Consider the following 62,180-nt stretch of genomic DNA (forward strand, 5'->3'; position numbering starts at 1 on the left):
GTTATATCTTCAAGCTCTGCACACACAGAGCAATAGAAACGCTGTGTGTGTGTTATATCTTCAAGCGCTTCAGCACACAGAGCAACAGAAACGCTGTGTGTGTGTTATATCTTCAAGCTGTGCACACACAGAGCAATAGAAACGCTGTGTGTGTGTTATATCTTCAAGCGCTTCAGCACACAGAGCAATAGAAACGCTGTGTGTGTGTTGTATCTTCAAGCTCTGCACAGAGCAATAGAAACGCTGTGTGTGTGTTATATCTTCAAGCTCTGCACACACAGAGAGCAATAGAAACGCTGTGTGTGTGTTATATCTTCAAGCTCTGCACACACAGAGCAATAGAAACGCTGTGTGTGTGTTATATCTTCAAGCTCTGCACAGAGCAATAGAAACGCTGTGTGTGTGTTATATCTTCAAGCTCTGCACAGAGCAATAGAAACGCTGTGTGTGTGTTATATCTTCAAGCTCTGCACACACAGAGAGCAATAGAAACGCTGTGTGTGTGTTATATCTTCAAGCTCTGCACACACAGAGCAATAGAAACGCTGTGTGTGTGTTATATCTTCAAGCTCTGCACACACAGAGCAATAGAAACGCTGTGTGTGTGTGTTATATCTTCAAGCTCTGCACAGAGCAATAGAAACGCTGTGTGTGTGTTATATCTTCAAGCTCTGCACACAGAGCAATAGAAACGCTGTGTGTGTGTTATATCTTCAAGCTCTGCACAGAGCAATAGAAACGCTGTGTGTGTGTTATATCTTCAAGCTCTGCACAGAGCAATAGAAACGCTGTGTGTGTGTTATATCTTCAAGCTCTGCACAGAGCAATAGAAACGCTGTGTGTGTGTTATATCTTCAAGCTCTGCACAGAACAATAGAAACGCTGTGTGTGTGTTATATCTTCAAGCTGTGCACAGAGAGCAATAGAAACGTTGTTTGTTTTCACAAATGCTGCGTTCTGCCTCTGAAGAGCTGACATTTCCAACTTGTTTTTATTAAGTAACTGTCGTCTTATGTGTCACACACTCAGCACAAAGTATACACAGGGATAGATAGATTGCTTTAAATCTGGGGTATAGATATCCAGTCTTTAATTCACTCCTATTGTTTGAAAGGAGATCAACCCTGATAACAGCTTGAGAGTGCCTTAGAGATCCTTACTGCAGCTGGTAAAGAATACTACTAATAATAATCATCATAATACTACAATGAACTACTGTTCTAGTCCTTTCAATGAAACAGGAGATATCAAATATTTAAACAAGCAGTGAACACACATCTCCCCAGCACACAGCAGCACTGCTCATGCTGGTAAGAGGAAACAGCTTTTAATAGATGTGCAGCACTCCTTTGATGGCAAACTAGCTTGAATTGTATTACTCTTTTTAGTCAACAGTGTTATTTTTCTGGAAAAGCTGACCATTCATCGAGCAGTAAATGGCTTCAAATGAATGCACTTTTTCTTTACATTTCATTCAGCTTCTTTCCCTGCTGTTTGCAATCATTCAGACTCTGGGTTTGGCCGCTCCTGTGTTGAATTATATATCTCTCTATATATATATCTCTATCTATATATCTCTCTCTATATATATATATATCTATATCTCTCTCTCTCTCGCTCTCTCTCTCTCTATATATATATATATATATATATCTCTATATCTCTCTATCTATCTCTCTATCTATCTCTCTATATGTGCATTCATGTGGGTGGCATTCATCATAATAAAATCATGCAATAATATTAAGAATCAATTAAAACAACATTCGTGCTGCTGACGCTATTGGCCGCAGCTGCGAGGTGTGACCTCTGGTGGCCAGCAGCTGTAAGTGCGGAGGTCTCTACACAGGACTGTGCTGTGGATGGAAGGCATTGGACAGAGCAGTGTGGGAGGACGCAGTGTGATCATGCAGCTAAAACCCGTGAGGAATGAAAGCAAACAAGCTGGCTAGACAACAAGGCAGGCTTGTGGATGTGCCGAGAGCATCAGTGAGAGTGTAAATCCTGTACATGAGTTTAATAAGACGCACCTGAGCTTGTTACAAACTGTGGCTAATCAAGCGTGTATTAACACCTGGAACAGGTGAAAGTGCTCTGCAATAGGAGGTCCCGGATCCAGGGTCCTGATTCATGAAATGGTCCTGATGCAGTACTGTGTAATATGTGTTACCTGATCATAATGATCATTAATGACACTGAGGAACAGGGCACAGGATTCATACACCTGTAATTCCCATTCGCACAGCACTCTAGCAGTCCCATTTAGAGACTTAGTGTTTCTGATCAGCAATCCCAACAACCCAATCAGTATCCTGCACAGCTGATTAGAGAGACCCAAGGAGAGGAAGACCAGCATAATAAGCCATGGTAAAGTCAAGGTCAAACTTAATATATAATTATCATTAACTTGGACTGTTCCTTTGAGCAAATCGTGGAGCCTGACAAATGCTTTTTTACAGATTTTACATTAGAAACATTTCTGTCCAGTAGTAACAAAGTGATACAATTATAGCAACTTTCCTTAAAAGAAATCAGCTGAAGGAAGAGATTCTGCTCAACGCTGTGAACCCAGGACTGGGTGCAGGAGCTGCAGGTTTGGAGCCCTGATCACAGGTCCTGTGTATTGAGCCCTGGCTCTCTTTATTTGTACATGGCGTTGAAAGCCCTGCCGATGATCAGTCTGCGGACCTCGCTGGTCCCGGCTCCGATCTCGTACAGCTTGGCATCGCGCAGGAAGCGCCCCATCGGGTAGTCATTGATGTAGCCGTTCCCACCTGGGACAAGAGGGGAGGAGAACAATTAGGAAGTATATTACAACCAATCACAGGCCGAGTCACAGCTTCTCAAAAAAACAAACATGACATCACTACGACAAACCATGGAAACTACCGCAGAAGAGAGCAATGAAAGAAAAGCGAAACAAGTTCCTGAGAAGGCGGATGTATTTGAGGTATTTTGTCCCGGAGGTAGCGGTGTCTAACAGCGATGATTTGTTTAAGGGCAGCGATCTCGCAGGTAAAGATTCTGAAGGCCTTGTTGTTTACTAGTATGCTAACCTCCTCGTGCACGACACTTCAAAAGAAACGAGAGCACAATGAACCTGCCTGTGATGCTGACTCAACACAAGAGCACAAGAGCAGTCTGGGAACGAGAAGAAGCCTGTCAAGGCTGGTCCCTTCATATAAAGATGGACGGGACGCCCCTCAAGGCTGGTCCCTTCATATAGAGATGGACGGGACGCCCCTCAAGGCTGGTCCCTTCATATAAAGATGGACGGGACGCCCCTCAAGGCTGGTCCCTTCATATAAAGATGGACGGGACGCCCCTCAAGGCTGGTCCCTTCATATAAAGATGGACGGGACACCCCTCAAGGCTGGTCCCTTCATATAAAGATGGACGGGACGCCCCTCAAGGCTTGTCCCTTCATATAAAGATGGACGGGACGCCCCTCAAGGCTGGTCCCTTCATATAAAGATGGACGGGACGCCCCTCAAGGCTTGTCCCTTCATATAAAGATGGACGGGACGCCCCTCAAGGCTGGTCCCTTCATATAAAGATGGACGGGACGCCCCTCAAGGCTGGTCCCTTCATATAAAGATGGACGGGACGCTCCTCAAGGCTTGTCCCTTCATATAAAGATGGACGGGACGCTCCTCAAGGCTGGTCCCTTCATATAAAGATGGACGGGACGCCCCTCAAGGCTGCTCCTTCATATAAAGATGGACGGCTCTCAATATGTTCCCAGATTCTGATACTCTTCATATAATTTAGGGTTACGAATCGTATTAGGACTGTCAACGCGTTTGATGCTTTTAAATAAATAAATAGATATTAGCAGCCACTTACCGAGACACTGAATTCCATCAAGTGCTACTTGAGTTGCTGTTTCTGCAGCGTACAGAATCACTCCAGCACAGTCCTGTGGGGACAAACAGAGAAGTGATCCTGTTTCTCTATTGCACTGTCTACATTAAACCACACTGTAACAGAGCCCCCAACTCTCCCTCAATCTGTACCCCTCTATACTGTAACAGAGCCCCCAACTCTCCCTCAATCTGTACCCCTCTATACTGTAACAGAGCCCCCAACTCTCCCTCAATCTGTACCCCTCTATACTGTAACAGAGCCCCCAACTCTCCCTCAATCTGTACCCCTCTATACTGTAACAGAGCCCCCAACTCTCCCTCAATCTGTACCCCTCTATACTGTAACACAGCCCCCGACTCTCCCTCAATCTGTACCCCTCTATACTGTAACAGAGCCCCCAACTCTCCCTCAATCTGTACCCCTCTATACTGTAACAGAGCCCCTCCTCCCCTGTGTGTACCCCTCTTTGTTATCGGGGTCTCACCTTGGAGCTGAAGTGCCCCCTGTCGCAGGCTCGCGCCACGTTGTACACATACTGTCTGCAAGAGCTGAGGCGGGTGTACATGTCAGCCATCTTCCCTTGTAACAGCTGGGACAGCAAAACAGAAGAATGAACACATTGTAGAGAATCAATACAGCGTACAGCACGCCAGCACACAGCGGAGATCAGCATGAACACAGCACGCCAGCACACAGCGGAGATCAGCATGAACACAGCACGCCAGCACACAGCGGAGATCAGCATGAACACAGCGGAGATCAGCATGAACACAGCACGCCAGCACACAGCGGAGATCAGCATGAACACAGCGTACAGCACACAGCGGAGATCAGCATGAACACAGCGGAGATCAGCATGAACACAGCGGAGATCAGCATGAACACAGCGGAGATCAGCATGAACACAGCACGCCAGCACACAGCACGCCAGCACACAGCGGAGATCAGCATGAACACAGCACGCCAGCACACAGCACGCCAGCACACAGCGGAGATCAGCATGAACACAGCACGCCAGCACACAGCGGAGATCAGCATGAACACAGCACGCCAGCACACAGCGGAGATCTGCATGAACACAGCACGCCAGCACACAGCGGAGATCAGCATGAACACAGCGGAGATCAGCATGAACACAGCACGCCAGCACACAGCGGAGATCAGCATGAACACAGCGGAGATCAGCATGAACACAGCGTACAGCACGCCAGCACACAGCCTGTCCCAAACCCCCAGCGCTTCAGATCAGGTGAATGCACGTGCTGCCCTGTTCCCTTGCCCTGGATGCGTGGCTGCTCCTACCTGGAAGTGTCCGATCTTCTGCCCGAAAGCCTCTCTGACGTGCATGTAGGGGATGGAGTGATCCATGACCGCCTGCATGATCCTGAGAGGTAGAGGAAAATGACATTTTCAGCTATCTGCACCTCCCTCACCGAGCCCCGACCCCCACCCCCACCTCCCTCACCAACCCCCGAACCTCACCTCCCTCACCAACGCCCGAACCCCACCTCCCTCACCAACCCCCGAACCCCACATCCCTCACCAACCCCCGAACCCCACATCCATCACTGACCCCCACCTCTCTCAACAACCCCCGAACCCCACCTCCATCACCGAGCCCCGACCCCCACCTCTGTCACCGACCCCCACCTTCCTCACCGAGCCCCGACCCCCACCTCCCTCATCGACCCCCACCTCCCTCACCAAGCCCCGACCCCCACCTCCCTCACCAACCCCCGAACCCCACCTCCCTCATGAGACCCGACCCCCCTCACTGAACCTGGCCCGCCGAGCTGTTCTTTACCCTAGAGGTCCTGCTGACAGCACCAGCCTCTCCAGGTCCAGGCCACTCATCAGCACGTACACGCCTTTGTTCAGGTGACCCAACATGCTCTGCTCTGAAACAACAAGGCGTGCCGACACATTGTAGAGATGGGAATAAGACTCCCATTGCACAGCAATTTGATCCCTTCCTGGTTTTACTATGAGCTTAACAAGACACAACTGTGCTTGTTACCTAAACACTGGGGCTAATCAAGCTTGTAGTAAAACCTGGAGTGGGTGAAACTGCTATGCAATGGTAGTCTTATTTCCATCCCTGCATGGGAAAACATTCAGAAGCCACAACACTTCAGTGTGCAAAATGAAAGGCGAAGCAGTAAATTCCACTACATGCATTGTTTTGCTGCCCTGCTACCTTTTTGGAAAGTTTTGTGAAGTATTGCAATACTGTTTTTTTTAAGGTTTAGGTGCCTGAGTTCAGAAGCTGTTCTTCAGTTCCAGTTGCCAGGCACAGACATGTATTCTTATAGAGGCTTCCTCATGTTACTGAGCACAGGGAGTTAACCCCTTCCTCACCGGGCACTTTGCAGTCCTCAAAGATCAGCTCACAGGTGCTGGAGCCCCTCATTCCCAGCTTGTCCAGCTTCTGAGCTGTGCTGAACCCTGACATTCCCTGTGGGAAGGAAATACAGGACAACGCTGGAAAACTGTGTGTGTGGACAACCTGTCTCGGCCTGCATCTGTCCTGCACTTCATTTCAATGACCTTTGACCTCATTCCACACACAGAGACGTCCCTCATAATCTTATATAGGTTCAAACTGTAAAGAATTAGCAACGCAATCGGAAAGGAGGCAAGCAGCCTGTGATACAAGCTTTGAGAAGATGAGGTGAACGTTCAGGCAGTCCCCCGGTCCACTGTGAAGAGCGTGGCAGGCAGGCAGACACATGGACATCACCAGTGCCTAAGCAGTACCATTTTCTATGTGGACACCCAAAATTGTAGTGCTACAGGGCTGCAGTTCCCCCCAGTCCCTCCCAGTGCCCACCTTCTCCAGGATGAAGGCTGTGATCCCCTGTGCGTTGGCGGACGGCTCTGTCTTGGCGTAAACGATCAGAACATCTGCCTCCGGCCCGTTCGTGATCCAGAACTTATTACCATTCAGCACATAGTGATCCCCTGGAGAGCACAGACACATTCAATACACAGGGCCCAGTGGAGGGGGGGCTGAGAACACAGACACATTCAATACAGTCTAGTGTAGAGAACTCAGTGCTGTATCGGGGATCTGAGAGCCAGCTAATTCAATACAGTCTAGTATAGAGAACTCAGTGCTGTACCAGGGATCTGAGAGCCAGCTAATTCAATACAGTCTAGTGTAGAGAACTCAGTGCTGTACCAGGGATCTGAGAGCTTGCCAATTAACACAGTGAGCCCCACTCACCTTTCTTCACTGCTTTCAGTTTCATAGAGACAACGTCAGAGCCCGCATTGGGCTCGCTCATAGCCAGGGCACCCACATGCTCTCCACTCAGGAGCTGGGAAAAAAGAAAGAAGATAGTAAATCAGAACTGAATGAGGTCTCTGTGTGTGCAGTAACCCTGTCTGTGTGTGTGTGTGTGTGTGTGTGTGTGTCTCTCACCTTGGGCAGGTACTTCTCTTTCTGGGCCTGGCTGCCGTGTGTGTGTGTGTGTGTGTGTGTGTCTCACCTTGGGCAGGTACTTCTGTTTCTGGGCCTGGCTGCCGTGTGTGTGTGTGTGTGTGTGTGTGTCTCACCTTGGGCAGGTACTTCTCTTTCTGGGCCTGGCTGCCGTGTGTGTGTGTGTGTGTGTGTGTGTGTGTGTGTGTGTCTCTCACCTTGGGCAGGTACTTCTCTTTCTGGGCCTGGCTGCCGTGTGTGTGTGTGTGTGTGTGTGTGTGTGTGTGTGTGTGTGTGTGTGTCACCTTGGGCAGGTACTTCTCTTTCTGGGCCTGGCTGCCGTGTGTGTGTGTGTGTGTGTGTGTGTGTGCGTGCGTGCGTGCGTGCGTGCGTGTGTGTGTGTGTCTCACCTTGGGCAGGTACTTCTCTTTCTGGGCCTGGCTGCCGTTGCGCACCAGCTGGTTGACACACAGGTTGGAGTGCGCCCCGTAGCTGAGCCCCACCGCGGCAGAGACGCGGGAGATCTCCTCCATCACGATCACGTGATCCAGGTAGCCCATCGCAGAGCCGCCGAACTCCGCTGGGGACAGCAAGGTCACAACACAAGCGTAATACACCCCTAAACACAGCTTTAACTCTTACCTCACGTTAGCATTCAATACCTCATCACTCGCTGCACTCCCATTTCTGCTGATTTCATCACCTGACCTGTTCCCCCATAACACAGGGTGTTCCTAATAAAGTGGCCACAACATTGTCACTCACCGGGAGCGGTTATTCCAAGGACTCCAAGATCACCAAGCTTCTTCCAAAACTCCTGAGAGTGAGAAAGAGAGAAGAGAGGGAGGGAGAGGAGAAGAGAGAGAGGGAGAGAGGGGGAGAGAGGGAGAGGGGAAGAGGGAGAGGGAGAGGGAGGAGAGGGAGAGGGAGAGGGGAAGAGAGAGAGAGAGAGGGAGGGAGAGGGGAAGAGGGACAGACAGAGAGAGGAGAGGGAGAGGGGAAGAGAGAGAGAGAGGGAGAGGGAGAGGAGGAGAGAGAGGGAGAGGGGAAGAGGGAGAAAATTGCAATACTTCAATGATCCAAACTGCAGTTTTACTAAAGCCAACAAAACACCCAGATGAGTGTAGCAGACTGCACTGCATGGTGTTCGTTCTCTTTCCAGTGCTCCAGCTGGCACTGCACACGCAGCAGTGCCAGCAGACAGAGAGGCGAGTTTAACCAGCGCAGCTCACCCTCATCTCTCTGAACTCGTTGTTCTTGTCGATCTCCTGGGCTTTGGGCGCCAGCTGCTCCTGACAGAATCTGTGGATGGTTTGTCTGAGCTGCACGAAGATGACACAACAGGAAACAGATTTAATGAGCAACACATTTATACTGGAACACACTGGAGCATTTGTAAACGTTCACAATCAGATCTCTCCAATGAGATTGCTGTTACTTGTGTTTTTAGGAATCACATGTGTGTGTGCGTGTGTGCGTGCGTGTGTGTGTGTGTGTGTGTGTGTGTGTGTGTGCGTGCGTGTGCGCGTGTGTGTGTGTGTGTGTGTGTGCGTGCGTGTGCGTGTGTGCATGCGTGCGTGTGTGCGTCTCACACTAGACCTGCATACAATCCTGGGTTTCAGAAGATCTCTCTAATTATTATTGAAATAATCTGCTGCCAAGAATTTCAGCATCTCCTGCTAACGGCAAACCAGACTGAGGTGAGACTTCTTCCTGCTGTGATAACTGTGATCAGCTCAGAGCACAATTAGCAGGGGCTTGGCTGCTCAGACTCTTTACTTAAACACGGGTTCAAGGCTAGTGTGACTTTCTAACCCTGAATAAATGTGAACAAAAAAAAACAACATTTTCCATACACCTGCAGTATAAACAAACACCAAGGCTAATGTATTTAACAAGCACAGAATATCAAAAATATCAATGTGAGATATTGAAAACAATCATTCAAAAAGACCAGCAGTACAGTAATCTGCAATCCTTTACCATTCGGAATGCACATACAGGCTCATAAACATTCTACAGGTGTCATTCTTTCCACACCTGGGGTTAAGAATTGAGACTGAAACACGTGACAATGAAGATCCTTGAACAAATTAGTTTTCTTTCTCAAGAAAGCTTTTTAAAAACTGCTAACTGATGCCTTCCAGTTGTAGCAGCTGATTGGATCCTAACCTTCACCAATAGCGGTGCTCACTGAAGAGGTCACGGTCAAGGTCAGGAACCTTTTGCTGAACTCAAAAACCGAGGTTGTGACATCACAGAGGGAGCAGCCAATCAGAAGTGGAAGCAGAATCCCACCCCTTATTACAAAGGATACACAATTCAGCCAGCCTTTAAACTGCACAGGGGTTCAGTGCGAGGGTTACGGTGCTGGGGGAAGACCGCGGATTTACACTACAGCTCATCGTTAAGATGCAGATGATCATTTGGTTCAGGAGAGCTGTGAACGGAGTGCCTAGATTAGCACGGCTGGTAATGTTAGTTACCGTCCTCTATACGGAAACATTAACGAATTGTTATTATTATTATTGCACATAATCCATGTGACCGCGTTGTGCTCCCTACACTCTCACAAATCACTGCTTTGCCGAGCGCTGTGCCCCGGCCTCTGCAGTCCGCTTCCCCGCTCCCTCGCTGCCCTTCGCCCCGGTTCCTTACCTGTATCTGTTCCTCGGTCAGTCCGTTCACAACGTCGTCTACCGGGACCGTGGAGCCAGCGCATCCGCGGCGCGTCACCGCCGCGCTCCTCAAGCCCACAAGCAGCGCTCTCCTGGCCGACAGCATTGCTGGGTTTGACTTTGAGTCTGGACACAGAAACGAGTTAACAAAGAGCATCAGCTGGAGAGATCGCGGGGCCGGGGATGGCGCTGGTACTGCTGGTCGCTTTCATAACTCGTATCTGCGCACTGATGCGAGTGGTATAGCCCAAGCGCCATCTTGGGAAGGTAAAATTAAACAGTTGTTCACACAGGACTAGATAATTAAAGATGTGAAATTTTATACATTCTGTTAAGGGAATACATTAACATTATATTTTATGTGATGTAGCGTGTGTTGAAATGCTTTGGCAACACTGGATCACTCCTGTCATGCTAATAAAGCCAGTTTGAATTTGATAACTTGTAATGTGATCTTTTATAATACGATACTTTGTACTGTGATATTTTGTAACAACTGTAAGTCGCCCTGGATAAGGGCGTCTGCTAAGAAATAAATAATAATAATAATAATAATAATAATAACCAGGGTTCTGCCAAAGCAGTTACAGGTATTTAAAAAAAATGCATGTTATTATACAAAGTATACAGTAATAAATACAATCAAACACAATACTATATCTGGACATATAGAGAGAGAGACGTATTCTCTCTCTCTCTCTCTCTCTCTCTCTCTCTCTCTCTCTCTCTCTCTCTCTCTCTCTCTCTCTCTCTCTCTCTCAGCCCTGGACCTGTCAAGGGAGGGCGGTGTTTCCGATCTCTAAACAGCAAGCCCCGATGGGATCCCGCTCAGCGTCTTTGCAATTAGCATCTACCAATTACCGATGTGAAATCACAAAACAAGCAAACAAATATATATATATATATATATATATATATAACACAATATCCTAAATAACAGGGATATGCCTTCACACTAGTGATGGAGCATCGGGCATCAGGCTACAATGAGCTCCAGAACATTATTAACCTGCCATAACACTGTCAATAGGATGGCCGGGACTAAACACCTGCCGTAACACTGTCAATGGAGTGTAGAGCAGGGTCACCACCGTGGCCAGCTGTTGTGAGTTTGAATTGACCAGGGAAGGATGACCATTGGTTTAATTGGAAGTCTGCTGGGAAATGACCTCCAGAATGGCAGCTCAGGAGACCACCTGATTGTGAGACTGCTGGCTTTCGAGATGCCCCCCCACATAAGCAAGTTAAATCCCTCCCCTAATCTCACCTGATTGTGAGACTGCTGGCTTTCAAGATGCCTCTCACATGAGCAAGTTAAATACCTCCCCTAATCTCACCTGATTGTGAGACTGCTGGCTTTCAAGATGCCCCCCACATAAGCAAATTAAATCCCTCCCCTAATCTCACCTGATTGTGAGACTGCTGGCTTTCGAGATGCCTCTCACATAAGCAAGTTAAATCCCTCCCCTAATCTCACCTGATTGTGAGACTGCTGTCTTTCGAGATGCCCCCCCCCCACATAAGCAAGTTAAATCCCTCCCCTAATCTCACCTGATTGTGAGACTGCTGGCTTTCAAGATGCCCCCCACATAAGCAAGTTAAATCCCTCCCCTAATCTCACCTGATAGCTGTGTTGACACGTTTATTTAGACTGACAATAATGTAAATCTTCGATGAGGTCTGTCAACATCTCTCCATTTTCTAAACATTAAAGGGTCTGGTTTAGTGCCCTCCCTTAATACATCTGTTTGTATCCATGGTGCGGTGTCTGTGGCACTCAGCTCTGTGCTGGGACAGTGACAAGCCTCTCTCTGTTTGTAGCCATGGTGCTGGGACAGTGACAAGCCTCTCTGTTTGTATCCATGGTGCGGTGTCTGTGGCACTCAGCTCTGTGCTGGGACAGTGACAAGCCTCTATCTGTTTGTAGCCATGGTGCTGGGACAGTGACAAGCCTCTCTCTGTTTGTATCCATGGTGCTGGGACAGTGACAAGCCTCTCTCTGTTTGTAGCCATGGTGCGGTGTCTGTGGCACTCAGCTCTGTGCTGGGACAGTGACAAGCCTCTCTGTTTGTAGCCATGGTGCTGGGACAGTGACAAGCCTCTCTCTGTTTGTAGCCATGGTGCTGGGACAGTGACAAGCCTCTCTCTGTTTGTATCCATGGTGCTGGGACAGTGACAAGCCTCTCTCTGTTTGTATCCATGGTGCTAGGACAGTGACAAGCCTCTCTGTTTGTAGCCATGGTGCTGGGACAGTGACAAGCCTCTCTCTGTTTGTAGCCATGGTGCTGGGACAGTGACAAGCCTCTCTCTGTTTGTAGCCATGGTGCTGGGACAGTGACAAGCCTCTCTCTGTTTGTACCCGTGGTGCTGGGACAGTGACAAGCCTCTCTCTGTTTGTACCCATGGTGCTGGGACAGTGACAAGCCTCTCTCTGTTTGTAGCCATGGTGCTGGGACAGTGACAAGCCTCTCTCTGTTTGTATCCATGGTGCTGGGACAGTGACAAGCCTCTCTGTTTGTATCCATGGTGCGGTGTCTGTGGCACTCAGCTCTGTGCTGGGACAGTGACAAGCCTCCCTCTGTTTGTAGCCATGGTGCTGGGACAGTGACAAGCCTCTCTCTGTTTGTAGCCATGGTGCTAGGACAGTGACAAGCCTCTCTCTGTTTGTAGCCATGGTGCTGGGACAGTGACAAGCCTCTCTCTGTTTGTAGCCATGGTGCTGGGACAGTGACAAGCCTCTCTCTGTTTGTACCCGTGGTGCTGGGACAGTGACAAGCCTCTCTCTGTTTGTAGCCATGGTGCTGGGACAGTGACAAGCCTCTCTCTGTTTGTATCCATGGTGCTGGGACAGTGACAAGCCTCTCTCTGTTTGTAGCCATGGTGCTGGGACAGTGACAAGCCTCTCTGTTTGTATCCATGGTGCGGTGTCTGTGGCACTCAGCTCTGTGCTGGGACAGTGACAAGCCTCTCTCTGTTTGTAGCCATGGTGCTGGGACAGTGACAAGCCTCTCTCTGTTTGTAGCCATGGTGCTGGGACAGTGACAAGCCTCTCTCTGTTTGTATCCATGGTGCTGGGACAGTGACAAGCCTCTCTCTGTTTGTATCCATGGTGCTGGGACAGTGACAAGCCTCTCTCTGTTTGTATCCATGGTGCTGGGACAGTGACAAGCCTCTCTCTGTTTGTAGCCATGGTGCTGGGACAGTGACAAGCCTCTCTCTGTTTGTAGCCATGGTGCTGGGACAGTGACAAGCCCCTCTCTGCTTGTATCCATGGTGCTGGGACAGTGACAAGCCTCTCTCTGTTTGTACCCATGGTGCTGGGACAGTGACAAGCCTCTCTCTGCTTGTATCCATGGTGCTGGGACAGTGACAAGCCTCTCTCTGTTTGTAGCCATGGTGCTGGGACAGTGACAAGCCTCTCTCTGTTTGTATCCATGGTGCTGGGACAGTGACAAGCCCCTCTCTGCTTGTAGCCATGGTGCTGGGACAGTGACAAGCCCCTCTCTGCTTGTATCCATGGTGCTGGGACAGTGACAAGCCTCTCTCTGTTTGTATCCATGGTGCTGGGACAGTGACAAGCCCCTCTCTGCTTGTATCCATGGTGCTGGGACAGTGACAAGCCTCTCTCTGCTTGTATCCATGGTGCTGGGACAGTGACAAGCCCCTCTCTGCTTGTATCCATGGTGCTGGGACAGTGACAAGCCCCTCTCTGCTTGTATCCATGGTGCTGGGACAGTGACAAGCCTCTCTCTGTTTGTAGCCATGGTGCTGGGACAGTGACAAGCCTCTCTCTGTTTGTATCCATGGTGCTGGGACAGTGACAAGCCTCTCTCTGTTTGTATCCATGGTGCTGGGACAGTGACAAGCCTCTCTCTGTTTGTATCCATGGTGCTGGGACAGTGACAAGCCCCTCTCTGCTTGTATCCATGGTGCTGGGACAGTGACAAGCCTCTCTCTGCTTGTATCCATGGTGCTGGGACAGTGACAAGCCCCTCTCTGCTTGTATCCATGGTGCTGGGACAGTGACAAGCCCCTCTCTGCTTGTATCCATGGTGCTGGGACAGTGACAAGCCTCTCTCTGTTTGTAGCCATGGTGCTGGGACAGTGACAAGCCTCTCTCTGTTTGTATCCATGGTGCTGGGACAGTGACAAGCCTCTCTCTGTTTGTATCCATGGTGCTGGGACAGTGACAAGCCTCTCTCTGTTTGTAGCCATGGTGCTGGGACAGTGACAAGCCTCTCTCTGTTTGTAGCCATGGTGCTGGGACAGTGACAAGCCTCTCTCTGTTTGTATCCATGGTGCTGGGACAGTGACAAGCCTCTCTCTGTTTGTAGCCATGGTGCTGGGACAGTGACAAGCCTCTCTCTGTTTGTATCCATGGTGCTGGGACAGTGACAAGCCTCTCTCTGCTTGTATCCATGGTGCTGGGACAGTGACAAGCCTCTCTCTGTTTGTAGCCATGGTGCTGGGACAGTGACAAGCCTCTCTCTGTTTGTATCCATGGTGCTGGGACAGTGACAAACCTCTCTCTGTTTGTAGCCATGGTGCTGGGACAGTGACAAGCCCCTCTCTGCTTGTATCCATGGTGCTGGGACAGTGACAAGCCTCTCTCTGTTTGTAGCCATGGTGCTGGGACAGTGACAAGCCTCTCTCTGTTTGTATCCATGGTGCTGGGACAGTGACAAGCCTCTCTGTTTGTATCCATGGTGCGGTGTCTGTGGCACTCAGCTCTGTGCTGGGACAGTGACAAGCCTCTCTCTGTTTGTACCCATGGTGCTGGGACAGTGCCTATGGATGTTCCTGCTGAGATCACTGTTGGCTATACCTTCTAGTGTGGCAAATAAAACATCAAAAAACAAAGAAGCAGAACTCCACTCTTTAAATAAAGCTTTGAGGCCCGTCCTCGCACAGGGAAGTGTTAGTGTGCTTTATAAAAGCAGCTACGAGATGAAATGAATCGGAAGGAGGGCTTGGCTTGTCCGAGTCATGTTAGAAGCGCTTCACTTACACGTGTGGATATAAATAATACTGCACGCTAGCTCTAGAAACCCTGTCATGTGTTACACGCCGTTCCCCTTTGATGAGAAGCCTCATTTCCCAATCACCGTACCAGCACCTTCATTAAACCTGACACTAATTAGAACAATCTCGTTAAAATCTTTACACATGCAGTACTGGGAATCGGCTTTTGCCTCTGTCAGTGGAAAAAATCAACCCCAGTGGCACAGAAGGTGCAATGCTATGTGCAGCACAGGAAACCTTACAGCCTTAAGTGTGCCTGAACCTGAAGCACAGACTGGCACTGGGCAGCAGCGAGGATCGCCCTCACATTCCTACCCAAGGGCTGTGTGGTGACATGAAGACATCGCCACGGCCTTCTTTAAACCCATGTGCTTCCTTTCACATCATTGTATATTCACAATATGGCACAGCGGGCTGCGTTGCCAGCGTGCATGACTGGCGTTCGGTAAACCCGTGTATCAGGAAGGGTAGTCCCTATGGTGCTCACAGTGACGTGGGAGGGTAGTGTCGCGAGAGCCATCGTAATGGCAAGCAGCAGACCCCAGCAGATTGCACAGTACAGGCAGTAGTGCAGGCGAGGGTAACTGCGGGTATACTGAGTTTACCACCCTTCTCATTTCAGGAATAAAGGGCTCACACGCTCTCCTGCGACAAGCAAATATCAAGGGTTAAAGCCGACACATCCTCCAGTGTATTATATAAAGCGACTCTGTGAATTTAATGATGGGCAGAATCCCTTCTGATTGAAGTTCAACCCACAATTCTGCACGGCCCCCACAAGTGACACGTGGGTAATCGACTGGGCATTGGTACCTTCTGCTCCGGTACCATGCCACTGCCCGGCCTGGAGCACCCCAAAGGGCGCTTTACCCACTTCTGTTTTTACCCCTGGAGTACATGCATTGAGATCTCTGTCAGCCTCACTCCACCAGCACGGATACCGGGAGCGCAGACTGCTGTGGTGTCTGAAAACACGACAGAACCCTGACATGAGGACTCACACAATGCTGTAAATAACAAAGACACCATACAACACTCTTCTTCTTCCTCATATGTTTTCTGCTTTATGTTATAGTTAGGCTAGCGTAGCAGATATGTGCGCAAACCTAAAAAGTGCTCTATTGTCTTTAAAAAAAAAAAAAAACATCATGCCTCATTTAACTGTACATCTGGAAAAATTCTGATCGTCCCTAATGAGAACAATTACAGAGCCCCCCCCCCCCCCACCTTTCAGTTTTTTTACTTAACGAACACAACAGCCAATCAGCGAAGCATCCAGCCAACCCTTCACAGCTCCCCGGGGCTCCAAGGGGATGTCAACAAACTCTGGCCCCTTTAGTGAAGAAGGCTTAAAGAGGGAGTCATTTCCTCCTGTTCCTGCTAACAAACTTGTCACTGCTTATTTCAACTTGAATGGACACCGTCTCCATGGAGAACCAGGGAAGGGGGGGGGGGGGGGGGTTGTACACTATAAGAAAGTCCTGACTCCGCTCCTCTCTCCTCTCTCCTCTCTCCCGCTCCCTCTTGTGCTCAGATGGAACCCGCAGTGATAGCTCTCTTCGTGTGCAGGTCTCTGGTGTGTGTGTTGGGGATCATAGGGAATGGTGCTCTGCTGGTGTCCGTGCTGAAGCAGTCCGGCTTCAAGACCTTTGAGATCTTCCTGGCGGGCATGGCTTCTTCCAACCTGGTGGAGAGCTTCCTGGTGGACATGCCGGACCTCCTCACCGAGCTGGCTGGGCTGAGACCAGAGCGCTGGTTCTGCAAGGTTTTGAAGCTCATGTCTGGCGTGGGGGAGACCGGCAGCATCCTCTTCACCCTGCTCATCTGCGTCTTCCGGTACCAGAAGCTGAGGGACGCGGCCACGCGGGTCAGCCTGCCCACCATGCTGGACCGGGTCAGGAACGCCTGGCTCCTGAGCGCTGTCAGCTGGGTGGTGGCATTCTCCTTCAGCCTGCCCTCCGCCCTCATGGAGCTGCCCAAGGAGGATCAGTTCGTCTCCTACGGCCAGGGGAACGAGACCGACTCCCGCGCATGCTCCTCGGACCTCTTTGACTGCCCCCTGCTGGACTGCTCGCTCGGACGCCAGGTCTACAAGATGGCCTACATGCTCCTGCTCAACGGCCTGCCCCTTGTCATCGTCCTGGTCTGCAGCTTCCTCATGGTGAAGGTTCTGTACCACAACCACAAGGCCCTGTCAGACCAGCCCCCTGCCCCCGGCTCCGAGCCCCGGCCTGGGCGCCCCGGCAGGCAGGCTGCTTTCCAGAGGAGCACCCGGGCCGTGCTGGCAGCCCTCTTCATCTTCCAGCTGGCCTGGATCTTGCACCTGGTGTTCCAGTTTGCACTGGACTCCCAGGAGTTCCCCTACTGGTCCCACGCTGATTTCTTCCTCTCTGCCTCCTACTCCACCGCCAGCCCCTACATCTACGCCATCGGAAACAACCTCTTCAGACTCAAGAGCTGCTTTTAACCTTCCTTTCTTTCTTTCTTTCCTTTTTTCTTCCTTTCTTCCTTTCTTTCCTTCTTCCTTTCCTTCTTCCTTTCTTTTTTCCTTTAGTTCTTTCTTTCTTTTTCCTGGCTGGAGTTTTCACACCAGGTTGGCTGGACAATGTACCCATTTTACTGTAGTACTGATGTTTTTACTACAGCATACCGCAATAAATGGTTATATTTAGTCCAGAATAATGCTGTAAACCATAGTAACCATAGCAAATACTGTTTAATTCTATAATACTGTTGGTACTATCCCAGAAATTTCTGTTTTAATAAGTAGTGCAACCGGAACAAAATGGTGTTGTTCAATAACTAATGAATAATAACTTTGATTTTTGTTCTAAATTGACACTGCATTACCCCCTGACACAAGCACATCACACGAGTGGCCAGGGTGCAGTGCACATCTCAGACACTAGAGGCCGCCAAGGTCTACAGTCAACTCGGTTCTGCTAGAATGCTGTTATTCTAAGGCAGAGAGGCTGAATTTGAAGAATGCATTATCAAAACACGTCATTCTTAACTGTAAGGGGTATCAGTTCTATATATTCTGCTGTCCTAACCCTTATCAACCCGCCTGTGATGAATATTAATAACTCTAATGCACTTTTTGAAAACAGGCCCTGCCACTTTAAATCCTGCTGTAAATGTCCTGGCAGTAGAGTTAGTATGCGCGCCAGTTAGAGCGTGTGCATTGAGCCTGTGTGTCATACACGACGTGCTGGTCCTTGTCTGGGATGTTACCTTGTGCTAGATTGTTTCTAGGGAGTGTTTATGTGCTTCAGTGTCTGTATACTCTACTGACTGGCTGTCCAGTAACAGTAAGGAAATAAAATGATTCGGATTCATTCAACTGGGGACTCTCTGCGTTACTGAGAGTGAAGACCAAGCCACCCACCCTCCCCTGTATCTGTCTGGGGCTGTTAATCAGAGGGTCAGGGCACAAGGCCGGGCGATGAAGGCTTGCAGAACATTTCGTGAAAGGTGATCTTGGTGGATATAGGGTTGCGTAGCCAATAGGTTTAGTGCAGAGGGCTGAGCGTCGCCCCTAGAATTCTGTCAATGTGAAAGGCTTTGTCCTGCTGCAGATCCTAGCATGCACACAGCTCACAGCTCACAGCATGCGTGTGACAGGGAGAGCTGATGCAGTGGGACTCAAACAAGCTCAGCCATGTTGAACACAGACGATGGGGTGGGGAGTGTTCGAATGCAATGTCCAGTGATCTCCTTCCTACACTACATCCCCTTTTAAAAACACCCTGGTGTGGGGGTGCAGTACTGCGGTAGACCAGTAGTATTGGTGCCCTTACAGCAGTCATTAGTTGTGCACTGTTAATCATGTGCAATCTGTTTTTTGAATGTGGCAGTGAGTAATGGATCTGACCTTTTGCTTGGAAACCTGTTGTTTCTGTGGGTGTGTGGGGGGGGGGGGGGGGGGCTGCAGTAGAGCTGTTTTCACACCCACGACTTGACCGCTGCTGTTCAAATCTGTAATGTGTTTGTGAGTGTGTGTGAGTGTGTGTGTGTGAGTGTGAGTGAGTGTTAGTGTGTGTGTGTTTGTGTGTGTGAGTGTGTGTGTGAGAGTGTGTGATTGTGTGAGTGTGTGTGTGTGTGTGTATTCTATAAAGTCAGCCAAGAAAAGTTTGTTGGCTGTGTTAACAAAGCAAGGTTGTGTGCTTCTAATGGTTCCAATACAGGGCAGTTAAGAATGCGTCAGTACTGAGGGTTCCAGTGCAGTGTTTACACAGAGAGAGAGAGAGAGAGAGAGAGAGAGAGAGAGAGAGAGAGAGAGAGAGAGAGAGAGAGAGAGAGAGAGAGAGAGAGAATGGAAAATAGGTGCTGAAATTTGCAGTACTATGTAAACTGAAAACAGTAGACGGAAGTGCATCTCACCACCAAACACACACACACACACACACACACAGCTTTACAGAAAAGGAAACACCACGTTTGAGGCGGCTGCTGCTGCTGCTGCTGCTGCTGCTAACTACAACGCAGAGAACACAATTGAAAGAAACTTGAGCGAAGAAAAAAATAAGCTTTGCAAAACAAGGAAGATACCTCATGTAAAAAAAAAAAAAAAACACCCACAACTAGCGTCGCAGCTATGCTCCACAGACACCAACGCATCAGCGGGGATTCCACAGAAAAATCACTACGCCCAGATACTAGCGAGCAAAAAGAATCTGAAGCCACTTCTGCAACCGCTAAGGCTGCTGCGAGAGCTGCCTCTGTGAGCGCTGAGCGGTTCGGCAGAACTTGTACGAGTAGTCGTCGCAGTAGCAGTACCGGTACCCGTGAGAAAGTTGGGTTTAACTCCGCGATAGACGTGGAGCTAAAAGGAGTGAGTGTCGTGCAACTCAGATCGTTATTCGAGCCTGGCAGTGGAACTGAAACACACCACCCCCACCGTCATCAACATCGACCCCCAGCCGGCAAACAAATGCCCAAAGAGCGGCGGAGATCATCCAGGGAGGTCGCCCACCATTCCAACGGTGAGGGTGGCGTGGGCGCGGGTGTCAGTACCCGGGAGCGTAAAAGCAGCCGCAGCAGAATGAGTGATAGCTGGACTGGCGCTAACGCCGGCAGAGCCCCCTCCGAGGGCGAAGTCGGCGGGGGCAAGGCTCCGAACTGCTTGCGGACCCCCAGCGTCCCGCAGCTTACGATAACCCCCAGCGGCGGGGGCAGCCCCCGGGAGATGGGCGAGGACTGGAACGACGTGGACGGACCGCTGCGCAGAAAGATGTCCAACTCCTCCATCTCCTCCAACGGGTCGACTGTTTGTGAGGAGTCCGAAGATGATATTCTGAGTGACAACGAAACCAAGAGTCAAGGCATCGTTACCTTGGAGCCGGCAGAGGACACACCTGTTGTAAGCATTATTATTATTATTATTATTATTATTATTATTATTATTATTATTATTATTATTATTATTATTAATAATAATAATAATGATACAACACAGATCAATAGAAACGCTTTTGCTCTTTACTTTCCCCATGGTAAGTGAGGGTGATTTGTATAAACATTGTATTTTTACTTCTGGAGTTTAGTAGGAGAGCAGACCTTTAGAAATATCAAGAAAGGCGTCAGAAGCGTCAACGGTTATTTAATCTTTTTCTTTAAATACGTGTTGTCGGTTTTTTTTCTTTGCTTTGAACCTTTTTGAAATGCCTCGCGAGCTGAGCTTTGTGACGTATTCTTTGATGATTTTTCTGTTGTGTTTTGTCGTCGCTTTTGACGTCAGTTAGTGCTGTGCTGGTAGCCCGCGTGCAGGCAGCCCCGCGCAGTTTATTCTGAGTGGAGGGATCGGGGTACACAGACAGCACGCGGTGCTAGATTGGGATGGATTAGCTACTCACGCACAGCGGGTGGAGAGGACAGGGCTGCAGCATGCTATTGTGTTCTGCAGTCTATGGGAAAACATGTACAAGCGGCAACCGAAATACCAACAAACCAGTCCAGCTGGGCTGCATTCCAAGACTGGGTAATTTGCCTTGCCTCACCCTCTCAGAACTGAAAATACATGAAGAAAACAGAAGCACGTCTCCTTTTTAACATAATGCCCCCTCCTCTATACATATTTCTCTTTCTTCGATGTTAAACGACTGGAAGCTGCAGTCTTTTGGGGGTTTCTTAGTGGCAGTAGAATCTGTGCTGTTATTTAATTATCATCCCCAGTTAGGCTCAGGGATGGAATAAGACTCCCATTGCATAGCAGTCTGATCCATTCCTGGTTTTACTAGGAGTTTTAATAAGACACACCTGAGCTTGTTACCTCTACACTGTGGCTAGTGAAGCTGGTAGTAAAACCTGGAATGGGTGACGCTGCTCTGCGTGTCTTATTTCCATGCCTGAGTTCCAGTCACAGCTTGTATAATACATACAAAACCCATGTTCTTTGAGATGCTTCCAGAGAGACAGGGTTTGTACCCCTGTGTGTGAGAGTGCACGACCCCCTCGTTCAGATCTGTACAATGTAAAAACGAGACTGTGTAATGCTCATTCCTGTATCACATGTGAGAAGCTGCTCATTCACCTCTCTAAATTATTATTTTTGAAATCCAGAGTTGTTCATATGCGTTGCCATGCTTGGGTGTTACAGGGTTAAATGTACGTACATGCTTGGGAAGTGAAGTATTATTATTATTATTATTATTTATTTCTTAGCAGACGCCCTTATCCAGGGCGACTTACAATTGTTACAAGATATCACATTATTTTTACATGCGATTACCCATTTATACAGTTGGGTTTTTACTGGAGCAATCTAGGTAAAGGACCTTGCTCAAGGGTACAGCAGCAGTGTCCCCCGCTGGGATTGAACCCACGACCCTCCGGCACCACAGTGAACGAGGTGCATCAGCAGCATTGCCATACACAGCAGTGGTAAAGGAAGCCCATGTAAACCACAGTGAACGAGGTGCATCAGCAGCATTGCCATACACAGCAGTGGTAAAGGAAGCCCATGTGAACCACAGTGAACAAGGTGCATCAGCAGCATTGCCATGCTGACTTCTCCTGTTCCTCTCCGTTCACTTCCATGCACCTTGGCAGTTCACCCTGCATTCCAGTCGCTCTGGGACGGGCAGGTCTGTGCAGGTGTGTTAGTTTACACAGTGTGGGGGTGTATTGGGCAGGTACAGTACAAGATGTGCACAGATCAGACACACAGTAGCTACGGAGATTGTGCAACAGCACATTCACATACACACAAACCCGCACCCGGGAATGCAAATGAGCTGCCTTCAGGATACCTTGAGTGGCAGGCGATCAGATAATGCATCCTGGGCTGGGCAATTAAAAGAGATATTCTGTACGAAAGAAATCAATCCTTGGACTTTGAAAGCTGGCTTGTATTGGTGCCAAGCTCATTTGATTGAAGTTATGGCTTTTTGCTAAGCTCAAACACGGCGTGTGAGAGCACTAAATAGCCCCTCTTACAGCTCAATTGCTTGTGGTTTCTGGAAAGTGAGTGCATTTACATATCACCACCTGTTTGCCAGCCATGTGTGCTGCAGAGGAAACAGATGATTCCCTCCTGGTATTACAAGCAGATTGGCACAAGCCTCGCTCTTCAAGTGTCACAATGTTAAAGGCTTGGGTTTGTACGAAGCATCCCTCTGCAAAACAAAGAAAAGTGGCACCCAGTCGTAGGGTTGAGAGCGCCGCTCAGATGCAGTATATTATTGAAATGGTCTGGTGCCAGGAGCCTGAACAATCAGAACCTGCTCAGTTAACTCTGCCTCCCTTATAGCTGCATGAGCATCTCCTCCTGAGAGGAGCCCTACAGACTGGCAGGAGAGTCTCACTCATGCTGTGAGGAGAAGTGCCATCAGTTCAGAGCTCATTTAGCAGGAGGGTCTGATTGATCAATTTCCCCCTTGTCCACACAATACACATAAACTACTGGAACCCCCCGTGTCCATACAGGACACATAGACTACAGGAACCCCCAGTGTCCATACAGCACACATGAACCCCCCGTGTCCATACAGGACACATAGACTACAGGAACCCCCCGTGTCCACACAATACACATAAACTACTGGAACCCCCCGTGTCCATACAGCACACATAGACTACAGGAACCCCCCGTGTCCATACAGGACACATAGACTACAGCATAACCAAGCTGCTGTCTATTTAACATGCATTGGTTTAACAGTTACACATATGTTGCAAATCAATAATTCCATTTAAAACAGCACAAACAGCTCGATAGATATGGATTTATGTTTGTGTTCTAGATCCGCAGCTTTGCAGATGTCAGATCATTTTCCTACAGGTCAGGCATGACCTAAAGGGGCAGGGAGAGGAGCGCGGTGCTGGCTCAGTCTGGTTTGTGTGTATTCAGACCGGCTGTTTGTCTTAATATTAAAGACAGTGGAAACTCTCTATTGAGGCCAGTCCAGGACACACACAATGTGGGGGGGTTCTGCAGTCAGACGTTTCTTTATAGGTATCATCATCAACCACTAATGGAGAGAGCATAAGAACATGGTAGGAGAGGAGGCCATTCTGCCCATCGGTGCTCGTCCGGTCCACTTGATGAGGCATGACCCTGGAGACTCAGTTCAAGCAGATCAGGTAGCCAGCCACCTAAACAAATTCTGTGCAGTATGGAAATGTAACCCTCACAGGTGCACCTGCTGTTTCCATGCCTAGCATTGCTCTGCAGTCCCAGGGCTCTGCACCCATTTGCATGCTTACCTAATCTCACACCACAGCCTTGGGGCTGTCCTGGGAAAACACAAGCAGATAGAACTGCAGTGGAACCCCAAGCCAGACTCACACACTGAGCTGCAGTGGAATCTCAAACCAGACTCACACACTGAGCTGCAGTGGAATCTCAAACCAGACTCACACACTGAGCTGCAGTGGAATCTCAAGCCAGACTCACACACTGAGCTGCAGTGGAATCTCAAACCAGACTCACACACTGAGCTGCAGTGGAATCTCAAACCAGACTCACACACTGAGCTGCAGTGGAATCTCAAACCAGACTCACACACTGAGCTGCAGTGGAATCTCAAACCAGACTCACACACTGAGCTGCAGTGGAATCTCAAACCAGACTCACACACTGAGCTGCAGTGGAATCTCAAACCAGACTCACACACTGAGCTGCAGTGGAATCTCAAACCAGACTCACACACTGAGCTGCAGTGGAATCTCAAACCAGACTCACACACTGAGCTGCAGTGGAATCTCAAACCAGACTCACACACTGAGCTGCAGTGGAATCTCAAACCAGACTCACACACTGAGCTGCAGTGGAATCTCAAACCAGACTCACACACTGAGCTGCAGTGGAATCTCAAACCAGACTCACACACTGAGCTGCAGTGGAATCTCAAACCAGACTCACACACTGAGCTGCAGTGGAATCTCAAACCAGACTCACACACTGAGCTGCAGTGGAATCTCAAACCAGACTCACACACTGAGCTGCAGTGGAATCTCAAACCAGACTCACACACTGAGCTGCAGTGGAATCTCAAACCAGACTCACACACTGAGCTGCAGTGGAATCTCAAACCAGACTCACACACTGAGCTGCAGTGGAATCTCATACCAGACTCACACACTGAGCTGCAGTGGAATCTCAAACCAGACTCACACACTGAGCTGCAGTGGAATCTCAAGCCAGACTCACACACTGAGCTGCAGTGGAATCTCAAACCAGACTCACACACTGAGCTGCAGTGGAATCTCAAGCCAGACTCACACACTGAGCTGTGTCTCTGTCTCCCTCTCTCTGTGTCTCTGTCTCCCTCTCTCTGTGTCTCTGTCTCACTCTCTCCCGCTCTGTCTCTCTCTCCCCCGCTCTGTCTTTCTCCCTCTTTCTCTCTGTCTCTCTGTCTCCCTCTCTCCATCCCTCTCTCTGTCTCCCTCTCTCCCTCTCTCTCTCTGTCTCCCTCTCTCCATCCCTCTCTCTCAAATTTCAAATTCAAATTCAAATTCAAAAAATGCTTTATTGGCATGACGAGAGCGCTCAGGTATTGCCAAAGCTTTTATAATACAAAACAGAAATAATAAAACAGAAATACAATTACAGAACATAACAAACACAAAAACCATTGTCCATCTCCATCCCTCTCCCTCTCTGTCTCCCTCTCTCTACCTCTCTCTCCCTCTCTCCATCCCTCTCTCTCCCTCTCTCCCTCTCTCCCTCTCTCCATCCCTCTCTCTACCTCTCCGTCTCCCTCTCTCTCCCTCTGTCCCTCTCCCTCTGTCTCCCTCTCTCTCCCTCTCTGTCCCTCTCCTTCTCTGTCCCTCTCCCTCTCTGTCTCTTTGGAGAGGTACTCTAGAGTTGGTATTGAGGGCACCTGTTACTCATGAACACAGTGCTACGTTTTATATAAAATTAAAAACAAGCATCTGTTTCTCATGCTTCCTGTGTGCACGCTATTATTAGGATGCAGGAAGGGGAGTGTGTTCATTTTGATATTTGTTTTAAGAAAGGCTGAATGCTGTTGGGTTGCAGGCCCCCGGCACACACACTTGAAAAGCAAATACAGGGTTCTCTCTCTCTCTTGTTATAAATACAGGGCTCTCTCTCTCTCTCTCGTTATAAATACAGGGCTCTCTCTCTTGTTATAAATACAGTGCTCTCTCTCGTTATAAATACAGGGTTCTCTCTTTCTCGTTATAAATACAGTGCTCTCTCTCTCTTGTTATAAATACAGGGCTCTCTCTCTCTTGTTATAAATACAGGGCTCTCTCTGTCTTGTTATAAATACAGGGCTCTCTCTCTCTTGTTATAAATACAGGTCTCTCTCGTTATAAATACAGGGCTCTCTCTCTCTGTCTTGTTATAAATACAGTGCTCTCTCTCTCGTTATAAATACAGTGCTCTCTCGTTATAAATACAGTGCTCTCTCTCGTTATAAATACAGGGCTCTCTCTCTTTCTTGTTATAAATACAGGGCTCTCTCTTGTTATAAATACAGGGCTCTCTCTCTTGTTATAAATACAGGGTTCTCTCTCTTGTTATAAATACAGTGCTCTCTCTCTCTCTTGTTATAAATACAGTGCTCTCTCTCTCTCTTGTTATAAATGCAGGGTTCTCTCTCTCTCTCGTTATAAATACAGTGCTCTCTCTCTTGTTATAAATACAGTGCTCTCTCTCTCTCTTGTTATAAATACAGTGCTCTCTCTCTCTCTTGTTATAAATACAGTGCTCTCTCTCTCTCTTGTTATAAATGCAGTGCTGCAGGCAATACAAACACAGCTCCTAAGAAAGGTTAATCCAGAAGCAAACAGCACTCCTTGTGTGATAACAGAGTTTCCTATTGACTGCTCCTTATTGCGTGTGTGCAGTGCCATAATAAAAGCACAGCCCAGTGTAATAAAGCACATAAAAAGGGTGGGGTTATTAGAGTTAAAGCAGAATGAGACTGTGTGTCTCCGTCCCCCTGGAATGACACCGTGTGTCTCCGTCCCCCTGAAATGACACCGTGTGTCTCCGTCCCCCTGAAATGACACCGTGTGTCTCCGTCCCCCTGGAATGATCATCTGTTTTACAATGTTTTGAAAATGGTTTACTTTAATTTCCCAAGCATGTCTGCATACACTTTAAAATCAGAGTCATTCATTTGCACTCGGTTTGACACGAGGCTTTGCTGTCAAGTCAAATGAAAACTCTCTGATCAAACACTGAGCTTGAGTACTGTGCAGTGTGTTGTCCAAAGCGCTGTGTAATATTTTATTTTCCAATAAAGTTCAGCAAACACTCCACCCAGATCGTAAATCGATACCGCTGTTTGCTTTTCCATTTGAGACGTCTCGGAATTAAATGAACAAGCACAGTGATTCACTGAGCCAGAGAGAGGAGGGGAGGAGAGCACAGGGGAGCAGGGTACCGCACGGGGGAGCAGTACAGCACAGGGGAGCAGGGTACAGCACGGGGGAGCAGGGTACAGCACGAGGGAGCAGGGTACAGCACAGGGGAGCAGGGTACAGCACGGGGGAGCAGGGTACAGCACAGGGGAGCAGGGTACAGCACAGGGGAGCAGGGTACAGCACGGGGGAGCAGGGTACAGCACAGGGGAGCAGGGTACCGCACGGGGAACAGTACAGCACAGGGGAGCAGGGTACAGCACGGGGCAGCAGGGTACAGCACGGGAGAGCAGGATACAGCACAGGGAGCAGGGTACAGCACGAGGGAGCAGGATACAGCACAGGGGAGCAGGGTACCGCACGGGGGAGCAGTACAGCACAGGGGAGCAGGGTACCGTACGGGGGAGCAGTACAGCACAGGGGAGCAGAGTACAGCACGGGGCAGCAGGGTACAGCACGAGGGAGCAGGGTACAGCACGGGGCAGCAGGGTACAGCACGAGGGAGCAGGGTACAGCACGAGGGAGCAGGGTACAGCACGGGGGAGCATGGTACAGCACGGGGGAGCAGGGTACAGCACGGGGGAGCAGTACAGCACAGGGGAGCAGGGTACAGCACGGGGCAGCAGGGTACAGCACGAGGGAGCAGGGTACAGCACGGGGCAGCAGGGTACAGCACGGGGGAGCAGGGTACAGCACGGGGGAGCAGGGTACAGCACAGGGGAGCAGGGTACAGCACAGGGGAGCAGGGTACAGCACGGGGGAGCAGGGTACAGCACGAGGGAGCAGGGTACAGCACGAGGGAGCAGGGTACAGCACGAGGGAGCAGAGTACAGCACGGGAGAGCAGGATACAGCACAGGGGAGCAGGGTACAGCACGCAATAAATAAATAAATAAATAAATACATACATACATGCTTTAAAGGAATTTTACAGTTCAGGACCCTGAGCAGAAGTTTTTTTCAGGGGCCGGTCACATGGTAACATTTTCTTATTTCCCTTATCTTTCTGACTTCTGAAAGACGAAAGTGACATTGATATGGGGAAGTGGAGAGCGCTACTGGACTGCTCGCTTCCCTGTGGGTCTGAGGCTGCTCAGAAAGAACCCTGACCCTAACCCTAACCACTGCCTACCATTTAAACATTTAAACTCTACACTGTTAAGACCCCTATTCCCGGGTGCATTGGTTTATCCCTTCCTGTGTGTTCATTCTTACAGAACACATAGAGATTCATCCCACTGAAATCCCATTGCAATTAGGAGTTTGATTATTATTTTTATGTCGTTCAGAACATACCACAATTGGAGTAACATACTTGGCTGCCAGTCTTCATGGAAACATTGTATTTCAATGGCACTCACCCCTCTCTGCCTGCCCCTCAGAACAGGCCCTGGAGGAAGCTCAAGACCATCGTTCACTGGCCCTTCATCGTGTCGCAGAGGAAGCGCTACTCCTGGATCCAGCTCGCCGGACACAAAGGTAGGAGCTTAGGAGGGAGAGGGAGCGGGAGCGGGACGAGGAGGGGGGCAGGGAGCGGGGCGGGGAGGGGGGCGGGGAGGGGGGCAGGGAGCGGGGCGGGGAGGGGGGCAGGGAGCGGGGCGGGGAGTGCGGCAGGAAGCGGGGCGGGGAGGGGGGCAGGGAGCGGGGCGGGGAGTGCGGCAGGAAGCGGGGCGGGGAGGGGGGGTGCCTTCTCTGGAGAGACTAGGGTGGTGGGGGAGGAGTACCATCTTTGAAAGCGAGGATTGTGAACACTTCCCCTTGGATTGTGATCTGCTCAGATCTCACAAAGATCAGCAGCAGCAGTCGCAGGGCCGAGCCTGGCCAGGACTTCATCTTCTTCTTGTTTTTGAAATGGGATCTGTTCGGTTCTCAGGACGGCTGAACAGCAGCAGAGTCAGGCCTGGTATCTGTGCAGTACTTGGGTCAGATCACAGAAAGCTGATCAGCCAGGTCAGGTCTGGTCAGAACTTCAACTTCAACTTCAACTTCAACAGCAACTTCTTCCTCCTCTTCTTCTTCTTCTTCCTTGTCTTCTTCTTCTTCTTCTTCTTCTTCTTCTTCTTCTTCTTCTTCCTCCTCTTCTTGTTCTTGTTCTTCTTCTCCTTGGATCGTGATGTGCTCAGGTCTCAGAGAGCAGCAGCAGCAGGGTCAGACCCGTCTCCCTCTCTCTCTCTTCAGGAAACTTCAAGGCCGGCGAGGAGGGCACGGTGCTGAAGAAGTTCAGTGAGAATGAGAAGAGGTGCTTTGAGCGGCTGATGGGGGACGTGCTGTACTCCTTCGTCCCGGCCTACCACGGGATGGTGGAGAGAGAGGGGGAGCCCTACCTGCAGCTCACTGACCTGCTGGGGGGGTTCAACGGACCCTGCGTCATGGACTGCAAGATCGGAGTGAGGTGAGAGGGAGGGGAGAGGGGAGAGGAGAGAGGGGAGAGGGGTCTGTGTGTGTGTGTGTGTGTCAGTGTGTGTGTCAATGTGTGTGTGTGTCAATGTGTGTGTGTGTGTGTGTGTGTGTGTGTCAGTGTGTGTGTGTGTGTCAATGTGTGTGTGTGTGTCAATGTGTGTGTGTGTCAGTGTGTGTGTGTCAGTGTGTGTGTGTGTGTCAATGTGTGTGTGTCAGTGTGTGTGTGTCAGTGTGTGTGTGTGTGTCAGTCAGTGTGTTTATGTGTCAGTGTGTGTGTGTCAGTGTGTGTGTGTCAGTGTGTATGTGTCAGTGTTTGTGTGTCAGTGGGTGTGTGTCAGTGGGTGTGTGTGTCAGTGGGTGTGTGTGTGTGTGTCAGTGTGTGTGTGTGTGTGTGTGTGTGTGTGTGTGTGTGTGTCAGTGTGTGTGTGTGTGTGTCAATGTGTGTGTGTGTCAGTGTGTGTGTGTGTGTGTGTGTGTCAGTGTGTGTGTGTGTGTCAATGTGTGTGTGTCAGTGTGTGTGTGTCAGTGTGTGTGTGTGTGTCAGTCAGTGTGTTTATGTGTCAGTGTGTGTGTCAGTGTGTGTGTGTGTGTGTCAGTCAGTGTGTTTATGTGTCAGTGTGTGTGTGTCAGTGTGTGTGTGTCAGTGTGTATGTGTCAGTGTTTGTGTGTCAGTGGGTGTGTGTGTCAGTGGGTGTGTGTGTGTCCGGCTCACACACCTGTCCTCTCAGATTGGTTCCTGCTCGAGGGCGGGGTGACACACTGCATAGAGATTTTGTTTTAATTTTCTTACCGTTCAACCACACACTTCCTGTGGAGAGAGCGAGAGAGAAAGAGAGAGAGCGAGAGAGAGAGAGAGAGAGAGCGAGAGAGAGAGAGAGTGACTGACTGACAAACACACACACTGTCAAAAAAAACATTTTATTATATTTAATCAACTTATGAGTCATAACTCTTAGTTTTTTCTTAAAGAGCAAAGTCTAAGTGAGGAGTGTCTCTGTTGTCCACATTTTGTGCGTCATGCGCTTTCTATATAAGTCCTCACTAGAATACAAAGAGGGCCCACACAGCAGACTCTGGGTTCTAATGGACACACACAGTCAGCAGGGAGCAGTGACAGGACCACAGGGTTCTCCTGGACACACACAGTCAGCAGGGAGCAGTGACAGGACCACAGGGTTCTCCTGGACACACACAGTCAGCAGGGAGCAGTGACAGGACCACAGGGTTGCTGTGAGCTGCTCTGCTCGTGTTGTTTTATGGTCTGTTGCACTACATCTACACACAGTGTTGTGCTTGAATACAGGCAGGGATCTGAGTACGAGAGTGGGGTGTGAATGCAGAGCCCACCCCCAATACATTGTGATATCGGTGTACTCAATGTCATGACATCCTTCAACTGGTCCCAGAGACCCTGCCTTGACTCATTCCTCCATCACCACCTGTGGCTAATACAGTAATACAGCAACCAAATTCATTGGGAGATTTGTGTACTAACTAGACCATGTCCCCTCCCTGTCTACCTCTTCCTCTCTTTCGCATTCAAATTCAAAATTCAAATTCAAAACGTCTCTTTATTACAGAAGAAAGAAAATAAAGAGACAACAAGAAGAAGCGGGACGATGCATTCTCAACATTTTATATTCTCTCTTCCCCTTCCTCTCTCCTCTCCCCTGTCTTCCTCTCTCTCTCCTCTCTCTTCCCCTGCAGGACGTACCTCGAGGAGGAGCTAGCCCGTGCTCGCAAGAGCCCCAAGCTGCGCAAGGACATGTACAACAAGATGGTGGAGGTGGAGGCAGAGGCCCCCACTCCAGAGGAGCATGCCCAGAAGGCAGTCACCAAGCCCCGGTACATGCAGTGGAGAGAATCCATGAGCTCCACACACTCCCTGGGCTTCCGGATCGAGGGCATCAAGGTCTGGCTCCCACCCCTCCCTCATTATCAGAGACACCCGCACTGCATACCCACCCCTCCCTCATTATCAGAGACACCCGCACTGCATACCCACCCCTCCCTCATTATCAGAGACACCCGCACTGCATACCCACCCCTCCCTCATTATCAGAGACACCCACACTGCATACCCACCCCTCCCTCATTATCAGAGACACCCGCACTGCATACCCACCCCTCCCTCATTATCAGAGACACCCGCACTGCATACCCATCCCTCCCTCATTATCAGAGACACCCGCACTGCATACCCATCCCTCCCTCATTATCAGAGACACCCGCACTGCATACCCATCTCTCCCTCATTATCAGAGACACCTTATCGGATCTCCTCTCCTCCTTCGCTCCCCGCTCTCTCTCATGCTGTGTGTTTCTCTTCAGAAAGCGGACGGGACCTGCAGCACAGACTTCAAGAGGACCAAGACCCAGGAGCAAGTGACGCTGGTCTTCAGGGACTTCGTGGAGGGGAACAAGAGGATCATGGTGAGGGGGGAGTGTGGGCACTGCTGCTGGAGCTCAGCAGAGGGTAAAGGGGGAAGCTGCTCTTCTGGGTTGAGACTGAGATCCTGTGAGGGTCTGTGTGCACATTGAGGACTGCTGGGACTGACAGAAATGTTTTTGCTTCCCACAGGAAACCTACCTGGCTAAGCTGGAAGAGATCAGGAGAGTGCTGGAGTCCTCCGAATTCTTCAAGAGTCACGAGGTGAGACTCACATATTCCAGGGATTAGTTACCAGCAGACATGCAGCAGAGCTAACCACTACACTGCTGTGGTTCCAGTGCACTCCCCCTCCTCTAATCACTACACTGCTGTGGTTCCAGTGCACTCCCCCTCCTCTAATCACTACACTGCTGTGGTTCCAGTGCACTCCTCTTCCTCCTCTCCTCTAATCACTACACTGCTGTGGTTCCAGCGCACTCCTCCTCCTCCTCTCCTCTAATCACTACACTGCTGTGGTTCCAGCGCATTCACCCCTCCTCCTCTAATCACTACACTGCTGTGGTTCCAGCGCATTCACCCCTCCTCCTCTAATCACTACACTGCTGTGGTTCCAGCGCACTGCTCCTCCTCCTCTCCTCTAATCACTACACTGCTGTGGTTCCAGCGCATTCACCCCTCCTCCTCTAATCACTACACTGCTGTGGTTCCAGCGCATTCACCCCTCCTCCTCTAATCACTACACTGCTGTGGTTCCAGCACACTGCTGCTCCACCTCTCCTCTAATCACTACACTGCTGTGGTTCCAGCGCATTCACCCCTCCTCCTCTCCTCTCTGCAGGTGATCGGGAGCTCACTGCTCTTCATTCATGACCACAATGAGCTGGCCAATGTGTGGCTCATTGACTTTGGAAAGACCACCCCCCTGTCCGAGGGGCAGACCCTGACCCACCGGGCAGAGTGGTGCGAGGGAAACCGCGAGGACGGCTACCTGTGGGGGCTGGACAACATGGTGAGGTTGGTCAGCAACATCGCCAGGGACCTACCAGAGAAGACAGTGGACAACCAGGACTCACCAGAGCAGACGGGATAACCAGGACTGACCATCAACGAAGACTGACCATATACTAGAACTGACCATACAGTAGGGCTGACCGTACACTAGGACTGACCATCAACCAGGACTGAGCAACACACACAGGCATTAACCTGTGACACACACACACACACAGTCATTAACCAGTGACACACACACACACACACACACACACACAGGCATTAACCAGTGACACACACACACACACACACACACACACACACAGTCATTAACCAGTGACACACACACACACACACACACACACAGTCATTAACCAGTGACACACACACACACACACACACACACAGGCATTAACCAGTGACACACACACACACACACACAACTAGGACTGGCCGGACCGCAGGCAGTCAGCTCAAACTATTATTGTACTTTATTTTATTGTTAAAAACTCTGAGAGAGACACTTGACTGAGAACACTTCCAGCCCCTTCCAGCCCACGCTGGCGCTGCTTACCTCCTGAGATCTGGGTTTGAGACGCTTGACTGAGAACACTTCCAGCCCACGCTGGCCCTGCTTACCTCCTGAGATCTGGGTTTGAGACACTTGACTGAGAACACTTCCAGCCCACGCTGGCACTGCTTACCTCCTGAGATCTGGGTTTGAGACGCTTGACTGAGAACACTTCCAGCCCACGCTGGCACTGCTTACCTCCTGAGACCTGGGTTTGAGACGCTTGACTGAGAACACTTCCAGCCCACGCTGGCACTGCTTACCTCCTGAGATCTGGGTTTGAGACGCTTGACTGAGAACACTTCCAGCCCACGCTGGCACTGCTTACCTCCTGAGATCTGGGTTTGAGACGCTTGACTGAGAACACTTCCAGCCCACGCTGGCACTGCTTACCTCCTGAGATCTGGGTTTGAGACGCTTGACTGAGAACACTTCCAGCCCACGCTGGCACTGCTTACCTCCTGAGATCTGGGTTTGAGACGCTTGACTGAGAACACTTCCCGCCACTTCCAGTTTACACAAATGTGACTGAAAAGGATTTTAGCTAGCGGAATTATTGTAGTGACCCTTAACCTGTTATAAAGGAGCGTGAGTAAGCAGGTGTGCCGTGTTCCTGTAGCACAGAGGCAGGGTCAGCAGGGTCAGCAGGTGTGCCGTGTTCCTGTAGCACAGAGGCAGGGTCAGCAGGGTCAGCAGGTGTGCCGTGTTCCTGTAGCACAGAGGCAGGGTCAGCAGGGTCAGCAGGTGTGCCGTGTTCCTGTAGCACAGAGGCAGGGTCAGCAGGGTCAGCAGGTGTGCCGTGTTCCTGTAGCACAGAGGCAGGGTCAGCAGGGTCAGCAGGTGTGCCGTGTTCCTGTAGCACAGAGGCAGGGTCAGCAGGTGTGCTGTGTTCCTGTAGCACAGAGGCAGGGTCAGCAGGTGTGCCGTGTTCCTGTAGCACAGAGGCAGGGTCAGCAAGGTCAGCAGGTGTGCTGTGTTCCTGTAGCACAGAGGCAGGGTCAGCAGGTGTGCCGTGTTCCTGTAGCACAGAGGCAGGGTCAGCAGGGTCAGCCAGGGTCAGCGGTTCAGCAGGTTAGCAGGGACACACATAGGGGTAGAAGGGGAGACTGATAATCCAATCACAGCTCTTACCTTTAGACTCACACTGATGATGCAAAAAGCCCTTGTGGACAGAAGCATGTTTTAGTGATCTTTAGTAGAGAGCATCAATGCTGTAATGAAAAACGGAACCCCAATACCAATGCTGTACCCGCTGCTTTATAACCCGCTGAGCCTGCAGGCAGTGTATCCTTTGCCTTGTTGCAATGTCGAAGACACAAGCTGTTTTAAAAACATGTAGGTAATGTTTACTGATTAGAACACTAAGTCCAGGTTACTGCTTTCAACCAGAGAGACCTTTTTATTCATTTTGAATTTGAATTTTAAAACATGTTCTTTATTTACTCTTTTTAATGCGTAATAATATCATGTGTGCTCATTTGAAATAACATTACGTGGACACACTACCCTGTGTTCCAGAAAAGAAAACAGAAAAATATGAAACTAGTACTATTAATATCATTACTATTATTATTACTGTTACTGTTGTTTGTAACACCTATTTAATACCTGTAGAATTGATTGACAGATTGCCCATTGCGTTCCTGCTGTATCAGAGAGCATACCAAGCTTTCACTGCCTCAATAGTGACACCTAGTGGCAGCAATCTGACACACCAACAAGCCGCTTCACTGCAAAGCGACTGGGAGCGGACCGAGGCTCAAGCTTCTCTTTTACCACGTGCTGTTCACTGGGCTACTCTTTCAAACTAGTCCTGAGTGGCACAGGGGAGATGCAATGAACAAATAAAGTGGACATGTTTATTTATAACAGGGACTGCTGTATTTATGGACACAAGACATAAGAACACTACTGTATGCATTTACTGTATGTCTGTGCATATCAGCTTTGTAACGCTGAGGCTGTGGAATTCACCTAGCAACACTTTTCAATAAAATTCAAGAGGTGATTTATGGATTTTTTCTTGTGTTGTGTGTCAGTGTGTGTGTGTGTGTGTGTGCATGTCAGTGTGTGTGTGTGTGTGTGTGTGTGTGTTTGTGTGTGTGTGTCAGTGTGTGTGTCTACCTCGCAATGCTATATTTGGACATTTTAAGTAAAAAAAAAAAAAAAAAAAATGGATTGTCCTCATTTAGATTTTGCTATTTAAATAAATATAATCTGCTTCTGAAAATTCCTTCTTAATAAATTGTTTTAGTTTTAGTTTAGTTTCCCTTTCACTCGATGTGGCGCAATGTCTGTTTGCTCCTGAAGTATAATGAGAGTCAATGCCATGGCTGTTTGCTCCTGAAGTATAATGAGAGTCAATGCCATGGCTGTTTGCTCCTGAAGTATAATGAGAGTCAATGCCATGTCTGTTTGCTCCTGAAGTATAATGAGAGTCAATGCAAGGTCTGTTTGCTCCTGTAGTATAATGAGAGTCAATGCAAGGTCTGTTTGCTCCTGAAGTATAATGAGAGTCAATGCAATGTCTGTTTGCTCCTGAAGTATAATGAGAGTCAATGCAATGTCTGTTTGCTCCTGTAGTATAATGAGAGTCAATGCAAGGTCTGTTTGCTCCTGAAGTATAATGAGTCTCAATGCAAGGTCTGTTTGCTCCTGAAGTATAATGAGTCTCAATGCAATGTCTGTTTGCTCCTGAAGTATAATGAGTCTCAATGCAATGTCTGTTTGCTCCTGAAGAATAATGAGTCTCAATGTCCTCACTGGGCACAAGGCCCATTCACCTGAAGCACTGAACACACCAGAGCCCGCGTGGGGTCGGATCGCTTCTCTTTTATTCCTGGTGCAAATCCAGAGGAACACAGTTATTTATAAACATCATATTGCAGAGGATAAAGCATTTCATTTCTGTTATATTGTTTGTTTTCTTAGACGTTGTGATGCGGGGGTGAGGTTTGAAATCCTGCATTAAAAAAACAGGCTGGTGGTTTAATTAATGATGAAACATTGTGGCCTTTCCTCCCATTGGATGGGCAGAGTTTGGACACCTCTAAATATGACATGGTAAGACTCAGCAAAACAATGAGCCCCCAGTCTGTACTGTGGAGGTTCTGCATGGGTGTGCCCACTTTACCAAGAGGATCTCCCTGCTATTCACTTTCATTGGGAATCCCAAACCCTGTTAAGAACACTGCAGAATCTCAATGCACCAGCATCACATGGTCTCCCTCTCCCTCTCTGGAACAGCCACTTGGTTTCAGGCATTTTTAAAGCAATGGAAACGATTTGATTCTAAATTCAGTGCATCACTCTTGTTGCAGGTTTTCAAAGCTTGCTAACTCATGCTGAGTGACTCTTAGAAAAGTTGACCACAGTATTTGTGCATGTTCCCCTTGCTTTTCCCCTGGTTAGAATCGTGCAGTTACCATAGTTTGCACTGCTTTGCCATGTTTATTAAAATGCCTTGCTATTCTTTACTATGCTTGCCTATGCTGTCCCATGCTTTCACTGTGCTTCATTACACTTTGCTCTGCCTTTACTGTGGGAAGCTTTTATAAGGGGAATCTCAGGTAAAATAAAGAAAGCAAATCACATGTTTGCATATTTCCACAGACAACGCAACTCCGCTGAGACAAGCAGAATATTCGATGTAAGCTGATATACAGAAGCAAAGCAGGTTTGTTGTTTTTGAAATTGTTCCAGAAAGCCACTTGGTTTTTGAGATGCAGGCTCGTGTTTGAACAGGCATTGCAGGTTCACTCCAGGTAAAGAAACACATGGGCTGTGCCCAGGCTCCCTGAGAGGAAGCAACACCAATGGACCCTTGTTATTAAAATACAGGAGCTTAAAAAAGGAACGCCCCGAATCACACAACAGCTGCAACTACAGAGCATGCATCTATCCAGTGCAAACCCATTCCTTTATCTGGCAGGAATGCCCACTGCGGCGGGTATTATTGCTGTTATGAACCATTTTATATGAATCACATGTATTAAAAAAATAGATTTCTTAACATTTAAAAAGAAAGCTATCTTCTCAGCTGGCTGACAACAATACCAAAACAAACAAACAAAAAAAAAAAACTAACACACTGACTAGAAATGCTTCCCCCTGCTGACATAAATAGATACTGCAGCTGTGTACAAGCTACAGTAAAGGCTTCAAGTGCTGGGAATCAACTCCCCTGGCAGTGATAGTGTGAAATAAAGCAAACTGAAGCCATCAGAGCGAGGCTGTGCTGCCCCCAGTGGCTGGAAGGGGTGCTAACCAAGCTTTAAAAGAGAATAAACAAAGTGCTCACTTTCACCAGTCCTGTCACCTCGCATCATGGGCCTGAACTGGATTTGAAGCCAGAGCCCTGCAGAGGTGACAGGCATGAGAGAGTAACCCTGTCATGGTTCTGCAACACAAGTTCACTAAGAGGATTGGGGAGGGAGGGGGGAGCTGAACTGGATTTGAAGCCAGAGCCCTGCAGAGGTGACAGGCATGAGAGAGTAACCCTGTCATGGTTCTGCAACACAAGTTCACTAAGAGGATTGGGGAGGGAGGGGGGAGCTGAACTGGATTTGAAGCCAGAGCCCTGCAGAGGTGACAGGCATGAGAGAGTAACCCTGTCATGGTTCTGCAACACAAGTTCACTAAGAGGATTGGGGAGGGAGGGGGGAGCTGAACTGGATTTGAAGCCAGAGCCCTGCAGAGGTGACAGGCATGAGAGAGTAACCCTGTCATGGTTCTGCAACACAAGTTCACTAAGAGGATTGGGGAGGGAGGGGGGAGCTGAACTGGATTTGAAGCCAGAGCCCTGCAGAGGTGACAGGCATGAGAGAGTAACCCTGTCATGGTTCTGCAACACAAGTTCACTAAGAGGATTGGGGAGGGAGGGGGGAGCTGAACTGGATTTGAAGCCAGAGCCCTGCAGAGGTGACAGGCATGAGAGAGTAACCCTGTCATGGTTCTGCAACACAAGTTCACTAAGAGGATTGGGGAGGGGGGGGGGGGGGGAGCTGAACTGGATTTGAAGCCAGAGCCCTGCAGAGGTGACAGGCATGAGAGAGTAACCCTGTCATGGTTCTGCAACCATGACAGGGTTATGACGCTGTGCAATTCCCCTTGATGGACTTGCACAGCGTTATAACACACTGCCACACACCTATTATCCTCAACAAAATACAACGATTTATTCCTGATGAAATAACGCAACCAGTGTTTATTCTTACGATTTTAAGCTTTCTTTAAAATCCAAATTCAAGACCTTTGTTTTTTAAAGAATAAACTTGGGATGATTCTGAATAACCACTCCTTACGAGCAGTAATCCCATTTTGGTTAAAAGAATGCCCATTGTGGCATTAAATAAAGCTTTCTTTAATGAAAATAAAAATGTTTTTTTCAAATATAGTTCTAGAGATTAAAAGCAGCTGCTTCTCCCTGCTCTCCAATCACTTCCTGTGCTGTGAGGTCAGTCTTGATCCAATGGTCTAGCTGCGATTAGACCATGTGATCACCAGGTACCAGCAATTTAAACGATTGCCTCTTTAAAGACGGCAATAGAAAGAGGAAGGATGCCACTGTGGAGACGAGCTCGTGAGGTGCAAACACCGGAGCTGCTCTCCGTTCAGTGTGAGGTGCAAACACCGGAGCTGCTCTCCGTTCAGTGTGAGGTGCAAACACCGGAGCTGCTCTCCGTTCAGTGTGAGGTCCAAACACCGGAGCTGCTCTCAGTTCAGTGTGAGTGAGGTGCAAACACCGGAGCTGCTCTCAGTTCAGTGTGAGTGAGGTCCAAACACCGGAGCTGCTCTCAGTTCAGTGTGAGGTGCAAACACCGGAGCTGCTCTCAGTTCAGTGTGAGGTGCAAACACCGGAGCTGCTCTCCGTTCAGTGTGAGTGAGGTCCAAACACCGGAGCTGCTCTCAGTTCAGTGTGAGGTCCAAACACCGGAGCTGCTCTCAGTTCAGTGTGAGTGAGGTCCAAACACCGGAGCTGCTCTCAGTTCAGTGTGAGTGAGGTCCAAACACCGGAGCTGCTCTCAGTTCAGTGTGAGTGAGGTCCAAACACCGGAGCTGCTCTCAGTTCAGTGTGAGGTCCAAACACCGGAGCTGCTCTCAGTTCAGTGTGAGTGAGGTCCAAACACCGGAGCTGCTCTCAGTTCAGTGTGAGTGAGGTCCAAACACCGGAGCTGCTCTCAGTTCAGTGTGAGTGAGGTCCAAACACCGGAGCTGCTCTCAGTTCAGTGTGAGGTCCAAACACCGGAGCTGCTCTCAGTTCAGTGTGAGTGAGGTGCAAACACCGGAGCTGCTCTCAGTTCAGTGTGAGGTCCAAACACTGGAGCTGCTCTCAGTTCAGTGTGAGTGAGGTGCAAACACCGGAGCTGCTCTCAGTTCAGTGTGAGTGAGGTCCAAACACCGGAGCTGCTCTCAGTTCAGTGTGAGTGAGGTCCAAACACCGGAGCTGCTCTCAGTTCAGTGTGAGGTCCAAACACCGGAGCTGCTCTCAGTTCAGTGTGAGTGAGGTCCAAACACCGGAGCTGCTCTCAGTTCAGTGTGAGTGAGGTCCAAACACCGGAGCTGCTCTCAGTTCAGTGTGAGTGAGGTCCAAACACCGGAGCTGCTCTCAGTTCAGTGTGAGTGAGGTCCAAACACCGGAGCTGCTCTCAGTTCAGTGTGAGGTCCAAACACCGGAGCTGCTCTCCGTTCAGTGTGAGTGAGGTCCAAACACCGCAGCTGCTCTCAGTTCAGTGTGAGTGAGGTCCAAACACCGGAGCTGCTCTCAGTTCAGTGTGAGTGAGGTCCAAACACCGGAGCTGCTCTCAGTTCAGTGTGAGTGAGGTCCAAACACCGGAGCTGCTCTCCGTTCAGTGTGAGGTCCAAACACCGGAGCTGCTCTCAGTTCAGTGTGAGTGAGGTCCAAACACCGGAGCTGCTCTCAGTTCAGTGTGAGTGAGGTCCAAACACCGGAGCTGCTCTCAGTTCAGTGCGAGTGAGGTGCAAACACCGGAGCTGCTCTCAGTTCAGTGTGAGGTCCAAACACCGGAGCTGCTCTCAGTTCAGTGTGAGGTGCAAACACCGGAGCTGCTCTCAGTTCAGTGTGAGGTGCAAACACCGGAGCTGCTCTCAGTTCAGTGTGAGGTCCAAACACCGGAGCTGCTCTCAGTTCAGTGTGAGTGAGGTCCAAACACCGGAGCTGCTCTCAGTTCAGTGTGAGGTCCAAACACCGGAGCTGCTCTCAGCGCTTGTGTGCTTGTGACTCAGTGTAAACATGAGTCACAAGCACAACAAAATACAGCATCTCACTGACACAGAACATAAGCATCTGAAATACTCACAATATAGATTTAACAGTTTATAGAGTGGACCTTGAATCAAGGTAGCTCGATTTCATAGCAATCAGCTGATTCAAAGATTAACATTCCAGAGCTCTCTGGTTCTAGGGATACAGATTGAAGGAGAGTCGGGGGCTCTGTTACAGTATAGAGGGGTACAGATTGAGGGGGAGTTGGGGGTTCTGTTACAGTATAGAGGGGTACAGATTGAAGGAGAGTTGGGGGTTCTGTTACAGTATAGAGGGGTACAGATTGAGGGAGAGTTGGGGGATGTGTTACAGTATAGAGGGGTACAGATTGAGGGAGAGTCGGGGGCTCTGTTACAGTATAGAGGGGTACAGATTGAGGGAGAGTCGGGGGCTCTGTTACAGTATAGAGGGGTACAGATTGAGGGAGAGTTGGGGGTTCTGTTACAGTATAGAGGGGTACAGATTGAGGGAGAGTCGGGGGCTCTGTTACAGTATAGAGGGGTACAGATTGAGGGAGAGTTGGGGGTTCTGTTACAGTATAGAGGGGTACAGATTGAGGGAGAGTTGGGGGTTCTGTTACAGTATAGAGGGGTACAGATTGAGGGAGAGTCGGGGGCTCTGTTACAGTATAGAGGGGTACAGATTGAGGGAGAGTCGGGGCTCTGTTACAGTATAGAGGGGTACAGATTGAGGGAGAGTCGGGGGCTCTGTTACAGTTGGAAAAAATCAGCATCTGTAAAAACTGCAAATATTGAGGATGTGCATTCATGGTGTACCACAAGATGGAGCTGTTTCACAAATCCAGCATTGACAATCTATTACACCCACATTCCAAATCATCATGTTAGTCTTTCCAGAAAATACAAATCACGTACCGTACAATCTTACAGAGCTTGACAAAAATACATTGTGTTGGTTCAATCCAGTTTTTCACCTGAGGATTTTTCTATCTACATTTTTTTTAAACTACATCTAGAAGTGCTAAGGAAACAGATGCTTACATGACCCGTGTAGAATGAGTTCCAGTGTCTTCTGCCTCTGTAGCAGTACAGTACAGTGACTTCTGTCTCTGTAGCAGTACAGTACAGTGTCTTCTGTCTCTGTAGCAGTACAGTACAGTGTCTTCTGCCTCTGTAGCAGTACAGTACAGTGACTTCTGTCTCTGTAGCAGTACAGTACAGTGTCTTCTGTCTCTGTAGCAGTACAGTACAGTGTCTTCTGTCTCTGTAGCAGTACAGTACAGTGTCTTCTGTCTCTGTAGCAGTACAGTACAGTGTCTTCTGTCTCTGTAGCAGTACAGTACAGTGTCTTCTGTCTCTGTAGCAGTACAGTAGACCTGCTGTGGGTTTATACGAGCAGTCCTCTAAACAGAGATCAGCAGCAGGCAGGTCCACAAGGCTGCACACTTATGGAATGGTAAAAAGCATCAGTGTAAGAGATTTCAGGGAGATGGCAATGCTGTCTTTTTCTAATCCCTGTCACACTTTTGTTTTACACTTGTCAGAGTCCAGCCTACCAGAGCGAGAAATAATAATAATAATAATAATAATAATAATAATAATAATAATAATAATAATAATAATAGACTGCCAGATCCTAAACACAGTGGGTGAAATAGTGCGTGCGTGCGTGTGTGTGTGTGTGTGTGTGTGTGTCCCTGCTGGGTTGTGATCTCGGTGTGTGTGTGTGTGTGTGTGTGTGTGTGTGTATGTGTGTGTGTGTGTGTGTGTGTGTGTCCCTGCTGGGTTGTGATCTCGGCGTGTGTGTGTGTGTGTGTATGTGTGTGTGTGTGTGTGTGTGTGTGTGTGTGTCTGCTGGGTTGTGATCTCGGTGTGTGTGTGTGTGTGTGTATGTGTGTGTGTGTGTGTGTGTGTGTGTGTGTGTGTCTGTGTGTGTGTGTGTGTGTGTGTCCCTGCTGGGTTGTGATCTCGGTGTGTGTGTGTGTGTGTGTGTGTGTCCCTGCTGGGTTGTGATCTCGGTGTGTGTGTGTGTGTGTGTGTGTGTGTCTCTGTTGGGTTGTGATCTCAGTATGTGTGTGTCTCTGCTGGGTTGTCATGTCGCAGAGTCTCTCTTCTCTCACACGGGCGTCACGCTCAGGTCCTCAGACAGCGAGAATCCCGAGTCCCGGTCACGGGTGGGTTTCTCTGGTTTGCCGAGCAGGTGGGCTCCCTCCTCGCTGTGGCAGGACCGGGGGTGCGCCGGGGCTTTGGAGACCCCGGCAGAGGCTGCGGCAGCAGGAGGGAACGGGACCCCAGAGCTTCCAGCACTAGCACTGGGCTCTGCGCAGGGCAGGCTCTCCTCGTCGTATGCGTAGTTGACGTTTCCGCAGGGGAAGCTCTGCAGCTTGACCAGTTCCACCCCACCGCACGAGGGGGGGGGGCTGGCGGGGGGCAGTGGAGAGGGGGAGCCCCGGGAGCTGGGGGGAGAGGAGCTGCCATTCCCGTCGAACCCCGAGTCTTCTCTCTCGGGGTGTGGTGGGGCCGCTGTAGGCAGGGCCGGAGCAGGAGCAGGGGGGCAGGCGATGGCAGGGGCTGGGGGCTGGGAGCTCTTGCCTCTACCCAGGCTCTCCAGTACCCAGGACCCGTAGGTCGGGTTCCACAGGTTCTTGGTTTTGTTCTTCAGCTTCTGGCTGCCGGAGGAGGTGGGGCCTGGCGGTGTCAAGGGGGCGGGGCTTGGGTGGAGCCAGGTCCCGGGACACGCCTCTCTCGAAGGCCCCTCCCCTGTGCCTGCTCCTTGGGGGTGTGGTTTCCCAGGTGACAGGTCAGGCTCAGGGGTCAGGGTCGAGGTGACCAGCAGCGGGGTCCCGCCCCCTGATCCCTGAGGTGGCATGACGGTGCTGCTCTCCTCCTCCACGGGGGGCCCGTACTCCATCGGGAGAGGAGTGTTGATGACATCGGGGTCCTGGAGGGAGTGGGGGGGACACAACAGTAAGAAACTCTAGCAGACAAATGTTTCAGATAATGCCTTCTTCAGACGACACTGTAAGAAAGAGCGAATTCAATGCAGCTCAGAAACGGGGTGCCCTGTCATCTAAGAAAAGCCTCTGGAATATGATTACCTTTCTGCTGGGCTTGTTTACAGTGCTGAGTTCAGGACACAGTGAAAGCACAGTAAAGGTGTTGCAAGAGCACAGTAAAAGTGCTGTAAAATGTACTAAAGGCTCATTTAAAACATACTAAAATCCTAGTAAAAAGCAAAGTGAACTCTCAGTACAATACATGCGAGGCCAGGGCTCCCGGTACAGCACCTGAGTGCAGTAACTGATCCTCTCCAGAATGGTGGTGAAGTTGGGCCGGTGCTCAGGACAGTGCTGCCAGCATTGCGTCATGATGCGATATCTGAAACACACACAGCGTTACACACCGGACACGGCCCCTGGATACAGTAGAAGGCAGGTGTGCGTGCGTGTGTGCGCGTGTCAGTGTGTGTGCGTGCGTGCGTGTGTGTGTGCGTGTGCGTGTGTGTGTTACTCACACTGGCCCAGGGCAGCTCTTAGGGGGGTCCATCCTGCCCCCGCTGGTCACGAACTCCAGCACCTCCTGGTTGGTTTTGCAGGGGTACGGCATGTATCCCAGAGAGAAGATCTCCCACAGCAGCACCCCAAACGACCTGCGGGACGCAGACACCCGCACACACACACACACACAGACACAAAGACACACGCACACACAGACGCACAGAGACACAAAGACACACACACAGAGACACACGCAGACACAGAGACAAGAAAGGCTTGTTATTCATGAAGCTAGACTAAACTAAACTGGTTCCAGACTGTCCTTGTTATTGACAGCACTGCTTCCTGGTCCCTTACTCTCCCCGCTGGGGGGCTGCGATTTCTGAAGAGCGAGTTTTTACCAGGTGTCTGTTTTGGAGGTGAAGACCCCCTCCAGGAACGCTTCAGGGGGCATCCACTTCACAGGCAGCATCGCGCGGCCCCCCTTCCGGTAGTAACTGGCTCTGAGGAGAGAGGCGGGGAGGGGAGCGTGAGGAAGAGGAGGGGGAGGAGGGAAGAGAGAGGGAAAAGGTTAATTTAAAAACCTCTCTCTAGTTCAATGAAAAACAAGAATGAAAGAAAGAAAGAAAGAAAGGAAGGAAGGAAGAGCAGGCTTTCTACCTGTATATGTCTCGGGCCATCCCAAAGTCTCCTATCTTAGCCACCCTGCTGGAGCCGGAGCAGGTGAGCAGACAGTTCCTCGCAGCGATATCCCTGTCAGGGGTTCATTGCATTGAAATAAGGGTTATGAAGGGTCACAATAACAAGCCACCGGCCTGCCCAAAGCTGCTTTCTCAAGGTTGTGTCCATGGCAGAGTGAACAGAACAAAGGGGTGAGAGCGAGAGGACTCGGCATGACATCTGGGAGCTGCAGTATATACTTGGAAGGTAGATACAGGAGACTCACAATGACATCCTTCACTGCTGTCCCTGAAGGAATGGCCTCCACTTCAGGTAGTTTGAGCAGCGATTTCTTGCAACCTTATTTAAACCAGCTGACCATTATACCGCACCTAGAGGTATCATTGCAATAACTGTGTATATCTGTACAACTGCTAATCTTCGAATGCTAATCTTCGAATAATGCATACTTTAATAAATACGTTTGATTGAATTTACTCAGGTCTCATTAAAAACATGGATTAAGGTAAATAGTAACATGATTATAGTCACTTCCACAATACTTACACCTGAAAAACACGAGTCGCAATACTGCTCCCTCCCCTCCTCTCCCCTATCTCCTCTTCCCTCCCCTCCTCTCCCCTATCTCCCCTCCCCTCCCCTCCCCTCCTCTCTCTCTCCTCTCTCTGCTCTCCCCTATCTCTCCTCTCCTCTCTCACCGGTGAATGAAGTGGTTCTCCTCCAGGTACCTGCTGCCGCAGGCAATGTCTCGGGCCATGTGGAGGAGCTCCAGCATACTGAGAGAGGAGGCGTGGCTCTGAGGAGGAGCACACACACAGTTAATACAGGAGACCCAGCACACAGTTAATACAGGAGACCCAGCACACAGTTAATACAGGAGACCCAGCACACAGTTAATACAGGAGACCAAGCACACAGTTAATACAGGAGACCCAGCACACAGTTAATACAGGAGACCCAGCACACAGTTAAATACAGGAGACCCAGCACACAGTTAATACAGGAGACCCAGCACACAGTGAATACAGGAGACCCAGCACACAGTTAATACAGGAGACCCAGCACACTGTAAGAATGTGGATTACGTGGAGGGGCACCCCGCTGTCTGCGAGGAGGGTCAAGCAGCAGGTTACTCACAGATTTGGGGCGGTTCTGTCTCAGGAAGCTCTTCATGTCCCCTCCTGTCATGAGCTCCAGTAAGATGAAGCGAGGCAGGGTCTGCAGAGACACGCCCACACAGTGCACGATGTTCTGGTGACTGAACTTACTGGGGGAGAGAGAGAGAGAGACAGAGAGAATGTGAGCAAGACTGTGAGTGAGTGAAGCAGTGTGTGAGCGAGTGACCCCTGACCCCTCACCTCATGATTAGCGCCTCCATGAGGAAGTCCATCTCATCCTGCTCTGAGCAGATCTCAGGGAGTGTCTGCAACACAAAGGGTTAAACACGCTGGCTTAGTGCTGGAGGAACCGCCTGCCAGGCTCCTCAGTGATCTCTACCATTCACAGCTCTGTCTCTCTTAGTGCTGGAGGAACAGCCTGCCGGGCTCCTCAGTGATCTCTACCATTCACAGCTCTGTCTCTCTTAGTGCTGGAGGAACAGCCTGCCGGGCTCCTCAGTGATCTCTACCATTCACAGCTCTGTCTCTCTTAGTGCTGGAGGAACAGCCTGCCGGGCTCCTCAGTGATCTCTACCATTCACAGCTCTGTCTCTCTTAGTGCTGGAGGAACCGGCTGCCGGGCTCCTCAGTGATCTCTACCATTCACAGCTCTGTCTCTCTTAGTGCTGGAGGAACCGGCTGCCGGGCTCCTCAGTGATCTCTACCATTCACAGCTCTGTCTCTCTCTGTCTCTCACCTTGATGGCCACCGGCAGCGGGCTGCTCTCCCCTGAGGTCCCCAGCATCCTGCCTTCATAGACCTCCCCGAAAGCACCGTGACCCAGAGCCCTGAAGAGAGAGGGGGGGGGACGACACACAGATCAGACCAGCTGTGAGTCACCTGAGCAGGAAGAGGAGAGAGGAGAGTGGAGGGGAGGGCGGAGAGGATGAAGGAGAGGAGAGGGGAGGGGAGGGGGGAGAGGACGGAGGAGAGGAGAGGGGAGGGGAGGGGGAAGGGGGCAGGGGAGAGGGGATAGGGTGGGGGAGGGGGAGGAGGCAGAGGTAGGGGAGAGGACAGAGGAGAGATTGTTCTCCCCAGACGGAGGTACCTGAGCAGGGTGATGTTCTGGCGTGGCACCTCTTTGAGATCGTTCAGCGAGGCCGCGTTGCCTGCGAAGCAGTAGTTGGGGTTGTAGTCCGTCATGATGGTGGAGGTGCGGATCTTACTGAGCTTGTACTCCGGACTCTGCAGACGCACACGTACCGCCTGCAGCTGCTGCTTCTTCCGATAATAAACTGCAGGGAGAGGAGGGGAGAGGGGGGACAGGGAGAGGGGACAGGGAGGGGAGAGGAGGGGATGGGGAAAGAAGGGGACAGGGAGAGGGGAGAGAGGCATTACAAATTCTGTTCATTTTCAAAGCTTCTTTTATCTCATTTATTTCCTGAACCACAGATTTTCACTGATCAATGATCTGGTATTTTCTTGTGAAACTGAATACTGCTAGAGCCACCCTCTCACCCTCTGCTGCAGACTCACCCAGTGTGGCCCCGCTCCCTCTCGCTTCCACTCGCTCGCACGTGTGTCCCCGATGCAGGTTGGTAGTCTGCCAGGTGGTGGCGCTGTGTGCTGGTCAGTCTCGTCCCTGTGTCCTCGGGCTCCCGGCTCCCTGGCACAGACTACCAGCCTGCATGGGGGAGACCTCAGGTGAAGAGATACTGTGACACCAGCCTTCCTTCCTTTGAGACACTGTGACACCAGCCTTCCTTCCTTTGAGACACTGTGACACCAGCCTTCCTTCCTTTGAGACACTGTGACACCAGCCTTCCTTCCTTTGAGACACTGTGACACCAGCCTTCCTTCCTTACCTCCTCCCTTCCGACCCCTTATAAAAGTACACCATATCTGAAGCATTGCAAAGTGTAGTAAAGCATAGTGAAAGCACGGTGAAACCAGAGAGGAAAGTGTTGTAAAGTGTGGTGAATGCACAGGACAGCAGTGTAAATGTGAGAACAAAAAACCTGGTGCCGAATGAGCCAGCAGATCTACTGTGGTGCACTTGTGCGAGGGTCCCACCTCCAGGGAGCAGGATGAAGAAGCACAGCCCCTGTGCTAATGCACTGAACTGCGGTGCCACTGAATCAGCGGTGCTGTGAGCTGCTGTGTGCAGCTGACTCAAGTGAGCTAACCAGACACACCTAACCCTTTCTAGGGTGTAACTAATTCAGCTTCAGGTTTAAACTGCCTTACTTACATCCCTGTGTCATCCCTGCATAACTGCATTCATACACCTTTATTACAAAACAGAAAGTCCACTAGCGTATTAAAAAGCCATTTGGAAATGATTTGCACTACATTAAGCTACAGGGTCCACTTAATCAGGGAGCAAACGGGGAAGCTGCCTGCAGCAGTAGGAGGTTATGCTTGACCTCTGCAACGCCCAAGGGGCAAAACTCAAAATGTACAAAATTATTTTTGACCACATGATGTTTTCATTATTTTATTAAGTGCAACAAGTAATGGCTCCAGCATGTATCCAGTGAGAACAGAGCTACAATGCAGGTGTATGCTGTGCACAGGGGCTCCCAAAGCACTACCATAGGACTCGCTTTTCATTATTATTATTAATGGGACTGCCTCCCACACCTATTCCCAACAGATCTGTCCTTTTGCTTCCGTTGTAATTGGAAAGGCGTTTTTTGAACTCAATCAAGTTACACAGCACCACTTTCTACAAATGTGAATTTTCAAAAGCCAACAAAACGACGACCCATTCCCTTCCAGTTTGCAGCATTGTTTAAAATAAGGTTTTAGACGTCCTAATAATACAAAATAAACATGAAACGGAAGAACGTTTCGAACCATTTGTTTTCAGACGCTGCTGAATTATTCCATCTTATTTCATATTGAGTGACATGTACATTTTTCTTCACAATTTCAAATTCAGAAGCTGCACTGTAGTTCTTGAAAAGCACAATGTGGAAGAATGTGAATGCATGGCACAGACACTGCCTATCCCCATTTCATATCCACTAGCAGGAAGAATATTGTACATTTTGCATGGAAAGTTGCACGTCAGTACGCTGCAGCGCTGGATATTCTGATTACATGCCGTCATTGAGCCTGGATAGAGTGTGAGAATATGATATATATGACCTGTGATATATAACGCGGGCAACATGACAAAATGAAAGGAATTCTGATAACAGTGCTGCTCTCTAGGCAGCTGTTTCTAATGCACTATCGTTGCAATACTAGCTTTCACGCATCCTTATATAATAGCATAGATAGATACGATTACATTACTTCATCTAAGGTTAAGCAGCACACTACTCTTAGAAACCCCGACCCCAGCTCCCGTCTGTATCAATCCCCAACAAGGCCCCCAGCTTCCCTTTACAGAAGAGCCTTCAGTCAGACAGCTGGCTCGTATAGCAGAGAAGCACGTCAAATACTGTGTACACAATGAAACAGCAGGTTCGGTCAAACTGCAGAGAACGTGCAGCTGGCTTAGCAGAAGCGGGGTACATTTAGACTGCACTGCAAAGGGTCACTCAGCTGTTGTGTTCTTGTATGATCACCAGGTACACTCGCAGCATTGGATTATAGTTTAATTATCCATTCACAAAACATGGAGAAATGTGTTTTGTTTATCAATTTAACTCCCATATTCTACCCAATTTGAAATGCCCATTCGAACGTGGGCTCATCGCTGTACCCCTCTTACCAATCACAAGGACTTTGCAACCCCCTCTGCAACCGTGGCAACTGAGAATTAGTACATGGAAAATATCTCTACAAAAGCACAGTTTCAGCTGGCTAGGGTTATGGGTTTGAGTTTGGATGTAGTTAGGGTTAGGGGTAGGGCTGGGGAGGGTTAGGGTTGGGGGTTAAATGATTGCTGTACAACCATCACATTTTTGAAATTCAGCTTTTAGAAGCATGCATGACTCCTAAGAAGTCTGGGCCGGTCCACTCAAGCTAACACAGGGGTGGGGCTAATTGTCTGTTTTGAAATGGACTTGCCCCAAGCTTTACGTGTGGGGCAAGTTGTGTTTAGCGGCCCATAGAGAGCAGTGGACTGCAGTCTAACTACCCCAGTGCACTGCACTTTCCCTGCAGTTTACAGCAGGCTCTTCATCACCTCAGAGCCGGTGGAAGGAGGTCCCCAGCGGAGCCGAGCGCACACACAGCTGGGAAAGTCTCTTACTCAGAGTGAGGCTGGCGCAGGCCAGCACGGCGCCAGTCACGACCGTCGATACCACCACCGCCAGGATCAGAGGCAAGGAGAGGTGTCCCTCTGGAGCAGGGCCTCGCGGAGCTGGGGAGAGGAGAGGAGGGCTAGCACTCAACAACACCTTCCATACACACTGCAAACAAAACGAGTAAAACACTCCAAGAAACCAAGGAAAAACTAAAAGAAACCAAGCCCAACTAAAAGAATCTAATGGGTGGATTCAATGCTCCTGTAGAGGTGAGGTTATATCTGTTCTAGTCTCTCACCTGTACAGGTATAGCTCGCTGTGCTCTGCTCTGTACAGGTATAGCTCGCTCTGCTCTGCTCTGTACAGGTATAGCTCGCTCTGCTCTGCTCAGGTATAGCTCGCTGTGCTCTGCTCTGTACAGGTATAGCTCGCTCTGCTCTGCTCTGTACAGGTATAGCTCGCTCTGCTCTGCTCTGTACAGGTATAGCTCGCTCTGCTCTGTACAGGTATAGCTTGCTCTGCTCTGTACAGGTATAGCTTGCTCTGCTCTGTACAGGTATAGCTTGCTCTGCTCTGCTCTGTACAGGTATAGCTCGCTCTACTCTGTACAGGTATAGCTCGCTCTGCTCTGCTCTGTACAGGTATAGCTCGCTCTGCTCTGTACAGGTATAGCTCACTCTGCTCTGCTCTGTACAGGTATAGCTCGCTCTGCTCACCTGTGCAGGTGACGTTGTTGCTGGCCAGCTCCTCTCCGTTGTCACACAGACAGGTGATGAGTTTGGTCTCCTCGTCTTGTTTGCAGGTCTCGGACTCACAGTGACTGCAGTTCAGCTGCACCTTGATCTCAGCCTCGCCGTGGCTCTCCATTGCTGGGGGAGGGACAGGGTGTATTAGTACTGTGCAGACACACTATGGGACATGTGATGGTTGACTTGTGTTTTTCTTCTCAGAAGCTGGTCAGTCATTAAAGGAAAATAATTTTGCTTTATGCTTGGAGAATTAAGTTGGGTTAGGCTTAGGGCTGGGGCTCGGACTTGGGTTAGAGCTAGAGCTATGATATGGGTTGGGGTTAGGGTTCTGGTTAGGGTTAGGGTTAGGGGTCTGGTTGGGGTTAGGGTTAGGGTTGGGTTAGGGGTTGGAATCCCTTCATATGCATCCACACTGACAGCCAGACATCTGAAGTGAATGTTCAGTGTTGGGGTGAATAGGAATCAGCTCAGGGTGCCCAGCACTGCCCGGTACCTGCTCCCCCAGTCTCCTCACCTGCCAGCGGCTGCAGAAAGATCTCTCCGATGGGGTTCACGAAGGAGATCCCGGCCTGCCCGTCCGCTGTGATGTCATCAGTCTCCGCCGCGTCCCCGCCTGCAATTCAGGAAACAGGATCCAACACATTCTCAAGGAAACTTTAACATTCATCCATGTATAAATGTGACCCCCAACCCATAGCCAGACCTTCAGTGATAATTATTACCTATAGGAATAGTATGGTGGCATACACGCCTTGTTTCTGAACCTGTTAAATCTGCTCATTTATCACGATGATCCCACAGTTTTGTGGTAGAGAGGACAGTGATTTACCTCTGTAGCCTCCGCCTCCTCCTCCCGCAGTACAGGCCCCTCCTCCCCCCCCGAAGCCCCCGAAGGTGGCCCAGGCAAGCTTGGACAGGGCCTGGGGGCAGGACGACCCCCCCTCTGCCCCCTGCAGGAGAGACTTCCCCCCCCAGATGTATCTGGTGATGTCACTCCAGCCGCCCCCTCCACCTGCAGAGCAGAGAGCAGGGCTGGGTTTAGAGAGGCTCGCTGTAGCAGCGCGCTGTGATCACAGAAACAGACCCTCACCTGCCACCCCGGTCAGCCCATTGACCCCGGGCACGGCTGTGCTGTTCTCGTACTGCTCCAGGGGGATGTCATCCAGACCTCTCTCAGGGTCCTCGAGGTACGCCTTCCCCCCCCCGCCCGCAGCGATCAGCAGGGGAACCAGAGAGCCGTTCTCCTTCTGCAGGGGGAACACAAACAGCAGAACACACAGGCTCAGTGATACTGACTAATAAAACACACAGGCTCAGTGATACTGACTGATAAAACACACAGGCTCAGTGATACTGACTGATGAAACACACAGGCTCAGTGATACTGACTGATAAAACACACAGGCTCAGTGATACTGACTGATGAAACACACAGGCTCAGTGATACTGACTGATGAAACACACAGGCTCAGTGATACTGACTGATAAAACACACAGGCTCAGTGATACTGACTGATAAAACACACAGGATCAGTGATACTGACTGATGAAACACACAGGCTCAGTGATACTGACTGATAAAACACACAGGATCAGTGATACTGACTGATGAAACACACAGGCTCAGTGATACTGACTGATAAAACACACAGGCTCAGTGATACTGACTGATGAAACACACAGGCTCAGCTGAGCTACTGACTGATAAGACACAGGCTCAGCTGAGATATTGACTGATAAGACACAGGCTCAGCTGAGATATTGACTGATAAGACACAGGCTCAGCTGAGATATTGACTGATAAGACACAGGCTCAGCTGAGATATTGACTGATAAGACACAGGCTCAGCTGAGATATTGACTGATAAGACACAGGCTCAGCTGAGATATTGACTGATAAGACACAGGCTCAGCTGAGATACTGACTCAGTCAGTTTTGTCCACTGCTCAGACTGAGCCTGCTCGGTGGGTGTGGCTTACCCTGAAGATGTACGTGGCTCCGCCCCCTCCGCCGCCACCTCCCGCCCACTCCAGCACGCCGCCACGCCCACTGAACCCGTCTTCAATCACTGAGGACTCCCCCAGGCAGATCTGCTGAGTCAGGGGGTTCCTCTGAGACAGAGGGGGGGGGGGGGGGGGGGCAATGAGAGCAAATCACACCAGTGGAGGCTCCTTACAGGAGGGAGGCAGTGGCGCCTCAAAATCTCAGTGAAAAACATTCAAATAAACATGATTATATATATATATATATATTGTATAGCATTATAATATAATAATGTTCATTAAAACAAAAACTAAAATATTGTCTAAAATGCAAGAAAAAATGACATTTTAACCCTAAATTCAACATTCCTATATTATTAACAGCAGTTCTGGCTCCTTCGTTATAAAAACAGTAGCAGATCACGTGATCTGAGCCCGGGTTTTCAGGTTTTAACTGGAGGATCCCGGAGGGTTTTTTTCATCCGAGGAGACAAGCCTCCATTATAAACCCCTATCTCTATGAACCCGTCCGCAGTACTAGGAATGACATGTGGTGTGGTCTGAGTCTGGGTTTAACTGGAGGAGCAACTGAAACACTGCTAGTGAAGTGCTGAATAATGGAAATTGCATCATTCGATTGCGTATTCAATTTTCTGAAGGAGATTTTTAAACAAATCCTCCTCCCCTCTCCCCCCTCCCCTCCTCCCCTCTCCCCCTCCTCCCCCCTCCCTCTCTCACCCCTGGGCAGGCGTCCTCGCCCTGCTGTCCCACCAGTATGTAGAGGACCTCATCTTTCTCCAGAGGGAAGATGGCGGAGATGAAGACTCCGTGGGAGCGCTTGTTGTGATTCTTCGCTCCCTTCCCTCCCGCAGCGCCGTACGCAGAGATCCTGAGAGAGAGGAGAGCGAGGGAAAGAGAGAGGGGGGAGAGATATACAATCAAAGTGAATACAAGAGGGAGAGAGCGAGATTTAATCAGAGATGCATTTCATTCTCCATTGAACAAAGTGCAGAGAAATATTCTCTCAAGCTGGCAGAAGAAGGTTTCTTGATGATAGAAATATGCAGTGGAGATGTGCTGGGTGGCGCGATGGTACTCACATGTAGCGGTTGGAGGCGGGCACTCTCCACATCTGCACCCCCCGCAGAGGCACCTCCGTGCCCACGCCCCTGCCCACGCTCACGTTCACGTTGGTGTTCCGGTACGCGCTGTCACATTGCGCCTGCGTGGGGCCCCGGGGGCCACTGGCCCCGCATGAGGTGAACCACCACGTAGACACCTCTGCAGGGAGACATGGGGACACACAGACAGAGACGCACAGACGCAGAGACAAAGAGAGACAGAGACGCAGAGACGCAGACACACACAGATACAACAGAGACACAGACACACACAGAGACAGAGAGAGACAGATGCAGACACAAACAGAGACACAGAGACAGGTGCATACACACACAGAGACAGAGAGACAGATGCAGACACAAACAGAGACACAGAGACAGGTGCAGACACACACAGAGACAGAGAGACAGATGCAGACACAAACAGAGACACAGAGACAGACGCAGACACACACACAGACAGAGACAGACGCAGACACACACAGAGAAAGGAGGATTGTATATTTATATAAAATTGTAAACATTTATATAAACATTTTTAAATCAAACAAGCATACCAAACAATGAAGTGTAGTTTGTCTGTGTGGAGTGTGTCTGTGTGCAGTGTGTCTGTGTGCAGTGTGTCTGTGTGCAGTGTGCAGTGTGTCTGTGCCTGTGTGCAGTGTGCCTGTGTGCAGTGTGCCTGTGTGCAGTGTGCAGTGTGCCTGTGTGCAGTGTGCAGTGTGTCTGTGTGCAGTGTGCCTGTCTGCAGTGTGCCTGTGTGCAGTGTGCAGTGTGTCTGTGTGCAGTGTGCAGTGTGTCTGTGTGCAGTGTGCCTGTGTGTCTGTGTGCAGTGTGTCTGTGTGCAGTGTGTCTGTGTGTCTGTGTGCAGTGTGTCTGTGTGCAGTGTGTCTGTGTGCTGTGTGCAGCTCACCGGAGGAGGAGGGCTCTGGCAGGGGGTTGAAGAAGCCGAGGTCACTCACACTGTCCAGCTGCAACTTGTGTCTTGGGAACAAGGGGCTCTTATCTGAGAAGGGGAGGGGGAGAGGGGAGAGAGAGGGGGAGGAAGGTAGGTCATTGGGACAGAGAGAGGGGGAGAGAGGGCGAGGAAGGTAGGTCATTGGGACAGAGAGAGGGGGAGAGAGGGGGAGGAAGGTAGGTCATTGGGACAGAGAGAGGGGGAGAGAGGGGAAGGACAGGGGGAGGGAGACAGGGGGAGGGAGAAAGGGAGAGGTGGACAGGAGGGGAACAGAGAGGAAGAGAGGGAGAGAAAATGGAGATTGAGACAGAGGAAAAGAGGAAATAAGGGAGAGGGTAATGAGGTCATCTGGTATGCAGATCTCAATGGGTTCTTGAACACAGCGATATTAATGTCTTTAACAATGGGGAGCTGCTTCACCGCCCTGCTGTGCTGCTCTAGTGCACACTCAGGACGACCACTCTTCATCCAGCCTGCTCTCACATCCGCTTCCAGCACTGCAGCACCGCGGGAGATCAAGGCTTCTTCCCAATGACACTCAGTTACCCTTCACAACGGATTGTATTCACTCAAGAGGGTCGGAAGAATGTAAATAAGAAGCGAATTTCTCATGCAGCAGGTTTCAGCTGTGACTGAGGATTGAGTACGGCCTGCAGTATAACTGCCCTGCCCTGCCCAGGATACCAGCGTGCTGCAGTATAACTGCCCTGCCCACGACACCAGCGTGCTGCAGTATAACTGCCCTGCCCTGCCCAGGTTACCAGCGTGCTGCAGTATAACTGCCCTGCCCTGCCCACGATACCAGCGTGCTGCAGTATAACTGCCCTGCCCTGCCCACGATACCAGCGTGCTGCAGTATAACTGCCCTGCCCTGCCCACGACACCAGCGTGCTGCAGTCTCTCTCTGACTTGGATAGGATAATGTGAAAAGATAGGGGTGATTCAGGGGTGCATTTGAAATGATTTAGGTTTGATCTTAGGGTGATTTGGGGGTTATTAAGGGTTATTTGGTGCTGATTTACAGATCAGGGTTGAGGTTCGGGTTAGGTGTTGATTTGAGGATGATTTGGGGTTGGGGGTAAGGTTTAAGGTTAGGGGTGAGGATGATTTGGGGGTACCTGTGTCGAAGCAGGAAGCCCCCAGCGTGATGCCGTCCACAGACAGGTCAGCTCTTGAACCCGGGCCCCAAACCGCCCTCAGAGTCAGATGGAACCTGGAGGAAGACAGGCAGGCGAGAACTGAAAGGAACTCCAACCTCCCACCTGAATAAAACACCCCTCTCACTGACACAGTGTGAGAGGAACTGTAACCTCCTGCCTGAATAAAACACCCCTCTCACTGACACAGTGTGAGAGGAACTGCAACCTCCTGCCTGAATAAAACACCCCTCTCACTGATACAGTGTGAGAGGAACTGCAACCTCCTGCCTGAATAAAACACCCCTCTCACTGACACAGTGTGAGAGGAACTGCAACCTCCTGCCTGAATAAAACACCCCTCTCACTGATACAGTGTGAGAGGAACTGCAACCTCCTGCCTGAATAAAACACCCCTCTCACTGATACAGTGTGAGAGGAACTGCAACCTCCTGCCTGAATAAAACACCCCTCTCACTGACACAGTGTGAGAGGAACTGCAACCTCCTGCCTGAATAAAACACCCCTCTCACTGACACAGTGTGAGAGGAACTGCAACCTCCTGCCTGAATAAAACACCCCTCTCACTGATACAGTGTGAGAGGAACTGCAACCTCCTGCCTGAATAAAACACCCCTCTCACTGACACAGTGTGAGAGGAACTGCAACCTCCTGCCTGAATAAAACACCCCTCTCACTGATACAGTGTGAGAGGAACTGCAACATCCTGCCTGAATAAAACACCCCTCTCACTGACACAGTGTGAGAGGAACTGCAACCTCCTGCCTGAATAAAACACCCCTCTCACTGATACAGTGTGAGAGGAACTGCAACCTCCTGCCTGAATAAAACACCCCTCTCACTGACACAGTGTGAGAGGAACTGCAACCTCCTGCCTGAATAAAACACCCCTCTCACTGACAGTGTTCAGTGGGGAGATGCACACAGTAGCTGTGCTCAGGTGTGCTCTTACCTGTGCAGGATGTCAGGGATCTGCAGGGTCAGCTCCAGCCAGCTGTCCTTCCAGCTGCCAGCCCGCTCCCACACCAGTGGAGACACCCCCAGAGAGCTGTCCTCCTGGACTGACAGAGACACTGTCCCATTAATACACACCGAAGACATAGAGCGAGAACTGCACCTGGAGAGAGAGAGTGGGGGAGAGAGAGAGGGAGAGGGGGAGAGAGGGAAGGAGAGGGGGAGAGAGGGAGGGAGAGGGGGGGAGAGAGAGGGAGAGATGGAGAGAGGGGAGGGAGAGGGGGGAGAGAGGGAGTGGAGTGACAGAGGGAAGAGAGGGAGTGAAGTGGAGAAAGAGGGGTGTATATTTGTGTACTTATACTTCTGTCAGTCTCCTCTATATAATTATCTATGCTACTGTGCCTTGTTCTGTCTGTGAGTCTCTCTCTCTCCCTCTCTCTCTCTCTCTCTCTCTCTCTCAATTCAATTTAATTCAAATTGGCTTACTTGCCACTCTTTCATTCTCTCAGTGTCTAGCTCAGTCTCTGTCTGTCTGTCTCACCTGGCACTCCACGCTGGTGACGGTGGGCGGGAGGGTGTGGCTCTGGGCAACTGCACTGCCCGCTGTGACATCACTGCGCACCTGCAGGAACAGGAAGTGACCTGGGGAGAGGGAGGGAAGTACGAGAGTGATGCAGAACTCACGCAGCAGGGTACTAAACAGGTATGAATTGAGGGGCTGTACAGTGTACTGTAGTATAATGTGTTCATGAAATTGAGGGGCTGTACAGTGTACTGTAGTGTAATGTGTTCATGAAATTGAGGGGCTGTACAGTGTAACTGTAGTGTAATGTGTTCGTGAAATTGAGGGGCTTGTACAGTGTACTGTAGTGTAATGTGTTCATGAAACTGAGGGGCTGTACAGTGTACTGTAGTGTAATGTGTTCATGAAATTGAGGGGCTGTACAGTGTACTGTAGTGTAATGTGTTCATGAAATTGAGGGGCTGTACAGTGTACTGTAGTGTAATGTGTTCGTGAAATTGAGGGGGCTGTACAGTGTACTGTAGTGTAATGTGTTCATGAAATTGAGGGGCTGTACAGTGTACTGTAGTGTAATGTGTTCATGAAATTGAGGGGCTGTACAGTGTACTGTAGTGTAATGTGTTCATGAAATTGAGGGGCTGTACAGTGTACTGTAGTATAATGTGTTCATGAAATTGAGGGGCTGTACAGTGTACTGTAGTGTAATGTGTTCATGAAATTGAGGGGCTGTACAGTGTACTGTAGTATAATGTGTTCATGAAATTGAGGGGCTGTACAGTGTACTGTAGTGTAATGTGTTCATGAAATTGAGGGGCTGTACAGTGTACTGTAGTGTAATGTGTTCATGAAATTGAGGGGCTGTACAGTGTACTGTAGTTTAATGTGTTCATAAAATGTTAACAAGCTGTCGTTTACCTCCTGTGGTCTGCAGAGTGGATCCCAGGACGTCTGACTGGTGGAAAGGTCATGAGAGCTGACCAGTGACCAGGAGGGGGAGGTAGAGGGGGAGGGGTCACTGGAAAGTGACCAGCCACACAGACCAGACTCGAAAGAGCAGTGTGAGCCGAGGGGCAGAGACTCTACAGGGGGGTTATAAACACACAGTTAATACAAGTCTGTCACTAGCATACATCCCGACACGACAGAGAGAGGAGTTTAAAAACAATACATTTACTTCAGCATAATACTTCAATAATATTATTTTCCCTTCAGGTTAAATACTGTTGTGCTTTCAAGCTAACATGCTCAACAACACTAATACAGTGACAAAGAGTTTAGGTTTTTGCTTTTGAATCCCCAGGCTGGGAATATGGTGGTAGGGCTAATGAAATAAATAGAGAATGCGGGTGATCTGTTAAATTGTAATAACCAGCCATACAGACGAGGTGGAGCTTGGATGATGACCACTAATTCTGGTGAGCAACAAACTATTTCTGCTGGGACTCACGTGAGAACCTAATGGTACATAGTGTGTGTATATCCTGCGACCCTGAGGAAGGGTCTCATGGATCAGTGGTTATCCAAATTCAAAAATCTAAGTGTGGCAAACAGCCATTCAGCGAGGGATAGCAACTGCATGAAAAGTCATTTGCAGTAATGTTTTATTTTTTATTCCAGCCGAGTGGACACATGTGTGGTGCAGATGTTTTACTAACAACTCCTGTCACAAGCAGAAGAAAAACAGCATGCTCCCGAACCAGCACAGAGCGAGAGTGGAACACGAAGGGAGGAGGAGGAGGAGGAGGAGGGGCATTCACAGAGCGAGAGTGGAACACGAAGGGAGGAAAGAGGAGGAGGAGGAGGAGGAGGAGGGGCATTCACAGAGCGAGAGTGGAACACGAAGGGAGGAAGAGGAGGAGGAGGAGGGGCATTCACAGAGCGAGAGTGGAACACGAAGGGAGAAGAGGAGGAGGAGGAGGGGCATTCACAGAGCGAGAGTGGAACACGAAGGGAGGAACAGGAGGAGGAGGAGGGGCATTCACAGAGCAAGAGTGGAACACGAAGGGAGGAGGAGGAGGAGGAGGAGGGGCATTCACAGAGCGAGAGTGGAACACGAAGGGAGGAGGAGGAGGAGGAGGAGGGGGCATTCACAGAGCGAGAGTGGAACACGAAGGGAGGAAGAGGAGGAGGAGGAGGGGCATTCACAGAGCGAGAGTGGAACACGAAGGGAGGAAGAGGAGGAGGAGGAGGGGCATTCACAGAGCGAGAGTGGAACACGAAGGGAGGAAGAGGAGGAGGAGGGAGGGGGGCATTCACAGAGCGAGAGTGGAACACGAAGGGAGGAGGAGGAGGAGGAGGAGGGGCATTCACAGAGCGAGAGTGGAACACGAAGGGAGGAAGAGGAGGAGGAGGAGGGGCATTCACAGAGCGAGAGTGGAACACGAAGGGAGGAAGAGGAGGAGGAGGAGGGGCATTCACAGAGCGAGAGTGGAACACAAAAGGAGGAGGGACATTCACAGGGTCAGGGGGGCACCGTACCGAAGTAGTTTTTACTGACGATGTGATTTTAATAACAGGCGGGTTTACAGAAGTGATTCTATTAAAAGATGATTTTGTAAAATTTTGTGACTCACCGCAGACAGTGCCCTCGTCATCCTCTAGGGGGCAGTCTCTGTGGAAGTCACACACTCTGTTCCTGTCGATGCAGCTGCCCATCGCGCAAGGGAAGGAAACCCCCTCGACACAGCCATGCTGGGGGGGGAGGGCCACCTGAGAGAGAATCAAGTGAAACCAGTGTCCCTGGAGCCTGATCACACATCTGCCCTCTCCTCTTCCCTGCCCACCCCTCCCCTCCCATCTCCTCTCCTCCATCTCCTCTCCCTCCCCCCTCCCCCTCTCCTCTCTCCTCCCCCCTCCTCTCGCCTCTCCCTCTTCCCTCTCCTCTCCCCCTCTCCTCCCCTCCCATCTCCTCTCCCCTCCCCTCTCCCCTCACGTTTCCTCTCCCCTCCCACCCTCCCCTCCTCCCCCTCCTCTCGCCTCTCCCCTCTCCCCTCACGTTTCCTCTCCTCTCCCCTCCCCTCCTCTCCTCTCCTCTCCTCTCCTCTCCCCCTCCCCCCTCCTCCTCCCTCCCCCTCCTCTCTCCTCTCACCTGTCTCGCAGTCTCTCAGTTCCAGTGAGTCCAGCCCCAGTGTCCCCTGGGGCCTCGCTGCCACATGAGGAGTAGAGCAGGATGATCTGAAACGCAGCCTCCCTCTGACCAATAGGAGCTGCAGCACCTCCCACTGCCCTCTGCACCAATCAGAGAAGAGAGAGCAAGGGGCCTTGGTATTCATGCAGTTACTACAGTGTCATTACCCGCTCTTCATGCTCTGTGATTAAAAGTGCTTTTTTTAAGTGACATTAACGTTGTTTTTTCTCCTTCAAAAAATAATTTGGGACAATTAAAAAAAATGATAGACTGTTTCAACAAATGTATTTTGTTTTAAGTTTATGTATTCAGTTGTAAACACTAGGTGTCCAGTTGCGTATCTGCAAAACTATCATCTAACAAAACTGTAAGCCTTGGTGTTATTTTGAGCTGCGTGTTGTCAATGCTTCTGTAGAAACAGCTCTGGAGTGGCTCAGCACTCAGCAGACCATGGATAAATCACACTGACAGGGCGACTCCTTTGAGCTGTGCTAGACTTACGCTCCCTCGGCACTCATGTCTAATTACTAATCAAGAGGAACGGCCAGGGGAACGTGCCAGCAAGTTCAAGCAACTTCATGCAACTGCACAAAAAAGCAACTTCAAAACAGAGTCATTGCTGTGTAAAGATATTACCAAGATAGGTATCTTTCCACCGTGGAACAGGCAGTATTCCCTTAGTGTAAATAATGTTTTCAATGTGTGTGTGTGGGGGGCTTTTTGTTGCTGTTCTCGTCTTCCAAAATAGGACATTTAAACTCATAAATATCGAGGGCTAGTGTTCAACTCATGAGTTAAAGAATATCTTTTTCCCAGCTCTAACCACTAGACCACACTGCCTCCCTCCCAGTCCCTCAGCTCTAACCACTAGACCACACTGCCTCCCTCCCAGTCCCTCAGCTCTAACCACTAGACCACACTGTCTCCCTCCCAGTCCCTCAGCTCTAACCACTAGACCACACTGCCTCCCTCCCAGTCCCTCAGCTCTAACCACTAGACCACACTGCCTCCCTCCCTCCCAGTCCCTCAGCTCTAACCACTAGATCACACTGCCTCCCTCCCTCCCAGTCCTCAGCTCTAACCACTAGATCACACTGCCTCCCTCCCAGTCCCTCAGCTCTAACCACTAGACCACACTGCCTCCCTCCCTCCCAGCCCCTCAGCTCTAACCACTAGACCACACTGCCTCCCTCCCTCCCAGTCCCTCAGCTCTAACCACTAGACCACACTGCCTCCCTCCCTCCCAGCCCCTCAGCTCTAACCACTAGATCACACTGCCTCCCTCCCAGTCCCTCAGCTCTAACCCCTAGACCACACTGCCTCCCTCCAGTCCCTCAGCTCTAACCACTAGATCACACTGCCTCCCTCCAGTCCCTCAGCTCTAACCACTAGACCACACTGCCTCCTCCCTCCCAGCCCCCTCAGCTCTAACCCATAGACCACACTGTCTCCCTCTCCTCCCAGCCCCTCAGCTCTAACCCCTAGACCACACTGCCTCCCTCCCTCCAGCCCCTCAGCTCTAACCCCTAGACCACACTGCCTCCCTCCTTCCAGTGTCTCAGCTCTAACCACTAGACCACTGCCTCCCTCCCAGTCCCTCAGCTCTAACCACTAGACCACACTGTCTCCCTCCCTCCCAGCCCCTCAGCTCTAACCCCTAGACCACACTGCCTCCCTCTCATTCTATTTTTCGTCCTTCACAGTC

General features: G+C 50.1%; 4 protein-coding genes across 4 annotated transcripts; 2 read left to right on the top strand and 2 right to left on the bottom strand.

Moving 5' to 3' along the window:
• Positions 1 to 2,379: 2,379 nt before the first annotated feature.
• LOC131697638 (isovaleryl-CoA dehydrogenase, mitochondrial-like) lies at positions 2,380 to 10,183 on the bottom strand. The gene is made up of 12 exons (XM_058988064.1): positions 9,947 to 10,183; positions 8,521 to 8,610; positions 8,054 to 8,105; positions 7,699 to 7,868; positions 7,094 to 7,187; positions 6,698 to 6,828; positions 6,226 to 6,322; positions 5,672 to 5,765; positions 5,170 to 5,251; positions 4,352 to 4,456; positions 3,847 to 3,919; positions 2,380 to 2,774 (listed from the first exon to the last, which is right to left on the bottom strand). The coding sequence occupies exons 1-12, from the start codon at positions 10,121 to 10,123 to the stop codon at positions 2,641 to 2,643; spliced, it is 1,299 nt and encodes a 432-aa protein (XP_058844047.1). The 5' UTR covers positions 10,124 to 10,183; the 3' UTR covers positions 2,380 to 2,640.
• A 6,254-nt stretch (positions 10,184 to 16,437) lies between these two features.
• Positions 16,438 to 18,495, top strand: LOC117422560 (uncharacterized). Its single transcript, XM_034037706.3, has one exon. It carries the CDS (start codon positions 16,523 to 16,525, stop codon positions 17,453 to 17,455), a length of 933 nt encoding a protein of 310 aa, XP_033893597.3. The 5' UTR covers positions 16,438 to 16,522; the 3' UTR covers positions 17,456 to 18,495.
• Positions 18,496 to 19,371: 876 nt separating this feature from the next.
• LOC131697640 (inositol-trisphosphate 3-kinase A-like) lies at positions 19,372 to 35,198 on the top strand. The gene is made up of 7 exons (XM_058988067.1): positions 19,372 to 20,350; positions 28,208 to 28,304; positions 29,004 to 29,217; positions 30,933 to 31,137; positions 31,557 to 31,658; positions 31,807 to 31,878; positions 32,456 to 35,198. Exons 1-7 carry the CDS (start codon positions 19,586 to 19,588, stop codon positions 32,705 to 32,707), a joined length of 1,707 nt encoding a protein of 568 aa, XP_058844050.1. The 5' UTR covers positions 19,372 to 19,585; the 3' UTR covers positions 32,708 to 35,198.
• Positions 35,199 to 41,268: 6,070 nt separating this feature from the next.
• On the bottom strand, positions 41,269 to 60,051 carry LOC131697639 (tyrosine-protein kinase receptor-like). Its single transcript, XM_058988065.1, is given in 26 exon segments — positions 41,269 to 43,367; positions 43,714 to 43,804; positions 43,941 to 44,075; positions 44,325 to 44,426; positions 44,584 to 44,676; positions 45,303 to 45,400; positions 45,742 to 45,871; positions 45,963 to 46,027; positions 46,459 to 46,549; positions 46,810 to 46,996; positions 49,909 to 50,019; positions 50,620 to 50,772; positions 51,167 to 51,265; positions 51,482 to 51,664; positions 51,743 to 51,899; positions 52,633 to 52,764; positions 53,374 to 53,524; positions 53,736 to 53,916; positions 54,670 to 54,762; positions 55,833 to 55,927; positions 56,824 to 56,954; positions 56,956 to 56,988; positions 57,367 to 57,467; positions 58,264 to 58,305; positions 58,308 to 58,427; positions 59,922 to 60,051. Coding segments are annotated over 26 exon segments (3,681 nt in total). The 5' UTR covers positions 60,004 to 60,051; the 3' UTR covers positions 41,269 to 42,542.
• Positions 60,052 to 62,180: the final 2,129 nt, after the last annotated feature.

This window comes from Acipenser ruthenus, chromosome 15 (genome assembly GCF_902713425.1).
Source record: "Acipenser ruthenus chromosome 15, fAciRut3.2 maternal haplotype, whole genome shotgun sequence".
Lineage (NCBI taxonomy): Eukaryota > Metazoa > Chordata > Actinopteri > Acipenseriformes > Acipenseridae > Acipenser > Acipenser ruthenus.

What these genes read in the sequence shown, in the direction of transcription:
- LOC131697640 (XM_058988067.1), top strand. Translation starts at nt 19,586, where the DNA reads ATGCTCCACAGACACCAACGCATCAGCGGGGATTCCACAGAAAAATCA. An exon ending in CGGCAGAGGACACACCTGTT is followed by an intron (nt 20,351 to 28,207) that starts GTAAGCATTATT and finishes CCTGCCCCTCAG; the next exon opens with AACAGGCCCTGGAGGAAGCT. An exon ending in GACTGCAAGATCGGAGTGAG is followed by an intron (nt 29,218 to 30,932) that starts GTGAGAGGGAGG and finishes CTTCCCCTGCAG; the next exon opens with GACGTACCTCGAGGAGGAGC.
- LOC131697638 (XM_058988064.1), bottom strand. Translation starts at nt 10,123, where the DNA reads ATGCTCTTTGTTAACTCGTTTCTGTGTCCAGACTCAAAGTCAAACCCA. An exon ending in TGACCGAGGAACAGATACAG is followed by an intron (nt 8,611 to 9,946) that starts GTAAGGAACCGG and finishes ATCTTCGTGCAG; the next exon opens with CTCAGACAAACCATCCACAG. An exon ending in ACTGAAAGCAGTGAAGAAAG is followed by an intron (nt 6,829 to 7,093) that starts GTGAGTGGGGCT and finishes TGTGCTCTCCAG; the next exon opens with GGGATCACTATGTGCTGAAT.
- LOC117422560 (XM_034037706.3), top strand. Translation starts at nt 16,523, where the DNA reads ATGGAACCCGCAGTGATAGCTCTCTTCGTGTGCAGGTCTCTGGTGTGT.